Source organism: Marmota flaviventris, chromosome 3, assembly GCF_047511675.1.
Source record: "Marmota flaviventris isolate mMarFla1 chromosome 3, mMarFla1.hap1, whole genome shotgun sequence".
NCBI classification, from domain to species: Eukaryota; Metazoa; Chordata; class Mammalia; order Rodentia; family Sciuridae; genus Marmota; species Marmota flaviventris.
Genome location: NC_092500.1, coordinates 24,555,040 through 24,626,855, shown reverse-complemented (window position 1 = coordinate 24,626,855; position 71,816 = coordinate 24,555,040). Strand labels below are relative to the sequence as shown.

The window sequence follows — 71,816 nt, the reverse complement described above, 5'->3', positions numbered from 1 at the left end:
CCCTTTTTTCATAGTTGCCTTCAACTTGGATGGAAAGGGTTGCCTTGGGATGGGGGTGGGGTAGATATCACATTTATCAAACTTTTTGCGTGCCCCTCAGTTTTAGAATTACTTAACCCAGTTGAAGAGTGGAAGTGACCCAAGTGTCCATCAAAAGATGAATGGGGAAACAAAATATGTAGATACAATGGATTATTTTTCAGGCTTAAAAGGAAATGTACATGCTACATGAATGAACCTAGAAAACATTACACAATGAGAAATAAGCTCACACCAAAGGACAGATATTGTGCCTTTCCACTTTATGAGGTCCCTAGAAGTGTCAATTTATAGAGACAAAGGAGAATGGTATTGCCAGGGTCTGGGGAGGGGAGGAATGGGAAGTCAGTGGTTAATGAGTATAGCGTTTCACTTTTGCAAGATGAAAGAATTCTGGAGATTGGTTGTAAAATAGTGGGGATGTACTAAACACTACTGAACTATACATTTAAAAAAATTTTTTTGTAGGGTAAATGGACAGAATGCCTTTATTTTATTTGTTTATTTTTATATGGTGCTGAGGATCAAACCCAGTGCCTCACACATACTAGGTGAATGCTCTGCTACTGAGCTACAGCCCCAGCCCAAATTATACATTTTAAAATGGTTAAGATGTTAAATTTTATATTGAAATGATGAAAAATTTCTGAAAATAGTGGTGATAGCTACACAATGAGGATATACTTAGTGCCATTTGTGTTCACACTTAAAAAGGTTAAATTGTGGAGTTTATGTTTATTTTACCACTTAAAAAATGGCTAATAAAAAACAGCATTAAGGAACTGGAAGGTGGCCATCACTACAGCTCTTGCTCTAGCCATGATGACCTCATCTCCCCTTAACTCATGACACTGTAACACCCTCCGGAATGTATGTGTGAAGAAGCCATGAACAATTTTCACTTCTGTAACCCTGCCCACCTATAGGTTGGGAAGGATAGTCACCTATTTCTGATGCAGTTTCCCCAAATCTACCTGTCTGAAAAATCGATTCATAGCCATAGACATGACATTAGTCCCACGTGTTAACTTTGACTTTTTTTTTTTTTTTATTTCACTTGAGGTTTTTACAAGGAAACCAATGTGAGATGGAATTTGCTGTGGGTCTCAAAACTAATGGAATCACTCATTCCACAGACACTTATTGAGCATGGACTTTATGGGGACATGGAACTGAGCTAAGGATAATAAGAGGACCCTTGAGGACTTGCAGCCAGTTAGGAGAGATGAACCTGTCAATAAATAAGTGTATATGAGTATGTGTCACAGGTGCTGTGATGATGTGCTGTGATGATGAGCTTTTCTATTCAACACCAGAGAGGCTGAATTCTGTTACAGGCTCAGTGTTGGGCCAATTTTCTATTCCTCTATTAGATACATTTGCTCCTTGAATTGCCACCAAAATGATCACAGGCAGTGAACTACTTTGTTACGTATATGCTCTGACATAAAGAAACGTATCTATAGGGGAAACCTTGATGTCATATTTTGTAATAATTAGAGCAATGTTTTAAGGGAAATTCAATGCCAATTGGAATGATTCCTACCTAGTAAATTGGCTATCATATACTGGCAAGATAATTACAAAATAAAATTACCATAGGATAAGAACGATTACCTGAGCTTCCGAATTAAATTCTCCAAAACTAAAGAGCCTGGACCTCAGTTCCAATTCTGCTGCTTTTTCCTCTTCTCTCACACAGTTAGCCTTAAGCATTTCCTTGTGCTCTACCAGGAAGTCGATGTTGCTATTTCTATTGCAAAAGAAGAAAGAGCCTGGTCTGTAACTTGTGGGCTGGTGAGATAACCAACAGAGGCTTTGACACTTATTCTGAATCATGTGTCAATATCCTGTGCCTAGCAAGCCAAACTGAAGACTTTGCTGAAGTACACACAGCAAGGTTCAATGAGGAAAAGAAATGCTCATTTAAATACTGCTTTCCAGAAAGGCATCTTCTCCCCCTCACCTACATTTGTGGTTTTCCTCTGGTCCTACAAATAGAGGGTGGCAGAGCCCAAGCTGTGGTGTCGCCTGCTGTGCAAGGGTCTTCAAACCTGAGACCTTCAGCACAGCTGGGGAGACATGGGAAGAGCAACTCCTGGCTCACCTGTTCTTAGCTTCTTACTTCTGAACAAATACATTTGTTCTGAAGCTAAATGCAGTGTGACCTGTCATTTAAAAAGATTATCATCTTCAGGCCCAGAAAACTGTTCCAAGAAGGTTCTACATATTTTTATAATAGGTAGATATAAAAGCCTATTCTCTCTGACCTGAAGCTCTTTTTCAAACTGTAATAATATAAAATTTTAGGGTAGGAAAGAATTTTGTGAGTTATTACATCTATCTCCCTCTCCTGACACAAATCCCTCTAGAACAGCCCTGACATGTTGATAATATACTATGAAATGATACAATATTAAATATTAAATTATGTTGAATCACAGCCAGAGAAAATGCATTTATTAGCATCCAAAACATGATTTAATTAAGGAAATGATGGCTGGTCAGATGATAAGATGAAAACTATACTGGGCAAAATAAGGCAGCAGGTACCATTTTAATTGTTTTTGGTGCCCTAAACTATTTTTATTATTAGAAGGAAAAGTACTTTGACAAATGAAAGAAAGTAGGGACAAAATTTTGCAAAAGCCAGTCTGCTCTGTGAAAACACAGCTTCTGCTTTTTATGCCCACTAGTTGAACTACTATGAATAATCCAGCCTAAATCCAAGGAGCCGTGAGGACCAGCCCGCAGGAAGCCTCTGGTCAGGAATTTTAACAGAAATCTAAACCTGCTTGTTTTGAATGACTTACACCTTATCATGTATGACTTTTTCTCTTTTTCTTACATCTTCAAGATTTTCATCTACATCTTGGGAATATTGGACCAAACTAAGATTCTGCTCTTCCAGTTCTGTGAGGACTTGAAGTAACTCTTCCGGTTCCTTGAAATAAAGCTCTGGCTCCTGACCAAGCAACAACAGATAATAGAATTCACTTACAAAAGTGGCCTCCTCTCCCCCTGCCCCACCACACCCCACGGCTCCCCAGGCCGGGGACCAGTCCTCAACACAGGGCCTCTAGGGGACAGTCAGGAGCCAAACCATGGCGACTGTTCTGATTGTGAGGGAGACACGGGTAGAGAATAGTAGGTGCCTCATGTTATCTCCAAGTGAGAGCTGGGTCTCAGGAAGAGGACATTTGGGTGTTGCGGGAGAGATGAGAGCCATTAGGGAAAGGGAGAGAGGAGGAGGGTCAAGGAAAAAAAGAAGGAGGGATGTAGTAGAAGAGGAGGCCAAGGCCAAGCAAGGGAGAAGGAATAGAAGAGAGCAAATGGAGGTTAAGTGAAGGTCACTTTCTTCCCACATTATAATTGTTTTATGTTTTCCAAAATTTTAGGATTAAGTATAGATTACTTTAAGTAAATATTACTTTTTTAAAGAATAAGTATATATATATATATATATATATATATATATATATATATATATATATATATATATAACTTTTTTTACACAGATGACTTGGATATCTGCACATCCATGTTTAACATTATTTACAACAGCTAAGAGGCGGAAATGCCCATGGATGGATGAATGGACAAGGGAAATGTATACACACACACACACACACACACACACAAAGGAATATTATTCATCCTTAAAAAAGAGGGAAAACCTGTCCTATGCTACAACATGGATGAATGTGAGGACATTATGCTAAGTGAAATAGGCCAGTCACAGAACAACAAACACTATGTAATCCCACTTATACGAGATATCTAAAGCAGCCAATCTCTCAGAAAGAATGATGGTTGCCAGGGGTTGGGGGAGAGTGGAAAGGGAGGTGGTTCAATGGGTTCGGAGTTTCAGTTCTGCAAGATGATAAAGTTCTAGAGGTTTGTTGTACAATGTACATGTAGCTAACATGACAGCACTGTGCACTTTAAAGGGGTCCAGATGCTAAATTCCACGTCATGTGTTTTTAAACACAGTTTTTAAAACTGATGGAGGATTGCAGGTTCAAAGTCAGCCTCAGTAACTTAGTGAGGCCCTGAGCAACTTAAGGAGAGCCTGTCTCAAAACAAAAAAAATGAAAAGGGCTGAGGATGTGGTTCAGTGGTTAAGTGCACCCTTGGATTCAATCCCTGGTACCCACCTCCAACATAGAAAGGAGGACAGGTCAGGTGTGTTAGGTATAACAAAGAATGGTGATTTTTTTAAAAATTCCTTTTGAGTTTCTGTGGTTCTATTTTAGGTGAAGTAAGCTCAAAATCAATTTTGCAGAAGTATTTTGTTGAAAGCCTATTTATTTTGTGGTTCAGCTACCCAATATAGCTGAAGCCCGAATAAAATGATAAATGATCAGAAAGAATCTGTTTCACAGAAAGGTTGTAAATTATATATCTCCCCTAAATTATTACCTTCTTCTTTTGAACCCAGGGCCTGGTGCATACCTTCTGATGCACATTTTATTTCTCATAGATGGTCTGATGTCAAGGATAGACCATATATTCAATTGAAGAATGGTTTCAACATTCTATTTCCTTCTGGAAAATGTATGGAATAGAAAATTCTAATTCCAAAAGAAATGGGCGTCTATGTGTTTTACAAGACATGACCCATAAATCAAGAAATGTCATCTGTTACCAGATCCAAGTCAATGTCTTCATCTAGAAAGAACTCCAGACTGTCTTCGGAGCTGATACTGTCAGGCCGGCTGCCAAAGATAAAAAGAAGAAAATGTCTGATTTCTGAGCCATTTTTATTTTTTTTAATCAACTGCTTTGCTTTCATTTCTCAATTGTCTTTGAAACCTAACTGTAACATAGTTCTTTTCAATAGCCTGTTTAGCCTTTTTTTTTTAATTGTACATAACACAATACCTTTATTTTTTTTATTTATGTGGTGCTTCACACATGCAAGGCAAGCGCTTACCACAGAGCCACAACCCAGCCCCCTCTTTAGCCTTCGAGGGAACTGATTATTGCAGGAATCAGTGGATTCTAGGAGTATGCAAAGAACGTTGGACTCAGTCTCAGACAGGCTCACAAATGCAGGGAGGCCACGTACTATAGGGTACCAATTATTTGAGTTGCAGCTATGAAGTAACTTCTAAAAAAGAAACACATGACCACCTACATTGCCAGATCTGTTCTGTTATATCCAATAGGACCAACATAGGATTTTGAAATATAGTTTTGAAACGTGTGCTCTGGTACTCAAAACTTGTATCACATTTTGTTGAGTAGCCCAAAGACAACTATCTTTTTTTAAGAGCAGATTTTTTTTAAAAAATAGAGCTTTATAGTGATATGTAGTAGTTGGGTTCATCCCAATAAACTCCTACATGCATGGAATTCCATTTCATTTCATGATTTCCCCTGACCTCTTCCCCCGTCCTCCCTTCACTCCTCTGTTCTTCTTTCTCCACTAGATTTCTTTTTGCTCATCTATTTATATATATTGACTTCTTTTTATTTATTCATAAAGGTGAAATCCCCTGTGGTATATTTGTAGATGCACATAACATGACTTTTAAAGAATTCATTCTGCATTGTCTTCTCTTACCCATCCCTTCACTCTGCTTGAAGAGCAGATTTTACTTTTTAAAATATTTTCTGATCACCAGGTATGGTGGCACATGCCTGTAATCCCAGGGACTTGGAAGACTGAGCAATAGGATTGCAAGTTGTAGACCAGCCTCAACAACTTAGCAAAGCCCTAAGCAAATTAGTGAGACCCTGTCTCAAAATAAAAAATAAGTGGTACATATTCACAATGGAATATTACTCAGCCATAAAGAAGACTGAAATTATGGCATTTGCCCGTTAATGAATGGAATTGAAGACTATCATGCCAAGTGAAATAAGCCAATCCCGAAAAAACCAAAGGCTGAATGTTCTCTTTGATATGCGAATGCTGACTGAAAATAAGCAGGGTGGGATGTGGGATGGGGAGGTGGATGTTCACCAGATTGGAGGGAGAGGGAACGAAAGAAAGAGAGAGAAGACGGGAATGGAAAAGACAGTGGAATGAATCAGACCTAACTTTCCCATATTCACATATGAATACACGACCAGTGTAACTCCACATCCTGTACAACCAGAAGAATGGGAAGTATATGCCATGCATGTATGATAAGTCAAAATACATTCTACTATCATGTATAACAGAAAAGAATAAATAAAAACTTTTTAAAATGAAAAATAAAAAGGCCTGGGGATGTGGCTCAGTGGTTAAGCACCCCTGGGTTCAATCCCTAATACCCCCCCCCCCGCCCCACCAAAATATATATTTCTTCTGATCAGGGTGAGAAATACTGGTTACGGCGAGGGGCGGTGAGATACACCCTTAGAGAATAATTATGTGATTTGGAAAAGGGGGAAAAAATCCTCCAAGAAAAATGAATTAAAAATGACAGGAATACTAACGCGACAGGATTGGGGAGGGGGTCAGGTGGCTGAGATCTAGGTAGCTCACATTGGTGGAAGCTGTGGTGGTGGGAAAAGAACATAGATGAGTGCAGGGCAGCAGCTTAGGGAACGTGTAAGAATGAAATGAGTGAAGCAAGGGCAGGAAGAGCCGTGGGAGGCAACAGACACGAGACAGAGACCCCTGACATCTGTAGCCTGGGAGCCCAGAATCATGGAGGCAGCCCACAGAAAGAAAATGATTGAAGGATGGGATAGGAAAAAAATTAATAATGTGCTTTGCTCATGCTGAGTCTGAGGGGACAGCAAACCCACCTGGAACTGCCCCTCCCCCCCCCTTTTTGGTAGTTGTAGATGGACAGCACACCTCTATTTTACTTGTTTATTTTCATGTGGCACTAAGGATCGAACCCGGCGCCTCACACATGCTAGGCAAGTGCTCTGCCACTGAGCCGCAGCCCCAGCCCTGGAGCCGTCCTTTGAGCAGCTGCAGGAGACGTGTGAGGAAACAGAGGAAGGTCCCTGGTAGTAAGGTGACTATTTGGGAAATGTCCTTGGCAAAACCATTCCATAGACTGTCCACTTCTCCTTTTTTTTCTTTCTTTCCCTGGGTTCAGAAACACCACTTTCTAATCAATCTCTTCTCACTTCTCAGAAGCCTGTGACCTTTGGGGGTTCCTCTCCTACATGAATAAATACCTGTTGCTCCTCGGCTTTCTTCCCCTCTTAGTGAACCCATGAGGGGTGACCTCATTCTCTGTCATGGATCCAACTATTGCTAATGCTCTAAAGACTCCCTCATCTCAATGTCTTTTTCTTGAGCTCTTGGCTTCAACGTCTGTCCTCCAATTGGACATCAATATCCACCCGACTGTCCCCAAAGGAGCTAAAACCCCCAAATCCCACCCCTCCTCTTCCTCTCCAGGCCTGTGGCTCCTCCTGTGCTCCCAGTATCACTGAACGGCAGGCTGTGTGCCCGGTGACCATGCAGGAAACCTGGGAGTATCCTTAGTCATTCTCTCCCACACACTTCTTCAATCTTTAGGCACCTCTCACGAGTCCTGCCAATGTCTGTCCCAGCCTGTCCTTCATTCCCACTGCCGTGTCTGGCTTAGACAGCTCATCTTCTCTTATCTGAATTGTGACAACAGGCTTCCCACTGGCCCTGCTACCTCTATCTCTGCCCCCACCATTTCATTCTCCATGAGACCACCACATCCATCTCTCTAAAACGCAAAGCTGGTTGAATCTGTGCCACACTCTTGCTTCAAACTCTCAGTGGCTCCCCAGGGCCCGTGGGACAAAGGCCGACTCCTTAGATGGCATCCCCACTGCTCATGGTGCGGTGCCCATCTACCCCTCCACTCTCTCTGCCTTTCACCCTGGGGCTCAGCCATTCCGTCACCTGGGCTGGAAAGGCCTGCCCTCCGGGAGCTTGTCTTCATCAACTCCTCTTCCTCCTCTCAGGGACTCAGCTTAGCTGCCGCCCTTCTGGAGGGCACTCACTGACCCCGCCCCTGCCCCTCACCTGTCCCCTGCTCCAGTGCTCCCTTGGCATGCCTGTGGCACTCTGCCTCCCTGTCCAGTGGCACTGTCACATGCCCCGTGAATGACAATCAAGCTCTGGTCTGTTCTCTTCCCTAGATGGGAACTCCTCGAGGGCAGAGATTGCCTTTTTTATTGTTGGGGCCCCAGGTCGCTCAATAAATATATCAAACATGGTCTCTATGTTGAGGGAAGGCTAAACGGTTATTTTCAAAAACAATGCACCGTTTCCAAGAGAGTTAATCAAGTAGGTACTGTACTTTGTCCAGGGTAATTTCTTAGGTTCTGAGTTGAGGGTGGACTTCTTGCGAGGCTTTCCTGTCCAGAATGGTTAGGTGAAGTCCGTGCCATTGGTGGTAGAGGGAAAAGAAATAACATGGAATTAGAAATGAGTTTTTCACGTGGTGGAAGGTCTCCATTTTCTGCACAGATATGCCCATGACTTCTTTTTTTTTTTTTAAACATGATTTTATTATCAGAATGATCATCATGTAGAAAATGGGGCTCTTTTATTCTACTGAAATGGGGCTCCAAGCCTGAGTATTAAATCAAAGGCACAGGGGCTGGGATGGAGGGGAAGTGGGTTGTCAGAAGTCGGGTACGACTGCAGAAAGCCACAGCTCGGGGCAGAAATTATGAGATGTTCATCATGCTTCTAGTTTTATATAAAAGTGATGTGTGCTTCGTAATATCCTGTGGAGGGACACCCCCTCCCCACAGCCACAGACAAGGCACCTGTGCACACTTGTTCCCCCATATCAAGGTTTGGGCCCAACCCTGGTTTCAAATTAAGAAGTGGCCAAAATGGGTCTTGAGTCTCTTCATTCACTAGCCCCAAATCTCTCTGCCCCTTAGTCACTCTTCCTGCTATTCTCCCTTGAAGTCAGGAAAGGCCTCTCTTGTCCCACCTGGCAAGCTCCTATTCATTCTTCAAAACCCAGTTCAAATGTGACCTTCCCTATAAAGACTCTCCCAAATGTCTTTAAAGTATGTCACACGTTGGACTTTTGCCCCATTTTGTCACATTCATTTTCTTGTCAGGTCTTAAAAAGTTTTTGCCTCCATGGTGAGTAAAGGAAAGAATAAAAAAAGGTGGGTCGGGGGAGTGGCAGAAGGATCCCACCACCATTATAAATTAACGTCTTCGCTTTTAAGGTAATACCTGAACATATATTACTAAAAATATTAAAACTGTTAAGTGGTGTTATTTAAACTTAGTGACATCTATAGTCAAGATTTCAAAGGGTGGAGAACGTTGATACCATCACCTACTTCTCCCCGACCCCAACGCCCTACTCCAGATTCCCCAACAGGCAAAGTAACATGTCTTAAATAATGTAGGTGCAAACTGGCCTCCTGAGCCAAAAGAATTGCCTTTTCCAACCAGCAAACTGAATGCACAAGGCATCCGGCTCAAACCAGGGTCATTTCTGGGCAGGCAAATCGACTTGACCCTGACCACTAAACACACCTGCTGGTTGGGACCAGTATAAAGGAGAAAAGGAGTCAGCAAGAGTCAGTCAGTACTGAGGGATCACACAGCGCAGAGGCAGGTACCAGAGGGAAGAGGGTGTGGTGGGGACTAAGGCCTCCCGAGAGGGAGAGCCCCTGTCATGGGGAATTTCCCAACTTGACTCTGGACTTGTGGTTTTCCAGAGAATCTAGAAATCCAGATGTTTTCATTGTATCTGCTGATTTTCAAATGTTGGCCACCACGTTAAACAATCTTAAAACCTTGGAGCCAAATTTCTGGCCTGCAGCTATGGTGGAGTAAGGAGAGAGGAAAGCCACTTCCCCAGAAGGGGACTGAAAGAGTTCTTGGAGACAACTATGACATGGTAGCCTTGAGTGACTTCCCCCAAGTCACTGGCCAAAGGCAGTCACTTGGTTGCAACCAGCTTGGTTTTCTGTGCCCCGGGAAGAGGCCTATTATTATCAAAAGGCAGACCTGCACCAGAGGAATGAGGGGCCCCTTGTGTGGGGGTCAGGCAGCGGGTGAATGGTTCACTTGGGCACTTTTCTGAGTTTTGTGATAACCTCAGATAGAACAGAACTCCTGGCCCCCAGGATAAGAGGTGATGGAGACAACACCCTCCACTTTCCATTTCGAGGGGGACACATTCTCTGGTTTTTACTTTAGGGAGTGAACTCGCACATCTTGACTTTTACCTAGGCTCCCTCTTCCCATAGAATAGTCATCTGAAGTCATCGTCTCCATATCAAAGCTGTCTCTTTTACTGGAACTGATGGAGGATTCTAGATATGGGAAGTAAAGAGGAAGAAGAAGGGGAGAAACATTTCAGTGAATGAAAGCTTTGTCTCAGTGTGTGTGAAGGTACAGTTATTGTCAAAATTTCCAGGGACAGAAATATTATATGGTGACATTATAACTGGTAAACATATTCTGCAAATGATAAGGGCCGGTCTCTGGAGTAGACAAAGGGGTGAGAACAGACCTTTGGGACACTAGGAGATCGCCATTTCCAATGTCAGTCTATAAACCCTGAAATCCCAAGGTTAGCTAATAGATACCTCTGGACAGAGAGACCCACAGGGCTCTGAGCACCCTCTATTGAGATAAGTCTAAAGGGTTAAATCCCAAGCTGTTGAACGCAAATAATTCTCCATTTTCTTTTCCGTTTGTCGTCTGTCTTGGTCAAAGCTTTAACTCCGCATCATCACCTGGCTCAGCACTACACAAACCATCTCACTTACTCACACTTGGCGCAGTGAGGGACTTGGGAACTGAGCAGAGAGGGCTCCCGTGCTGGGAAGTGTTTAACAATCAGCTCTCAGCACAAGGAATTCTCCCTGGTGTGTAGTGTGCTCCAGCTGACCCCCACCCCCTTCCTTGTGTGGCCACCTGGATGGCCACACAGGGAGCACTCTGCTTTGCTGCTTGATAGCCAGTGTCTGAAAACGCTGATTTCTGATGTTTATCCAGTTTCTGAAGAAACCTTTTTTTTCAGGTGGGAGGGTAAGTCTGGTCCTGGTTACTATAATGTTGCTGGAAGTGCAAGTCTTCCATTTGGATTAGTGGTTCCACTTTGATCACCTATTAAATTCCTCTATATTATGGGGTCTATTTCTGGTCCGTTGAAGCTGACCTCCTAATACTAACAGCATGCTATTCAATTACTGACTCTGTGGCTATGTTTTAAAGGATTGGTAAACTCCTCCCATCATGGTCCCCCCACCCCCACCCCCACCCCCACCCCACTGTGGGGGGGGGGCCCAGGGGCACTTTACCACTGAAATACATCTCTTTTTACTTGAGACAGGGTCTCGCTAAATTGCCCAGGTTAAACTTGAAATTTCCATCCTCCTGCCTCAGGCTCTCGAGTCACTGGAATTACAGGCATGCACCACTTCTCCTGGCTTCGTTATCTTCTTAACTCAAAACTTTTTTTTTTTTTTTTCTAGATGAACCTCAGAATTATTGTGCAAAGCTCTCCCCGCCCCCAAACCCAAGTCTCTGGGTTAAATCTGTGGTAACATTTTAATTATAATTCCATGAAATGTATACATTTGTTTCAGAAAAATCTATAACTCTAGAATATCAGTCTTCCTGTCCAAAAATATGATATAGTTTTCAATTTTAGCAAATCTCCAGGTCACACACATTAAATTTATAGTTGCTTTCTTGGATTTAATTTTCTTGTATAGTTTCTAATCATTCAAGTTAGTCTATTTAGAATAATATGTATAATTGACTTTATATTCACCTACTTTATAGAATTCTTTAGTCATAAACAGTTTTTGAAAAATTTGGGGAGGTTTTCTATGTTATCACATCATCTGCAAATAATATATTTTCTCTTTTCTCCATGTATCTATTTTTATTGCTTTATATCTGAAATTAACCTGTTTCCTCTACAACTAAAAAAAATATTTTTTAAAAAAGGAAAAATAAAAAAGTTTTAGTGTTACTTGATTCTCAAACCATAGTGTCTCCTGGATAATAAATTAACAATATCTTTGCAAAGATAATGGGAATCCTTGTCCAGATTTTGTTTCTAAAACCCAACTATTTAAACAAACACAAACATTGAAGCAGAATATTTTAGAATAAAAAATACTGACTTAATTAAAATAAGAATATGTGACAGGTGCGGTGGCACACACCTGTAATCCCAGTGGCTTGGGAGGCTGAAGCAAGAGGATTTGAAGTTCAGAGCCAGTCTCAACAACTTAGCAAGGCCTTAAGCAACTCAGCAAGACCTTGTCTCGAAATAAAATACAAAAAGGGCTGGGGATATGGCTCAGTGGTTAGGTGCCTCTGGGTTCAATCCCTGGTACCAAAAAAAAAAAAAGTAACTTACTTTTTATTGATTTTGGAATGATGATATTATTTTTTGATGAACTTTTTAGGGCTTGCTGAATTTGCCACTGTTTTGGAGACAATTTCAGTAGAAAGAATCCGTATTTCATGTACTCTCTAAGGAGGAATTCTGTTTTTGCTATTTCACTAACTCAAAAGAAAACAAAGATATGGTTATGTGTATCTGTTTCAAAGCATATACATTAAAAATATTTCATAAAATTCATTATCTTGATTATGTAGCTGACTAGTAATGTACTTGTCAAAAACTGTACATATGGCCATAAAAATATAAGCTTCAATAAGATATGAGAAGAAAGAAACTGGTGGGAATGTCACCTGAATGGAACGTGCCCAGAGATTCTCTCTAAGCTGATGACAATTTTTCTCTGTTGTGGAAAACACTCTACTGTATTAAGTTTTAGACAGAAGCTAACAACAACAACAAAAAATGGCACTTACATAAGGGAAAGAAAGTGTATTAAACTTTAAGAGGCAACTCATGGGATGCACTACAGACAAAACTTCACCCTCCAGTAAGTTCTTAAGGGTAGGTATTATTATCACCAACTTTCTGAAGGAGAAATGGATGACTTGCAAAGTCATCTAGTGCTCAAACCTAGGTCTGTCTGACTCCAATGCCCAACAATACCTAGACACCTGGACTGCAAGCTCCAGCTTCACATTGCTTTACACCAACATGGGACAAGCAGAAAATACTTAAAATAAGGAAGGACAGCCTGCGTGAAAAGAGAGAATCTTTCTGCACCTTCCTTATTCAGACCCCCATGGGCACCCTTATTGATATTGCATCTTATCAATATCCTTAGCTTCCATTCTTTATCTGTCAGAGAGAGACATCCTTCAGCTCTGGTGTGAGAGTGGTATTCAAGGGTGAGTAAATGGCTAGCTTATGTTTCAGCAGTTGGAAGATGATGGGATCCCTTTACTTGACCACTCTTTGGATAGAAATCCTCCCAGATGTGCCAAAAAGAACACAGCGTGGAAACTGGCTGACATGTAAACAATTGTAAACATGTCCCAGCCCAGCTTGGTGGAAGACCTCCCCAGGCCATCTTGCCTACAAAAGAGAAGACGGCCTGCATTCCTGGTTCTGTCCCAAGCTTGTCTCCATGATCTTGTGCACCTTTCTAGAATGAAGAGACACAGAAGCAATAAGGAAGTGCTTTGGCAGAAGGTTTGGAGAGTGTCACTGGGTGGCCACTTGCATAAATGCAAATATAGCTCTGCTTCTACAAACATCCTTGAAATGTGCAGAATTTTCTAATTACCCTGCAGGGTGAAGGAGGGAAGGGAATTCTCCATCTTAGAGCACCTTCAACTTTAGGTTTCTAAAACAGAAGAGGCTGTTGTAACAAGAATGTGTTTGAAACACATATTTTGTTGTGCACTTGGTCTCAAAGAAGCTACCATCTAGTTCATTCGAGGCACTTTAAATAGTTATTGCCTTCCTCCCAAGAACTTCTAGGATGTTACAAGTCTAGGTTGAGGTCTCAGAGGAGATAGGAACATCCAATTATCAAAAAGAAAAAAACAGGGGCCGGGGTTGTAGCTCAGGGTAGAGCACTTGCCTGGCATGCATGAGGCACTGGGTTCGATCCTCAGCACCACATAGAAATAACAAATAAAATAAAGATATTGTGTCCATCTACAACTAAAAAAATATTTTTTAAAAAAGGAAAAAACCAAGTTTTAGTGTTACTTGATTCTCAAACCATAGTGTCTCCTGGATCGTGAAATTAGTGTCCCAGGATGGTGACAGAAATATTTTTGATGTTTAAAATTATTTTTTTAAAAAAAAGTATGTATAATATGTTAAGATACATTCTACTGTCATGTATAACTAAAAATAAAAAAAATAAAAAGTGGACTGTGCAATAATATTAATTAATCCCAACTCCTGCTCCTGTAGTTTTGTTTTTTTCTTTATTACAGATCTTGATTTTTAACAGCAATACTAGATTCTACTAGGAATAAGTACACCCAGTGGCTTGGGAGGCTGAGACAGGAGGATTGCAAGTTCAAAGCCAGCCTCAGCAACAGCAAGGTACTAAGCAATTCAGTGAGACTCTGTCTCTAAATAAAACACAAAATAGGGCTGGGGATGTGGCTCAGTGGCCAAGTGCCCTGAGTTTAATCCTCAGTACTCAAAAAAAAAAAAAAAAAAGTACAAATATAAAAAAAATACTACCAATTATAATTGTAGGGCAATTGTAAAATGAATCCTAATTTTGGAGGTATTAAAATGTCGGGAAAATATGTTCTAAAATGAATAAAAGAAAGGGCACTTAGAAGATGATTTATTGTTTACTTCTAACATTGGTTTGCTTCTTTTCAACTAATTTCTTTATTTCTGTGTCTACAAGTTAGAGAACCTTTTCAGAGAGTGGCCAAGTACTGATGCCCAGGCAGAGACAGGTTACTGATTTTAAACCTGTTCACACTTATAACATCATCAGCAGACAAGGGTTGCTCCCACTCAGGTCCAGCCAGACATGAGCAGGTTCCAGTGGGAGGTGGGAATTGGATAATGAGAAGCTAGAGCCTGCCCTCACCTCTTCACGGCCTGCACCTCCATGCTGGCTTTCTTTAGCTCTGCTGTCATTTGAAGTTTGTTTATAGTTTCTTGTGCTGCACTGAAAAGTAACAGAGAGTGTTGGTTTGTTTGGCGTCGTGCTGTATTCTGAGAAACTAAGACAAACAAAGTGGGGAGAGGCATTTGGCCAGAGTGAAGACACTAACATTTTAAGAGCATCTACAGATCTCTGATCATTTTCTCGAAGGAACTCTTCAAAGGCCATCGCGTCATGTTCGAGCTTAATTTCTGCCGTTCTAAGTTGTCTTTCCCTCGTTGCTATGTGTTTTTCAAACTTATTAATTGTGCTTCTTTTGGCTGACAGAGAATACTAGGAATATGGAAAACACAAAGTTCGTCAAGAACATTAGCACACATTTCAAATACATTTCGACAGTCTCATGATAAAGGGGGGGATAAGTTATATAGTAAGTGAGCATTTGTATTAGAAATAATATTGTGCCCAAATCTTGGGACAAGAACTTTTATCTCATGAAGGGTAATCCCAGCAGGTCAGGAAGCTTAGGCAGGAGGATTACAAATTCAAAGCCATGAACTTTGAGGAACTGTCACAGGGAGAGAAATTCTTTTCACTTTTATGAAGGGACTGTAATGTGCCAAAATAGCTATGCACCACAAATCAAAAATAGCTGCCTATCTCTCCAAAGAGCAGTGCCATCTATTATTCTTAGAATTTTATCCTCCAATTCTTACTGGACATCAGGAAACTGGTCTGTCTGAATCCACAAGGCTACCAGCTTCTCCACCAATAGGAAGGACCTTGGGAGGAAGCACTGTCAACCCCACCGTGCCAGACATGCCTTTCTCCATGCTGTTTAACCAGACCCAAGGGGGCTGCTTGGATCCCCAAGTATGATCTGACGTCTACTTTTTTTTTTTTTGGTACAGAATATGATAATACACTTGGGTTTCTAATCCATACATGAAAAATAGATTATAAAACAAAGCCACATATGTGATAGTATACATGAACTTCAAATACAGAAACGAATTAATTTGTCGGGTATGGTGGTGCACGCTTATAATCCCAGTGGCTCGGAAGGCTGAGGCAGGAGGATCTCAAGTTCAAAGCCAGACTCAGCAATCTAGTGAGGCACTTAGCAACTCAGTGAGACCCTAATAAAATATGAGTCTCTAATAAAATATTTTAAAAAAGGGATGGGAATGTGGCTCAGTGTTAGGCTCAGTGTTAAGCACCTCTGGGTTCAATCCTCAGTACAAAAAAAAGAAAGAAAAGAAAAAAGAAAGAAATGAGTTAATTTTGGGAAGTCACAACCAATAATAAGACCCTCCAAGTTTATAACAAAAAGATTCCATCCATTAATTTACTCTTCAAGGATTTATAAAGTGCCTGCCTATTGTGTGCCAGAACTGTTTAAAGTGGTGCACACTGAGTGGTGAACAAAATAGACACAATGGCTTTAATGGAATGTCTACTCTAAGAGGGAAGAGTTGATACAGGGGTATCTGAGGGAGAAATGGTCCCCCTAGAAGGAAGAGGTCCCAGTGGAGAGGCCTCGAGGCAAGGTGCATCTCAGGAGCAGCAAGTAGACTACTGTGGCTGGAGGGAGCCAGCAAGAGGTCAGTGGTGAGAGCAAGCTCAGAGAGAGGCAGGAACCCATCAGGGCATTCCGGGTCTTGAGCCACGAGGGGCATGATCCTCCTACCAGGGAGAAGAGACTGTAGGAAGCAAAAGTAGGAGTGGGCCAGTGTTCAGAAGCTATAACAACAATCCATGCAGACTTAGCGGCAGCTGGGACTACAGTGGTGGTGGAAGAGTCTAATTGTGGTTTGTGGGGAGCCATTCTCACACGTGATTGGGCAACTCCCGGATTGGGTGTGATGCGCTCTGGCTAAACTGTGTCGGAGCTTTCCCGGCCCTCTCCTGGTGCAAGAGCCTGTCCGTGTGGGGGTGTGACTGACCACTGACCCTGAGGCCAATCACTGACCCTGACCTTGGAGTGCGGCCCCCCTCAACCTTCATTGGATGGAATTCTCCCCTGAATTTCTTGTTCCCCAATAAAAGGCCACTCCCTGGCGTGCTCTCTCTCTCCTGCTAGCCCTGAGTAATCCTTGCTGCCCTACCAGGTGGTTCGAGGTGTGAGCCAGAGAGGTAAGAGCCGTCTCGGACCTGGTCATAGAAAAAGGTAACTGAGTCTGTGTGTTTATTCTGATCTCGCTAGCTAACTTTTATGCCAAGAAACTCTTTAATGAAACCAGAGCGCTGGTTGCATGGTGGAAGTGGTTAGATCTTGAACAAAGACGTGGTTTGTGAGAAGAGTCAAGGAGAACAACAGCGTTTGGGCCTGAGCAACTGGAAAAATGGAATGGATGTCTACTGAGTAGAGAACATGAGATGAGGTTGCCAGGGTGGGAAGATGATCGCAGGAGCAAAGCTTTGAACATGTCGGGTTTGAAAAGCCTGTGGAAGATATCTTCACCTATAAATTCAGCTTCTTTAAAAGACATAAAAGAATTCAGTTTCTTTCTTTCCTGTGGAGTGAGCTTTGGTAGTGTGCATCTTTTAAGGAATCTGTCTATTTCATCCATGTTCTCAAATTTATTGCCATAAAGTTGCCCATCAGATTACACTCATGATACGTTAACATTCACATGTCTTTTAGATGGGTATTTCGGCTCCCAACTCTGCCACAAACAGAAAAAGGAATGAAGAAAAGATGGAAGAAAGAAAGAAAGAAAGAAACCATGAAACCGATCTGGTTTTTGAAAATTATTATAAGTGACCCAGAGGTAGTCGGACTTCCAAATTCAAGGGCATACCCCGAGATTGCCCCCACTGCTGACACCAACTGCAAGTTCAAGGAGTTCCTCAAAACACCCTCCGTCCTGGCAATTTTCCAGAGGAATTCACTAAACTCATGGGTTCCGTTTATAACAAGGAAATAACACAGATTAGAGTCAGCTACAGGCAGAGGCCCATCGGGTAGGGTCTGGGAGGTTCTAACTGCAAAGCTTCGGGGATTGCCTCTCCCTAGAAAGGATGTGTTACCCTCTCGGCAGCTGCACAGAGACACAGTGTTGCTGGTGAGGGAAGCTCGACTGAGCTTCAGTGTCCAGAGTTTTCACTGGGGCTTCTTGAGGTAGGTGTGACTCACTGATAGACCACAGGGTTGATCAGTCTTTGGTCCCTAATCCTGAGTAGGAGCCAGAGTCCCAGCCCTAAGTCACATTGTTGGTTTTCCTGTCATAGTCATCTTAAGACGGTCAGATGTGGCCTGCACGTCATCCTTATAATCACTGGAAGTCAAGAGCAAAGCCAGATTTTCTTCGGGCAAAGCCATTTTTTTTTTTTTTAAAAAACTACATGCAAGTCTTTTTGAAAAGGGGACTCTACAAGTCACTTTGGGACTTTGGGACACTTCACCAAACTGGTTGGGAGGAAGGAAGGAGATGATCAAGAAATGGAACGAGGCACATTTAATACAAATGACCTGTAATTCTAGCAAATCTATCAACCTTAAACTGCTTTGGATGTCAGTAGTGTCACTAGGATTTTGGGATAAAGGTCCAAATCGCACCCAGAAAATAATATTTAACAAACAAAGGCATCAGGTTACATTTATAACTTCAAGGGAGACCTTCCATGTGGACTGCAGCTGGCAGCCAAGTGATTTCTGTTCCAGGATGTGTGATGTGACATTATGAAAAGTTAAACATGTTTTCATTCACTCATTCACATCAAAGACTTTAAAAGAGGCAGATGATCTTCTCTAGATGATTAGACACTTGACAGCTGCAGCGTAAACAACATTCAATGAATTTCTTTTGTAATTATTCTCCCTTTGTCAAGAGCTCAGTATCTCTGCTTTATTGATGGTAAATGAATATTCATAGGAAGATATTAAGCAATCATGTTTTCAGGTATCTACCTGCTAGCTAAGGGTTTTTGATGGTAGGATAAAAGCCTCTGTCATTGTTATAGGAAATTCTTCAATGGGGACCTGGCGCTTTCTTCTGGCCAAAGTGGGTATAGTCAAAGCTGGAAGGGTTCTGGACTTCTCTGACAGCAGGGTTTTTCTTTGTTTTTTTCACTGCTTGGCACACAGTAGGCACTCAACAAACATGTTTCAAATGAATGAATATAGAAATGAACTGATCTGTTCAGCTAATAGATTTGTAACATGTAATGGAAAAATACAAGGTATATAAGGTAAATATTTAGTGATGCTATGCAAGAAGCCTTCTATTTGGCTACTGGGAGAAAGAAATTATCTTTACTACCTCAAGTAAAAACCTGTCTCTCTGGTCGTTAATAAATTCATGAACAGTCTTTTTCGCATCTGCACCTGTAAAGAAAATTGAAATAGACTTGAATTTAGTACTTATCTGTCAGAGATGTTGTATGGAATGAAAGTGTTAAGTTGTGATATATAGTCTGTAGTTACTTTTTTTCCTTAAACTATAACTTCCAAAAAAATTTTTTCCTAACCAAAAAAGAAAATTAATAATAGCAATTACCATTTATTTTATGCCCAATCATGGTCTGGGAACTTTATTAAACACTTTAAATATTTCATTGAATCCTGACAATTATCCAAATGAGGTATTTATTGCTATCTCATCCTGTCTGTGTCCTAAGTCTGAAAGTTGTCAAAAGTCTTGTCCCAGATCACACAGCTAACAAGCAGCAGTGACGGGGATGTGTCTCCCAGGATATGTCTCCCAAGCCTGGGTTGTACTGAATAAGACTAAATTGGTTTAAATCTTAATGCATGGACAATTCAGAGATACAGAGTCCTCAGGCAAAATGTTTTTGGGGACCATAAACCAAATTTATACCAGGAAAGAACAGGATAACAACTAGATTTACCATTCAGCAAACTAAAATATAAAATACCCTTTATATACAAAGATATGAAAAATTGTGCTCTAAAATCAATTAAATAAAAAAATAATAATAAAATAGAAAAAACCAAAAATTTCCCTTCAAGTTTTCTTCATTTTGCAAATTTATTCATGTACTGCATTTCAATAATGTTTGTTTCATAAAAAAAACACATACAACTAAACATGACACAGAATAAAGTCTCCCAGTATAACATAAGTAGAAGTGGAAATAAAATATTTCCTGAATGACCACTGAGCCTGTGCAGCATCAGGAGGCCTAATCTCTTCCTGAAGTCCCATTCACCCATTTCTAACTAGCTGGGGGAACATGTATAAAGTCCTCACCCTATCTATGCCTCGGTTTCCTCATCTGTCCAATGAGGATACTAATTGTGGTAGATTCTATTACCCAAATATAAGCTGCTTCTCTATGAGGGGAGTATCCCCTGCCCTTTTGATGTCAGGTTCGTCCTTGATTTGATTTGGCCATGGACATGTTCTATGTTGCTTCCAAGCAGAAGGTTCAGGAACCACCACTCATTTCTCTTCCCCCTTTCCTGCAATCCCAGTAACATCCTAGACAGGATGTTTGTTCCTACAGCAGAAGGACAACTGATAGATTGTTTCTATAGTGGAAGATCCAGGGGAAAAAAAATACCAAACTTAAAAAGTGAATGAGAACTAAACCACTGAGACTGGAAGTCACTGAAGTTTAGAAGTGGCTTATTACCAAAGCATAACTTAGCTTAAGTACAACTGTGACTATTTCATAATGGTGCTGGGAGAAGGAAATGAAGCAATGGATCATGAAACATACAGTAACATCCCGACAATTGTTAGCTGCTGTTAAAAACAATACAATTGGAATGGGGAATCATTTAACTTTTTAAGGTCAATACTGATGGCAATGATGATTATTTCAGTCATCAATTAGCATAAGTTGGGTGGTAACAAACAACAAACTTTGGAGCCACCCCTAAACTATTTAGTGTCTTCACTCGGCCTTGAGCCAAGGAGATTTTGGTTTGGAATTGCAAGTTATTTTGTGGCTCCTCCCACTTAATGGATTATGCAATGTGTGTGACCTCAGTCTTCGCTTGGCTAGGGAGACTGCTCTCCTAGCTCTGGAATTGGGTGTAACCCATTGGGCCTGGACAGCCCACCTCCTACCTTATTTGGCAGAAGAACATTCTATGGAAAAACCTTTGAAGTTTCCCCCATATATAATAAAGCAAATGTGGGGCTCTTGAGCTCTCTTCCCAGTGTGGAAGCTTGACCCCCAAGGTCAAAGAGCCATCCCATCCCCACTTTCTGAAATTACTTTCTGTGTACTGTGCTTTTTTCCCCCACCACCTTCTTTTCTTAGCTTTATGTTGCAGACAGCTCACTCCACGCAGAGGAAACCCAAATTCCATCGCCCAGTAGGACGTGGGCACCGGGCCTTGATTTGAATTCTGATTCACCAGAAATTCTGGGTGACTCAACCTCACTAAGCCACTTTCATCCTATGCAAAGAGGAGAGGAGGCCAAACTATCTAACAGCATTTTGTTGAGGAATAAATAAAATGCATATCAAAGTCATCAGTGCTTAGCTTAGTGCACAATTATCTTTTTCAATGTATTTTTTTAAACTTTACATAAGGGAAATCACCAACATTCATAAAACTCGAGAGTCATCTAATGAGCCCCCTTGGACCTGTCAGCTACCTTAACCTTATCAATGATTTGCCAATCTCATCTGTTGCCCCCTCCTCAGTTCTTCCCCTCAGTGGAATATTTTAAAGAAAATCAACACTCTTGGATCATTTCATCCCTTGAATACCCAGTATGTACTCCTCCTGACAAGGTAGTTTTAAAACATGACCATCATACCACTTTCACACTTCACAAAGCCATTTCCTTAATGTGATCCCCACTTCAGGTATACACTCATCCCCCTTCCCACCATTTTTTCCATACAATTCATTTGTTCAAGAAACCAGGTGGATTATCCTGTGGAATTTTCCACATAATGAATCTGGCATATTTCATCCTTGTAATGTTATGTAACATGGTGCTCAGACCCTCATATTTATTCAATTAGACTCAGGTTCAATATATTCAGCATGACCCCTAAGGTCAAAGAGCCATCCCATATCCACTTTCTGAAATTACTTTCTGTGTAGTGTGGGGGTTTTTTTATTATTTTTTTAAGAGTCTTATCCACTTTCTTTCTTTCTTTTTTTAGTTGTAGTTGAACACAATACCTTCGTTTTATTTGTTCATTTTTACATAGTGCTGAGGATTGAAACCAGGGCCTCACACATGTTAGGCAAGTGCTCTACCACTGAGCCATAACCCAAGCTCATACTAGGACATTTTTAATGGAAAAAAAAATGAAATTGCTCACTATCGCTTTCATTTAGTCACTTATGATGGGTCAGCCCGATTGAAAATAAATTTGAATATCCTATCAACTTATTAGAAATAAGCTCAGTCTACCTTAATGTGGTGACTGGCTTACTGAGCCGATGGAATTTTATCCTTTTAATCTAGTAAGACTCATAATTGTAGGTTTCCCACTTTGGCTATTCTAGCTATCGGACAGATCTTCCAAGCAAGAGAACTTAGGTGATAAAGCCCTCCTCAAAGTGCGAGTGTCTCTCAACCCCAGAGCACCTCCATCACTCACTGGGGATGTGAAGAGCAGTCTGAAAGCCCCTGAGACAAGCCATTCAGTACTGCTGTTTGATGGCAAAACCACACTCAGGCTGCCAGTCGCACAGAGAGGAAATGGCACTTCTGCCATGTAGGCAGATGAGCTGTCCATGACACCGAGTTGCCTGTGGACTTCCTTTGCTGGTGATTTAGCACTTTGCTATTACTGAGTACATAGAAGTAAAATGAATGGGGTCGCTGGCTAATTTTACTATCATGTAGGTTTGTTTTCAGTCTGAATTCAGGCAGGGAATGTGAGGCTGAAGAATACATAGCAGTTTCATTCAAATCGACTCCTGACTGGAAATAGAGTCAGAGGGAGATTTAAGGGAAAATGTCCCAATGTTTTATCTGTATAACCAGCACAAATGGATAATCCTGCTTCCATGGCTGAGGGAGCCCAGATTGCCCTGGACGACACTAGTTTCACTGTTTCCTTTTTTGAAGTGTCTACCTGTGGCATTTACTTCCAAGAGACCAGCGACATCTTTGTTAAACAATAATGGTGGGCACCCAGGTTGTCTCCTCAGCCGTGCTTCCCTAGTTATCCCCAAACTACCACAGTGGCAACGAGGACTCCTGAAATCCCTCACTCCATGCAGAATTCTTTCTATGCCACCTGTCATTTTAAATGCCCTTGATGACCTGGGCTCACCATTCTACAGAGGCCAATGCTGAAACAGCAGGTGAGATCCAGACATGCCCTAGTGTTAGAGTCTGTAAACAAGTCTGGATGGTGCCTGGCAAAATGCCAGAGGGAGTGGTTTGTGAAGTAATGCCATTGAGCCATTAAGTGTGGAGATTCCTTATTGGTTGACTTCGAGCCATTAAGTGTGGAGATTTCTTATTGGTTGACTGATGTATCGAGTTTATGCTAATTAGATAAGCTGTGTGGAATGTATAAATACTGCTCCTGTCCTGCAATAAATGGCTCCCTCTCCTGCTGTATCAATCTACACTAGTTGCTCATCACCCCCCGGTTATTTTGCTGCAGCTGGACTGCGGCACCCTAGAACTTGTGGTGAAGTCTCTGGCATTATGTGCCACCGTGTCACACAATTACATGTGCACCTATCAAATTTTCTAAACCATTTCGCTTGGTTTTATGGTTTGGATATGAGGTGTCCCCAAAAGCTCCGGTGTTAATGCAGGAATTTTCAGAGGTAAATGATTTGATGGTGAGAGCTGTCACCTAACCAGTCCATCCTGGTTTGAATGGACTGACTGGTGATAACTGTAGGCAGGTGGGTGCGGCTGGAGGAGGTGGGTCACTGGGGTGTGCTCCTGAAGGTTGCATCTTCTCTGTAGGCCCTTCCCCTTGCTCTCTCTGCTCCCTGGCCACAATGACCCTGAGAAGCTTCCCTTTGCCACACCCATCTTCCATGACGTTCTGCCTCACCTTGGGCCCAGAGTCATGGAGTCAGTTCACCATAGCCTGAGTCTCTGACACTATGAGCCCAAATGAACTTTCCCTCCTCAGAAAGCTGTTCTTGTCTGGTATTTCAGTCACAGCCCTAGGAAGCTGACTAATGCACATGACTTCTGTTTTGATTACTGAATTCAGAGTCCTTTTCTAAATATTTTTCTTATTCTCTCAAGATTTTCTTTTCAGGGGCTGGGGTTGTAGCTCAGTGGTGGAGCGCTTGCCTGGCACGTGGGAGGCGCTGGGTTCGATCCTCAGCACCACGTAAAAAAGTAAATGGATAAAATAAAGTTCTAAAAAATCTTTTTAAAAAATGATTTTTCTTTTCATAATTTTGGAAACTGAAAAGACTCTGGGAGCCAGAGGAAAAACATTTTAAGTTACCACAGCAAATCCTGGGCACTTGATATGTGTCTGTCTGTCTGTCCATTCTTCCTTTCTTATTTTTTTTTTAATTTAAAAAATTGGAAAAAAGATTCATTTATGGGAAAAGATTTTATGACTCAATCATGAATCATTAGGCACTTCTTGATCTGATAAGTAGGGAATATTCATGTCATTTTTGATACCCAGATTGCCTTCTTCCATAAAACAAGTATTACCATTTTGGAATCTTTTAATATGTTACCTTCAAAGGTCATTAAACCCAGTTATGTTTTTGAAACAACACGCATACTTATTAAATTCTATTAGCTTCCTGATTCTGAATATATGAATTCTACAGCTACTCCATTCTTAGAAAGTTTCTGTATTTCCACAAACAAAACTCAGTATGAATGGCTGGCACCTTTGCCAACTTTAATACTGTATTATTTTGGCAGTGACTATCTTCCTGGGAGCCATAAAAATGAGAATCAGTCTTCTTGGAAAAATATGCTTTCCTGTTTAAAATAGATTCTCTCCCAATTCTCAACCCCCTTTACAGAGACTTTCCCATAATTATAAGCTAGCCTACTTTCTGTTTTTTCTCACCTTCAGAAAAGCACCCAACTCCGAAATCAACAATATTCAAAACAATATTCAGAATCAAAGAGTAACTTAGACTTACCTTCTGTTAATCTGAGAATAAGAATTGGATCTAACCCAAATTTTTCAAATGAGCCATCACCTCTGTCAGAAAGAAGAGCTATTTGGCTCAGGTGTGAACGACTCTTCATTCGGGATGAAAAAGTAGACTTTTGGTAGACTTTCAGGCTACGGTTCAAAATTTTTTCCTGCCCAAGTGCAAAGTTTAGAAGAATTTTTAATGTATCCAAGTAATCTTGTTTTCAAATAGAGATCATATATAAAAATGCCATTTGTAATAAATGATATTAACAATAAACCAGTAACCCTCAATTCTTATCTTTGAAGGAATGCATAATTTCCTTCCTATAGAAAACTGAGTATAAATATATTTAAAAATTAATTTTTATTAAATTGTGTTTCCCAAATATGAAGGACTGGGAAATGTCCTTCTGCATTTATTTATATATTTTCACAGTTTTATCTTGCCCAAAGTGTTGAGTCCATGAAATTGAAAACCTGAGAGAAAAATAGAAGTCCCAAGTGGACATTTAAAAAAATTTGTTTTAGGCTTCAGATTTCACCCATATTTTCTCAATTTAATTTTGGGAGAAGTTCAACACAACTATATAACACGTGCAGGAAACCATCACACACAAACGAACCATGTGTCAAGCAATTCTAGATATTTTCTTCATTCTAACAAAGGTGAAGAAAGTCCTGTTGTCAACCTTTGCTCCAGGAGGAAGGAAAGTAAATCTGAAGTGTTAGCTGTGACCACACACACAGTGAGAGCGACGCTGCAAGGCACACACTGACATAGCTCTATACCAGATCATTCTGAAATGGTACCCCCTCCTCCACTTTTATCCCTTTTTCCTCCTCCCCACAGATTGTCTCGTCCACGTCAGCTCAGCCAATTTTGACTTCTTCTTGGAGACTCTGCTCCTGTTATTTCAGTGAAGTCTTTGCCTATACATCACCACCACCCTGTTCTCTCTCTCTTCTCACCGGTAAAGGTGGGCAGGCCTTTGTCTGTGTTTCCTTTGACGCCTCTGTTACAGTAGCCCGTCAACTCTAAGATGCCACTTATTTTAAGAAAGCATTAGCTGGGTGCAGTGGCACACACCTGTAAAACCAGAGGCTTGGAAGACTGAGGCAGGAGGATCACAATTCAAAGCCAGCCTCAGCAACTTAGCAAGGCCCTAAGCAACTCATTGAGACCCTGTCTCTAAACAAAATACCAAAAGGGCTAGGGGTGTGGCTCAGTGGTTAAGTGCTCCTGGGTTCAATGCCTGGTGCCAAAAAAGAAGCACTATTATCGTATGCATGGCCAATGACATCCCATCTATGGAAGCTGCATTCCAATTTTAGAAATGCAAAAATGTGGAAAATGTGGGTGTTGTCGGAGTAGGGTACATTGTAGTTGCCATACTGGACTGTAACATCTGTCTTCTGCCATTGGGTGGCGATCTTTGCAGATCCCTGTGATGTGCTGGGTGTCTCCCCAGGACAGTATGGGGCACACACCATGTGAGTCCTCATATCTGACACCATAAAAATTCATAAGAATGATGAATAAGAGGATATTATTATAACATTAATTGGGATTGTGATTTTTTAAAAAAGCTTACCTTTTTCTTTGCTGCCATTTCATTTTCTTTGAAAAGAAAGAGATCTTTGAAAAAGACCTTATATGGTCTGTCCTTTTTGACTGATTCATCTTTTGCTTTTTCTGAATGAAAGAAAGAAATAGAAATAAGATTTATTATTCTTCCTCTGTTTACCAGAACTATAAGGCTCCTACCAAATGGGGTAGAGTGAGTGGGATGCAGGAGTCTCTAAGAGAGTGGAATGCAGACAGAAATTGCCTCCCTGAGCTGGAATTGGACATGAAGGGCCCAGATCTCTTGGGCAAGATCCCCAGATCCTCTGTTTCCCATGGCACCAAGCACACGGGCTTGGGGAATGAGTTGATGAAACAGAGAGACCTTGCTGGGTAAGGTAGTTGTGCAACTATGATCCCAAAGACTCTAGAGGCTGAGGCAGGAGGATTGCAAGTTCAAGGACAGCTTCAGCAACTTAGAGAGGTCCTAGTAAGACCCTTTCTCAAAAGAGACATTAAAAAGGGTTAAAGACCTGGCTCAATGGTTGAGCACCCGTGGGTTCAATCCCCAGTTCCAAAAAATAAAAACAGGCATTTAGCAGAATCATGAGATCATATTTTGAGATGAATATACTATTTCTTCCTATCATACAGGCACAACTACTGTTACCCTTGCCCCACCACTCCCGTTGGGAAGAGCCTCAGTCCAAATTAGATTGTCTTAGAAAAAAAGTCAGATGTTAACAAGTGCTGGTGAGGATATGGAGAAACTGGACCCTCAAATGTAACATGGTGCAGTCATTTCTGTTTTTTTTTTTTTTTTTGTGTGTGTGTGTGTAGAGGGTATTAGGGATTGAATTCAGGGGCACTTGACCACTGAGCCACATCTCCAGCCCTATTTTGTATTTTATTTAGAGACAGGGTCTCACTGAGTTGCGCCTCACTGTTGCTGAGGCTGACTTTGAAATCGTGATCCTCCTGTCTCAGCCTCCAGAGGAGTTGGGATTTACAGGCATATGCCACTGTGCCCAGCCAGTGCAGTCATTCTGGAACATACTCTAGTAGTTTCTAAGAATGTCAAACAGTTGCCATACACCTCACCAATTCTAACATTAGGTATACACCCGAGAGAAAGGAAAACATGTTGACACAGAAACTTGTATATGAAGCTGGGCACAGTGCTGCATGTCTCTGATTCAATCCCAGAGACTCCAGAGGCTGAGGCAGGAGTATTGCAAGTTCAAGGCCAACCTCAGCAACTCTCAAGGCCCTAAGCAACTTAGCAAGATTCTGTCTCAAAATCAGAAATTTTAAAAAGGGCTGGAGACGTAGCTGAATGGTAAAATACCTCTGGGTTTAGTCCTTGGTACCAAAAACAAAACAAACAACAAAAAACTTGTACATAAATATTTCAAGCAGTATTATTCATAAGAGCCAAAAGATGTAAACAACCCAAGCATCCAACATTGAAAAATGATAAACAAAATGTGGTATATCCATATAATGGGAATATTATTTAGGCTTGAAAAGGGACGAAGTACAACATACACTACAACGGGGATAAACCTTGGAAACATATGTTAAACAAAAGAAGCAGGTACCAAAGAACCACATAGGGTATCTTTCCACTTATGTGAAATGAACAGAAGAGGCACATCCATGGAGAAGAGATCAGTGTTGCTAGGGATGGCGCAGGGACAGGGGGTAGAATCTGGAGGTCAAAGGATGCAGGGTTTATTTAAGGTGATGAAACATTCTAAAATTGGCCATGGTGATGGCTGCACATACCTATGAAAACACTAAAAACCATGAACTTATATACTTAATGAAAAAGAAGGCTGATCATTAAAAATAGAAAAATCAACTATATCTCTGAATGGAATTTTAGATTTTATTTATTGAATCTGAAAGGGCAAAAGCCCTTCCTTCTCTCTCCTTATTTCTATTGCTTGGAGGTGTGATGCTGGGGACAGAAATCTTGGGATTTTTAAAATATCTATTTATGTATTAATTTATTTATTGTGGTGCTGGGGATGGAACCCAGGGGTGTTCTACATCCCCAGCCCTTTTAAAAATTTTATTTCGAGACCAAGTCTTGCTAGTTGCCCAGGCTGTCCTCCAACTTGTAATCCCCCTGCCTCGGTCTCCCTAGTAGCTGGAATGACAGGCTTGCATGATCATACCTGGCTGAAATTCTGATCTTTAAAAACCAAAAACCAAGACCAGGAATGCTGGCAGCTTGGAGTTGATATCTTAAATCAGAGAGAAAAAGAAAGGGTGACCCACCCCTTACTCCATACCCTTTACCCTTCTATCTCTACCTCACCAAGAAAAAAAAAAAAAACCTCCAAAACTTCCCAGCAGGCCAAGGATCTATGAAGAACCTCTGGTTTTGGCTCTGAATCAGTCTGGTTCCCCAGGAATTCTGGCTTAATTGGTCCAGAACATCAGCTTTGGGATACACTGAGAGGCCCCTAGGTGGCGGTAATGTGCTGTGAACTGGAGCATCAAAGCTACCTGAGAAATGGCCATTGTCCAAGGGATGCGGTGGAGGCGATGGGAGTGCCTGGGATTGCAGAAGCCCCAACACGCTGGTTTGGTTTTGTTCTGTTTATCAGGGAGAGGGAAAATCACAGAGTGGAGGTCCTGGGTTCAACACAGAGTGTGGCCGGTTCTGGTCACCTGCTGTCCACCCCTCCAGGGAAGGAGGGATCTCGGAGCCTAGAAAACAGGACGCCCTGCACTTGACAGGCAAAGACTGAAGGCAGCTGATAAGTCATCAGCACGGCCCTGATCTACAATCCAAGGTCACGAAGGGAGCATTCAGGAGTAAGTGAAATAGCAGGGCTTTGTAGTCACAAGAGTGGGGAGTGTCCCCCAGTTCCAAGCTGGATGTGGCCAACTTGTTGAGTCATTCTGAGGGTTGGCAGAGAAGTGAAATTAGGTTGAAGACTCAGAGGAGTGTGGCTGGTCCAGCTGGTAGAGGAACTAGCTGGGTGGAGAGTCCTTCCCTCTGGGTGGGGTTCATACCTGGCAAGAGCAGAGGGGCTTGTGGTTTGGCCTTTGGAGGCTCAGGGAGGCTCAGAGAATGTCACAGAAGCACATGACATTCTAGGCCTTTGTAATCTGTGGAGTAGAGACAACTGCCCTCAGTCCAGCTGGGATTGAGGACAGCAGGAGGAGGAAGGAGAATGGCTAACAGGCTAGAGCCTAGCAGAGGGTGACGAGATTGAGGACCCAAGGGAACCTGGAGCTGGGTGGTTTTGATACCTAATTTCATGCGTTGTCAGGACTCAGGAGTGCCTAGATCAAACTGTATTTCTGAGTGTGTCTGTGAGAGTGTTTCCAGATGAGATCAGCATTTGAACCAGCAGGGTATCATCCCATCCATTGAGGGCCTGAGCAGAACGAGAGGCCAAGGAAGGCCCTTTCTTGTCCTTCTCAGGGTTTGAGTTGGCATCTCCTCTTGAACCCAGAATGGGACTGACACCATCAGTTCCCCTGGTTCTCAGAGCTTCAGACTTGAATTACACCACCAACTCTCCTGGGTTTCCACCTTGCAGATGGTAGATCGTGGGTCTTAGCATCATCAGTACTTGAGCCAATTTCACCCTAAGTCCATCCAAGATGATTTCATCTCAGGATCCCTGCCTCAATTACTTCTGCAAAGACTCATTTTCTAAATAAGTTCATATTGTCATAGACATATCTTTTGGGGACCACATTCAACCTTCTACATCACCCTATACTCCCAGTGGGCATCAGACTCCAACCTAAGCCACAGCCTCTTACCTTATGGAAAACTGAAAACAACTCAAATGCCCTCAGGGGAGTCAATAAAGGAACTATGGAATATTCACACAATGTGATTCACAGCAGTTAAAATGCATGAACTACAATGTACAATGTAATTTCCAAAAGACGATAGTCTGTAGGCTATCCTTTTAAACAGTTGAAGCCAAAGCAAAAAAAAATATGTTCTTTAAGATTACAAACAGACAAGATAATAAGAAAACCCCAGTAATAATCTACACAGGAGTCAACACGGTGGTTACCTCAAATGACAGACAACAAGAGATCGGGTGTGTAGGTTTTGTCATGGTGTAATTTACCATTAAGATTCTAGTTTTCAAGGGTTCAGAGGTCCATATTATATTATTAATATATAACTTACTTGATTTAAAAAGAGGGCCATAGGTAACAGGGAACTGGTACCAAATGTGTTAATGCTCATGCTTCCTATTGTGTTATGAGTAATAAAGACCTTTGTGTCTGATCCAAGAGTTTTGTAACTCTTCTTGGCATCCATGAAACTAGATAGCTTAACAACTTGGAAATAGGAGAAACTCTTACACCCTTCACAGTTCTTGACACAGTAATCTAAATTCTTTTTAATAAAAAGGCATCATCCAGAGGCTAAGTGGTAGAGCACTTGCCTAGCACATGCAAGGTGCTGGGTTTGATCCTCAGCACCACATAAAAATAAATAAAGATTGTGTCCAACTACAACTAAAAAATTTTTTTTTAAAAAGGCATCATCCAATATATATACTACTCTAGTATTCTGCATCTTATTTTTTCAGTTACCAATACTTAGAAATTCTTTTTATATTAGCACAAATATTATCATCTTATCCAAAAGACAGCTGACTAGCATCTCATTCCCTCATAATATGAACTAATCCCACACCAATGGACATGATAAAACAAAGTCAAAATGTTACAGAGTGGTGAGATAAAACTTTGGGACTTTGCTAACATTCTGCACTGATGCTGTTAAGAACTGAAGATGAACCAACTTTCCAATCCTCTGTGGGTCTGGAAAGATCCCAGAGTGAACAGTAAGTCCTTGTGTTATGGTTTAGATACGCGGTGTCTCCCAAAAGCTTGCATGTAAGAAAATGCAAGAATTATTCAGAGGGTGGAATGGTTGGATTGTGGGAGTTGTAGGTAATCAATGAATTAATCCATTAATATGGATTAAGTGCGTGGTAACTGTGATAAGGTGGGGAGTGGCTGGAGGAAGTAGGTCACTGGGGGCACGCCTTTGGGGTTTATTTGTCCCTGGTAAGTGGAGCTCTCTCTGCTTCCTGATGACCACGTCCTGAGCTGCTTTCCTCCACCACACCCTTCCGCCATGATGTTCAGCCTCACTTGGAGCCCTAAGAAATGGAACCTGCTGTCTGGACTGAGACCTCTGAAATTGTGAGGCCCCAGATAAACTTTCCCTCTTCTATATTGTTCTTGTGAGGTCTTTTGGGCACAGCAATGGAAAAAAAGCTGGCTAAAAGAGCATGGATATGTGAATGCAAACTTCATTGACTCCCTTCAGTTTCTGACACTTGAGTTGCCCACACCTTGCCTTGTCTCCAGCAGTGCTGAGCTACGGGCCCCACCCCATGACTTGAAACCTCATTCTGTCTAGTCTCGTTGGATAACACTTGCTTGGTTTCTAACCTGAACTTGTGTCTGCTGATTTGCACATCTATTCTGCACCTGAATAAAACTGCCTCTTCCTTCATTTTAACCTTATCTGTGATTTTTATTTCATAGACATAATGACTGATCCTAGTCATTTGCTCTTACAAAAAAAAAAAAATACTGCATTGACTATTCTTGTACATACACCTTTAATTATGTGTGCAAATCTATCTGTAGAATTAATTCCAAAAATGGCCCTTCCTAAATTTTTTTAAATTTGATAATGGAGCAGGGGCTACTAGTAGTGTCTCCATATCCACACTCTCTCCTTCTATACAAATATGGTCCTCAATTCTATCATCCCATATGGGCACCCAGAGTAGAGAGTACTTTTCTCAACCTCCTTTGGACCTAGGAATACCCATATGGCTAAGTTCTAGCCAAGGGGATGTCAGTGAAAGTGGTGGATGTATCTTCTAGGCATGCTCTTTCCTTTCTTATAGGTAGGAATATGGATGTAATGATTGGTGCAGAAGCAGCCAAATTGGGCCAAGAATAAAGCCCAGTCATGAGCTAGAAGGTGAGCTCCTGATGTGAACTTCCCCATGGACCCAGACTCTGTTTACCTGAGAGAGTGTGAAAACCCCCTACCATACATTTAAACCATAGGTTTATATCCATGTTTTGTCATTCACAGTCACACCTATTAATTCTAAATACAGAGTGACAAATGGTCCTCTGTATGGGATGTGTATAGAGTGACAGTTCTCTATAGACATTCTTGGTGTTATCCCATCATTAAACTTGGCCAGAATTATAAGTAAAACAAAATCATTCCTTTTATACTGCTAAATTCTACTCTCTTGTATATTTATAAAGAAGTAGGAGGATCAAGAGAGAAGGGTGGTAAAGGAGAGAAGAGAAGATTTGGTAAAGTTATTGGTGTCCTTTCGTATGACACACAATTGAGTTAATGGTGACAATTTGAGGAACCCCTGATTTGAAGAAATTTTAAAAATCGAAAAGTCAAACAGAGTGTCCTCAGCAGACAGTTTATAAACTCTTTCCACCTTAGGCTCTCGTGCAGCACCCTCCTTTACTCTCCTGGTACCTTATGGAGCCTAACGGGACCAGGCACAAAGGAAGAATTCACTGACTGATTTCCTTTTACCTCCAGAATTCGGTGATGTTGGCAAAACATGTGATGACATTTCGTCCCCTGGACCTGTTCAAAGGAAAGGAGATACATTTTTAAAAATTCTGTGAACATTGTATAAAGGGACTTGATCCAACTGCCAATGACTCGCCAATGACCTTTCTGGCTTTTTAAAAGCAGTGCACACACAGACTCTTTCACCCAGTGATTCCAACCACAGGCACTTAACCCAAGGAAATAATATAAAATGACCAGGCAAAAAATTATATGCAGTGTCATTCAATAAATAAGGAGTTAAGCTATGTCATGCCCCTTACGTGTATATTATATTCACACACAGAAACCCCTGAGAGTTGTTTGAAAAGCTGTGTGCCAGACATGAACAGGAGCCACCTCTGGTTTGGTACAATCTCTGCTTTCATCCTGACTATGTTGAAGTTAGAATTTGGTGATTGAAGAACTCACCTTAGCTGTAGAATTTAAGGTCTGTCAAATTTAGTCATCAAGATAAATGTCAACACAGTATTCTTAAAATCCCAACTTACTGCAGGAAAAATCTATGATGGTTGCAATAGTCTTGGCCTCCATAGTAGCATGGTTGGGAGCTTTAATATAGGTGGGTGGGCTTTAGGGCGTTGAGAGCATGCCCCAGAAAGGAACTGTGGGACCCTGGTCTCCTCCTCTTACTCTTGACTTCCTGTCCCTGAGGTGAATTGTTGGGCTCTGCCATACACTGCGACCACAATGTGCTGCCTTGCTACAGGCTCAAAGCAATGGGGCCAATACATCAAAGAATGGAACCTCCAAAACTTGAGCCAAAGTAAGACTTTAACTTTATAAGTTGATTACCTCAGGTATTTTGTTGTAGTGATGGTAAGGTAACATATTGAATGAAATATCAAAATTGTAAAGCAGACATGATCTGACTGTGCACTTGTATGCATTGATCTCAACCTATAAGTCTTATCTTTATTTAAATTTTTGTGATATTTTGTTCATCATATATTTTTGTGCTACTTTTTGTGTTGTTTTTGAAATAGTAAATTTAAACATTGCTTATTTTGACTGCTGAGTTTTTGTTTCTCTCTTAAAATTTGTGGCTAAGGCAGAGTGTTCCTTGCTTCACCTTAATTCTTATTCTAATTTCTATACTTTTGAGGTATTATTCAAATTTCTCCCTGAGCTTGTGTATCTTTCGACCATGAGAAAAGTTATAAAGATATGTTTATTTGGGGGGGAAAGGATACTCGGGATACTGGGGTTGGGGGTGCGGCTGAGGCAGAAGGTTCACAAGTCCAAGACCAGTATAGGTAAGATCCTGACTCAAAACAAAACTTAAAAAGTCCTGGCTATGTAGCTCAGTAACACAGCACCTGCCTAGCTCTGTGAGACCCTAGGTTCAATTCCCAGGACCGAAAAAAAATAAGTGTTCCCATGACAGGACCCATTGACAATACCATTTAAATTTATGCTTCAGTAATCACAGAGAGCCATATTTAAAAGCCAGCAGTTCCAGAAACACAGCAGCAAGTGATTAAAAACTCAGTCTTTCATGTGGAAAAGCCTGATTTCAAATCTCAGTTTGCATTTACAGATATGTGAGCAAGTACATTTAACATTCAGAATATATATATATATATATATATATATATATATATATATATATATATATATATATATTTGAGTAACTACTCTGGTGTCAAGCATTGTTCTGGCTGTGGGAGACGGGGCAGTGTTTAAAAAGATAAGACAGAAGGACAAAACTGACTGTCCTTAGGCATGTCTTTACTGTTGATTTTAATATCTCAGCATCTCTGAGTTCCTATACCAGAAAATGGGAAGGAGAGTTCCAACAATATCAATGAAGCAATGAATTTTAAACAACCAAGCAGGAAGTCCAGCATATGGAATAACACAATAAGTGGCATTATGTGCTAATGTTTGCTATTAGCATGTGATTTCACTTCTAGGACTTACAAAGCAAAGAGAAAAAAAAAAAAGAGAAAAGAATTATGTGAAAGCTTCAAAAAGGTAAAAAATTAAAAACCTACATCTTTGACAACTTTTTCAAATCACTAAAGATTCCCCTCCCCCTCAGGTGTTGTGTTCATTTTAACAAGTACAAAAGAAGGGTTGGTGAAAAATTGATGACAATTTGTTGGTTTAATAAGAATTTGGGCGGCTAATGCTAAAAAGATTTGTAGGTTTTTAAAATTCTATGCTGTGCACTCATCCCAAGATTCTGCTCGCCTCTTTATTGTCATGCTTTTCTTCCTTCTAGTCTTCTATCTATCCACCCTCTCTCCACTCTCATTCTTCTCATCAAAAAAGTCTATCTACAATGAGCATCTTTATCTATGGCTTCTAGTACCTTTCTGCTCACAAACAAAACAAAACAAAATAAAATAACAAACAAAAATACCAAAGTTCCTATTCCTCTAAGTAAAATGCAAATAGCCCAGATCTGCTCTGATTCCATCTCCTCTGTAATTCATAGGACACATAAATGCAGCCATTTGTGTACTTCTGTACTTCCAGATGAATTAATCTCTCTATTGATTCATGAAGGGTTGGTGGAGAACCAAAGGTAGGGTGAAGAAGATAACCAGCTATTCTTAGGAAGAAACAATAAAGTTCCTTTTCCAACCACCAAAAAGTTGAAGACAGGCTTGCTGTGTGAAATAACAAAGCATGATGACTACATAAAGGCTCGGTACCCAAAGAGAACTGGATTACTCACAAAATGCCTGAAAACTCACATCTTAAATACATGTTCAAATCCAAAGAGCTCAGAAATATCAGCTGAAGTGAGCTGGTTGTGGTGATGCACACCTGTAATTCCAGTCACTCAGGAGGCTGGAGAGAGGAGGATTGAGTTCAAGGCCAGCCTCAGCAAATTAGTGAAGTGCTGTCTGAAAATTTAAAAATTTAGGGCTGGGGTTGTGGCTCTGTGGTAGAGCACTTGCTTTGCATGTGTGATGCACTGGGTTCGATTCTCAGCACCGCATATAAATAAATGAATAAAATAAAGACCCATCAACAACTAAAAACATTCAAATTTAAAAGGGCTGTGGAAGTAGCTCTGTGATAAAGCACCCATGGATTCAATCTCCAGTGCCAATACGTACATATGTACATACATACATAGTGGTGGAGTGTTATTGTAAGCCATCTTTTAATTTTAATATTAATTTTTTTTCAGTGCTTGGGATTGAACCCAGGGGTGATCAACCACAAAGCTACATCCATAGCCCTTTCTAAGACAGGCTGTTACTAATTTTCTGGCCTCAAATTTGCAATCTTCATGCCTCAGCCTCCCCAGTAGCTAGGATTATAGGTGCGTGCCTCTGCACCCAGCTAAAACATTATTTTTAGACATGGCACAGATGTGTGGTAAGTACTCTGTAATTAATAAGAGAGTTTAAAGGGTGGACTATGCCTGGCATGATTGCGGAGCCCAAAGGAGGCCAGTGCTTAAACGTAGTGACCAGATACAGTGATATTGATAGAGCCAGAGAGAGAAGTTCCTAGAGGGTGTGGCAGGTCACTTCTTGATGGAATGGAGAATCTCTCTGACCATTGAGCTGAGAAGAGACGATATAAGGCGATGAGGGTAACACAAGGAGACCTATTAAGGGGCTCCTGCCATTGGAAATCAAGAAATAATAGGGTCCCTTGGACAATAGCAGAGGTGGGGAGAAGTGGTCTGATAGATGTATTCTGAAAGGGCAGCCTACAGGATTGGCTAATGGTTTGGATGTGGGGTATGAAATAAAGGGATGAGGTAAGAAGCCCGGAGTTGCCATCAATGGTGACAGAGAACACGGTGGGGGAGGGGATGGTTGGGAAGATCAGAGGTTCAGTTTGGAGCACAGAAACTTTGAGCTATTTATTAGATAGACAAAGGGACATAGGAGTACAAAATAGTGTTTTTCCAAATGAACACCCTCCTGGTTAATTTAACCAACCCTTACATTCCCCTGATAGTTATGAATCATATCTGTTCAGTGAGTTGAGTTTTTTGAAGAATGGTCTCACAGGGACAACAGAATGACAAGTGGAAAGCCCTTAGCCTTAGAGGGCAGGCAGGGTGACTCCTGCCCCCCGGCTCTCACAGCACTTTCTCTCAGGCCTAATGCATCTCTTCTGCCAAACGTAGATCACAATAAGTTTCTTATAGGATTGTTGCAATTTTCAAATACCGTGGGCTAATGGGGAAATGATCACTTACACTTTTTTAAAACTGGACACTGTCTAAATCTGTCCTCTTTCTAGTCCACTCTGACTTGTGAATAACCACCAGCATTTGACAAAAGTAAGGGGGTCTAACTGACAACTAGCTTTCATGAAACACCCCGAATCCAAATTCTTAAAATTTGGAGGACTCTACTGCAACATCAGTGCAAATTTGGGGGAGCTGGTCCACATGGGTGCAGATTCTTAACATTCCAAACTAGGGAAGTCAGGGAGAAGGACTGGGGTTTTATAAGGTCCAGTCCTAAAGTGGTAGGCCAGTCCTAAATATCGTTAACAATAACACTGTCTCCCAGATACTATTGAAGGCAGTTTGTGTTTGGTTTTCGCAACCCTGCCTACAACCCAGTGTAAACGGATTTCCAGACTCGACTTGAGATGGAAGGCTGGGGTGTATTTCCCACATCCCTATAAGGGATGACCGGTTCTCTCAGACCCAATACCTTTCACACTTTTTTCCCCACCTCCTCCCCGCCCACCTTGGACAAATACTGTGAACTGTGTCCTTGGATGGTGTGGGGACATCACAGCTAGCAGTTTTTTGTTTACCCCAAAGCCAGGAGCCACTAGGTCCTTGGCCTGCAGCCTGACCTGCCTCTTCTGATTAGGTCAGGGCAGAACATAAGGATGAGGAAACGACTTTCAGCCTGACCTCTAAGTCTTGGCTGGCGTCAAGTTTATTGTTTTGTGCAGACTTTTCTGTTGACATTTTTGGACTGCCCCTTTTGCAAACTGAAAAAAAAAATAACTAGAGGTCAATGAGGGAGGAGGAATAGGGGAAGGGAGTCCACCAATATGAGCCAGGAGATGTGAAAATTACATATAAACTAAGAAGTGCTATAGGGATGCTGGTTATTACTAAGGAAACTTCTGATCTCCTTATCCTTTTATAACACTGAACAGTATGCAAGGAGACAAATTGCGCTGATCCCTCCTGCTTGTGCAAACCTCTTGTTTGCAGGTGCTTCCCAGGTAATGTTTTCTATCTGAGCTGTCAATCAGAGGCAGTCAGTTCACCCACAAGCACCAATGCTCATGAAAAAGAAGTATAAATTCTTTAGACTTGCCTGGAATTTGTAAGCTTTCAGTATAGTACGTGGTGTGTTCTGTGCATCAGGAGAGGAACTAGTACTACTGGCTGAAATCTAGTCCTTAACTGACAAACAGCAGGACTGAGATAAACTACTACTAATAATAACACCTGTTACTTGTTCAGAGTGAGGCACTAGGCTAAGTGATTTACATTTTATTTTACTTAAAGCTCAAACAAATCCATAAACTGGAAATAATTATTCCTATGGTAAGGATGAAAAAAAAAGCCAGAAATTTAGGAAAATATTAAGGAACGTCCCTCAGATCAAGCCGATCATAAGTAACAGTAATGGGAATATGACAAGTTTATTGAACCCCAAATCCTTCTATTTTTTCTGTATTTTTACCCTTTATAATTGCATGAATCTGCAAATATGCCTGAAATTGCAAAATCAAATTAACAAATTAAGATATTAAATGAAAATTAAAGTCCTATGCAAAAATTAAATAATATAAAATTTTATAATACAAAAAATTCTTTTAAATTTTTATAGTATTTTAATAAAATTTTTCTATGACTTAGTGACTTTATTTCTATTCCCCACTGTTGTCTTTTTTTAATATTTATTTTTTATTTTTAGGTGGACACAATATCTTTATTTTATTTTTATGTGGTGTTGAGGATGGAACAAAGCACTCCACGCATGCCAGGCGAGCACACTACTGCTTGAGCCACATCCCCAGCCCCCCACTGTTAGTCTTTTTAAGACTGTGTATACACACCCCACACACATCTCTGTTTGTGTATCTGAGCTAATTTGTGGGTAATCTTAGGATGCTTCCCCCTTTTAGAATCTCTTTCACTCACATTGTCTATGTAACTCCTTTCCAATTTCTTTCTTTCTCTTTCTTACCTGATCTCTGTCACTTATAGGCCCTAGCATAATGCTAAAGTATATTTTTATTGTGTTCATGAAAAGGAGTTTTTGCTGTTTTTAATTTTAGGATGGCTTTAAAATGACACGAAATTAACTTCCTTTTATATTTTGCGTTTTACAGGTGTGGTCTGCTTTTTGGTGTGTTATTTGTGTTCACATTTGTCTTCTTTTTGATTGTAAATCTTTGCTGCACAGGGGAAGTGTCTTTCTTGTCTTCTTACATTCCACAAGATCTAACAAAGACTTTCTAATAAAAATGTACTGCATGAACCAAATAAAGTAATTAAGAATCAAAACCTAGTGCCTGTCAGTGTTTTCCTAGCAATTGATGGGCCGGAAGAGACGGGGGCGAGAATAACACACCATCTTACTGAAACTGACTCGATTCTGTCTCCAACCTTGACCGGGCAGACACCACTAGATACCGTTGACGTGGGGCAGAGCGGACACCGAGCTCAAACCTGTCTTACCTCAGCGACTCCGAACCCAGGAACCGCTTCAATTTATCCTTCAGGAAGGCCTTGGGGACAAGGTGGCCAGAGGTGCCAGTCGATTGTCTAAATCTCGGCTCTATCCTGCCCCGCCCCGGTGCCCCTTCATCTTGGGAACCTAGAGCAGAACTGGCCAACCGAAAAGCGCGCTGCACCCGCCACCCTGCTTCGTGACCGCGCGGACCCCGGAGCAGCTCCGCCACCGCATCCCCCTCCTCCCCACTCCCAGGCTCCCCTTTCCTTTGCCCGTGGCCCTCCGCGGCCCCAGCCCCCTGTGCAGAGTTTCCCGCCGATTTTGTCCCCTCCTGGGGCTCCAGCCCCAGGTTCCCATCTTAGCCCCTTGGGCACAGCGTCCCACCATGCTGTCCCCTCTGGGGATCTAGCCCCGAGTTCCCGCACCTGCTCCTGGACAGAAGTTTCCCACGCACCCTAAACCCTTCCAGGGGCTCTATCCCCAGGTTCTTGCTCCTGTCCCTGGGCCAGGTTTCCCCCGCTTGCGTACCCTCCGGGGGCCCGCACCCTTGAGCGGACACCCTTAGTACCAGCGATCGATGCGTCCCGCCCCATCTGCTGGTGACAGAGCTTCAGTGTCCTTACGTGAAAAGTAGGGACATAAGATCTACCTTATTTACCCAAAACGTGAAAAGGCGACCTAAAAAGACTGAAGTCCGTGATAAAGTTTACTACTAATCGTCAAGCTTGTTGGTATTATTATTGTCGTTGTTACTGAGCTACCGTCCTCAGCGACCCAAGGGCAGCGTCTACTGGCGCCCGCCCCGCCCCGCCCCATCCTCCGGGCCTGGCGGCTCAGCTTGCGGACCCGCTGGGGACTCCGCCATCCCGCTCGCGGCTGGAGCCCGGTGGCCTTCTCGAGGGAGACTTGAGACGCCCGGCGACATGGAAGGCGGCCACCGCCTCCTGCTGGAGAACGCGCGGCAAGTGGTGCTGGTGTGCACCCGCGGCGAGCGCTTCCTGGTGGGCGATGCTCTGCGCAGCCTAGCGGTGCTGGAGGGCGCCAGCCTGGTGGTGGGCACGTAAGTGGCCGGCGCCCAGCGGGAAGGCTGCTAGCGCCCAGCGCCCGGGCGCGGATCAGCATGGGCTCCCGCAGCTTGCTGTGTACTTTCAGGGGAACCGGTTAAAAGCTTTCCTGCAACCTAAAGAGACAGTGGCAACCCTGTCCTTTAGGCACCTGGTGTGAACATGTTGGACTGCTTTGGGTTGTCTTCCGTGAAAAAATGTGCTCAAACTGAGGGCTCCATTAGAATACATCAGGTCCCCGCCTGTGTTCTAAAATACCACTGTCCCAACAATCAGAGGGGTTTCCTGGCCTCTTCTTGGAGGTGCAGCCAGGGACCACCTTTGTCAGATGGACTGGGGTCCTTCCTTTCCTTCCTTCCTTCCTTCCTTCCTTCCTTCCTTCCTTCCTTCCTTCCTTCCTTCCTTCCTTCCTTCCTTCCTTCCTCCCTCCCTCCCTCCCTCCTTTCTTTTCTTTTCTTTTTTTCTTAAATAGGTTTTTGACTCCACCCTCTATTTCCCGACTTTTTTTCCCCCTTGTACCGGGGATTGAATCCGGGGCCATATCCCCAGCTCTTTTTTTATATTTTGAGACAGGATCTCGCTGAGTTGCTTAGGACCCGCTAACTTGCTGAGGCTGGCTTTGAATTCACAATCTTTCTGTCTCTGCCTCCCAAGTCTCTGGGGTTACAGGGGTATGCCACCGCACTCAGCATATTCCCAGACCTTTAAATCAACACCTCTGGGGATGGAGTTCTGAGATCTGAACATTTAAAAAAGCACCTCTCCGATGCCGGTGAGCACGCTGAAGTCCAATAACAGGAAGAAAAATGACAGTGACTCTGGGTGACAGGGATCAGGATTTGGTCTGATTAAGGTATTTTCGGTTATTCTCTCTTAACCTTCTGAATTCTGGGTCAAATGTGAATAAAAGAAAAAAGTTTGGGAGGGTGACCTGGAGTAGGATTGGAATGGGTTTTGCAACCTATCCCCAAGATGCCGCCTAAGATCCAACCAGATGTGGCAAACAGACCTCTGCTTATCTGAGGCTGCTCACTATTGCATAAGAGCCCTGATTATAGGAACTTTGGTTTTGTTTTCAATTAATATGGGAATAAAAACAGTGTCACTCTCGAAAATTTGTTAAAATCAGAATTGCACCCTTGCTTGCAAAGTTAAGAAAATATCTACCCCAGGTAGAGAAAAAGAGGATCCAATATGATATCTTGGATTCCAAGACATTCTATATCATGTTCACATCAAAACCATATAAAACAAAAATGAAACAGGAGGCAGTTGGCTTTGGTTTGGGAAGTGGTTTTCTTGCCTTGAATCTGCTCTATGGTTAGAATTTGTTGGATTTATTATATTAAAATGCAGTTACAGGAATATTCAGAACTTTACTGCTCAAATATGGCTGGAACTGGATTGAGTGAATCATTTAGGTAATTGTCTCAAATTTTTACATCATTTCCTTATGCAGAACCTGAGTGTTCAAAGACAACCTGATCCTGCTTCTTTTTTGGTAGACAAGAAAGCTGGGAGTGAGAGTGAGGGGAAGAGGGGTACAGAGAGGACTGGAAGAAGTTCCATTTCAAACTCTGGAAATGAATGGGTTTTGATGGTGTGTTCTGATTAGAATGAATCCCACCCAGTGAGATCACCAGCAGTCAATTCCTTCTAGGCTCTAGACAGAGAAAACAAGTCCTGAAAAAAAGAAAACAGTTGGAGGAATTCCAGAAACTCCCCCTTCCTAAAATTATCTCAGTGATTATCTGCCATGCAGCCTAAATTCCACCGGTGGACTGTGTGTGTGTGTGTGTGTGTGTTTTGTGGCTAATCTTGAAGAAGTACCAGAAGATGTCAGAAGAGAAGCACCAACTGTCACTTCCTTTACAAGTGTCTCCTCCAAAGGCTAAAACCAAGATGGAAATGTCATAATGAACAAAAGAAGTAGGAATGAGAATATAGATTCATCCACAAGGGCCATTTGTTATAGTTCTTCAGAGAGGCAAAATAAATTTTAAAAAAATGGAAATGTTGAAGCAAAAACCGATGAGTGCTTTGTCTTCCCTCTTGGAAGCCAGTAAGAGTCAGGTAGATGATGAATCTAAAAAAAAACAGGACCTTTTCATTCATTCATCAAACATGTACTGAGCTGTCAGATAGTGCTGAGCCTTAGGGGTGCAAAATGGCTGAGACTGGTCCTGCCCTCAAAGAGCCACTTCTATTGAGGGACAAGGTGCACGAAAAGATCATTGTGATACTGAATGGTAAGCGCAAAGGTAGAGAGGTATGTGCAGGGTAGGGCTTTTAAGAACTGTGCAGAGAGCCACCTAACTGATGGGAAGGGTGTCATATTTATCATATTTATCTGTAAATTAAGAACAGTTTTTAGGTTTTGAGACAGCCTATATGTCAATTCTAAAGTTTCACAAAACTCTTGGAGAGCCACTTGAAGCACTGAGCTGCCCTTGTCATCCTCATTATTATTTTCATGTGAGGACGGTACTGCACGTAGCAGTAGGCTTACTGGTTTGCTTTGCTGCTTTCAGAAGATTCTGTAGAATTTTCCTTTCTAAACTTTGCAAAATAAGAAGTAAATAAAACAATAGCAACATACCTATTCTCTTTTTCCCTTAAAAAATGATCTGTAGGTATATTTATTGTGGAAAAGTGAGAAGTAACAAAGAATCCCAGCACTATGTACATTATAATGCACCAATGAAAAATATGGAAAAAAAAAAAAAAAGAAAAAGTGAAAAAAATACAGATGCATGAGAAGAAAAAAAAATGAATCACTCAAATTCAACATTTAGTGAACCAATGTTGACATTTAGGTGCTTCTCCTTTCAGATGTTTTTCCATTTAGATAGAATTGCATAAACATACATTTTATAATGAAAAGAAATGTACGTATACTGTTTTTATACCCTGGATTTTTTTTGTATGTCACTTAGTGAATAAATAAACAGTGAAAATCTCACCAATAGTTAACACTAATAGATACCTTTGTCATAGTTAATGTCTACTTAAAACATTTTTAGGAGAATACTTTTTTTTGTTTTCTTTGATAACTGTCCTTGGACACAGCCTTTGTTCAAACATATATTTTGGAATCTACTGATGAATGAGTAGCCATAGATGGTAGATAATCATGTGATTAGTGTGGTCAGGAAGAGGACCCAGTGACCTCAAAAGTCTCCTCCCACACAAACTGAGCTGTTAGAGATTTACTTCTTAGGTTTGGCCCTGTTGAAACACAATCCCTCCTAAAGCAGTGTCAGTCATTAACTCTTTTCTGCCGGTAGTTTATCAGGTCTTTTGTCCCATGGCTCCTGGTTAGTACAATTTCCTGCCAAATGGGACATGGTTCTTGATAGAGAAGGAGAAAAATAGTCCTGAGAGCATTTTCTTTGACCTTTCCCATTCAAGGGTCAAATTCTAACCCTGCTGGTCTTTTCCACCACCAGGTTCACCGCACACTAGGACAACTATTGAATTGGGCTAGATGAAAGCTGTTAGTGACAAAGAGTTGTATAACTCAGGATATAAAACCAAATTTCAAATTTTAATTTCTTATTCTATCCTTAAATTTGTCCTCCTCATAACACCCACCATCTCCCCTCTCCCCTGCCTGTTTCATAATAGCTATCTTTTTATCCAGTTTCTGCTCTCCTCTCTTATATTGTTAGGTTACCCAAACCTTTTCAGTCCCATTTCTGAATCTCTTATCTTCACCTGCTTTTCTCGGCACTTTCCACTTCTCAGGATGAGAGCCCTGAACGTCTATTTTGGAAACACTAATTTGTAGTGAGTAACAAAAACCCAAATTAACAATGACTGAAACAAAGTAGAGGTCTATTCTCTGCTACTCCAGAAGTAAGACTCAGGGCTAGTTGATGGCAACACTGTGGAGTTGTCAGGATCATAGCCAGCTTTTTACAGAGACTACACGATCCAAAATGGCTGATCCATCTCTAGTTATGGATTTAATTCCAGCCAGTGAGAACAGGGGGTGAAAACAATCCTACTGGCTAGAATATGGTCACATGGCCACACATGGCTAAAGGGAGCCTGGGAAATGTAGTTTTTATTCTGCATGGTCCTGGCTTAAGGTTCTAGTACTGTGAGGAAAGGGGACATTGGTTTGGGAACAAGCAGCAATCTCTGCTACACATGGTTTGACTTTCTGTCTTCAGTATAGCTTGAATCACTTTCCCAAAGACTCAGGCTCAAGAGGGAAGCAAAATAAATGTTAACTGACATCAAGGCATCCCAAAACATAGTTTAAATAACTAGTCAAATTTATCACAAGATTTCCCCTAAATTTAGTAATATTTCTTGATTTTTCTTCAGTGATGGGTTTATAAAAGCTATTGGTCCTGCTGATGCTATCCAAAGACAGTTTTCCGAAGACACTTTTGAAGAAAGAATTGACTGCTCTGGGAAATGTATCCTACCAGGTACTTGCCTGTTTTTCACAAAGCTCTGAAAGCATTTTTATCAGTTAGTCTAAGAACATAAAGAGGAAGAATAGCAGATTGTTTTAAACAGGGTCTTACAATAGTATGAAAAAATAATAATGAGTCCATGGATTGAATTTTTCTTATTGAATGCCTAGCTGCTTTATAAACATGAGTTCATGAGTTCATGTTGAATCCTTGTAACTACCGTGTGAGGTAGATGTTATTATCTATGTGTTACAGATTAGAAAACTGGAGGTTAGGGGTGAAATATCTTACCCAAGATTGCAGAACAGGTAAAGGAAGAGCTGGGTATCAAATCCACTCGTTTATTCCACTTCTTCCCACTCACATGCTAAAGAGAAATCAGCCGTGTTGTGTTCAAGTTCCAGAATAGTTGGAATAACTTTTTAATCCATTGCATAGGGGAGGCAAGCAAGGCTGTCTCTAATGTTATAAATACTCTAAATTTGTATGAAGACCTAGAGACACTGTAGATATTTCACCCCAGTTCACTTTTAACACAAAAAATCAGTTTATTAACTACCATCTATGTTATCTCTCTAGTATGATTTCACCTGAGAGAAATCTCAAAAACTTTGAGTTTGATGCAAACATAGGGGCTTTATTTTAATTTTATTTATATAAAACTATATATACATTTTAATAAAATTAATTTATATAAAAGTTTTATAGTTTAAAAATGTGTATTGTCACATCTGACAGAATCTTTATGTTCTGATTTTTGGGGGCCAGGATACAAAGTCAGGGTGAAATGTCATAAGAAAAAGAAGACCATGATAAGAAACAATCTGGATAGGGACTTTGGATTTAGTCCAATCAGAACCATTTATGAGCTGCTTTAAATATTTGATAACAACACACTTTACTAAAATGTACAGGATAAAGAAAAGTTCCAAGTGACTGCTAAATGTTTTTTCTTAAAGATAGATTCATCTTTCATATTTTTCTTTCTCAAAGTTGCAGTGGGAGTTGAGGGTTGTATTATTGTTCCTTGGTGATACAGTCCTTGGTTTTGCTCAACTAATGGTTTGGACAACCTGGTTTAAAATCTTGTTTGCTGAGCATGGACTTACTGAGTAAAGAAGCTGTACCTCTAGATGGTAGAGTTACTTTCTTCCATTAGAATATTCTAGATGAGCCATACAGAGGAAACCTCCCTTACCCCAAGCTGGATGGCCACTACCATGCTTCCCTAAGAGCAGCATGGTGCACACTGCCTGCTGTCGAAATGCCCTCTGCTTTTAACTCTAAGGTGACCTGATTTATTGATTGCAGGTTTGGTGGATGCCCACACACATCCCGTATGGGCTGGTGAAAGAGTCCATGAGTTCGCAATGAAGGTATGCAATGAATAACGGCAAATCCAAATAAAGCACAAAGTCTTTTTTTCTAAAAAGTTCATAGGCTGTCCACCTTTGCTACATGTTATGTCTTTTTAATAGATATTTTTGCTTGGAAAATGGGAAACAAAAGACAACACAATGTATTTACAGCTGCCCCAAGTTTTTCTATCATGTGTCGAACTGGCAAACACTTGAAGTAGAATAGCATTTGAAAATTTTTAGCCCTGCCATCCTTTTAGAACAAAGGTGAGCAACTCGCCCACTGATTTTTCCTTTCTTTCCCTTCCCATCCCCCATTCCAAGTCACTACCTACAGGAGCATTTGAAAGAGCTCCAAGAAACGGTTTGAAAATTACCATTCATTGGAGTCAAATGTGGAAAAGTGCTTGACAAAATAATCACAAAAATAAAATGTGCTAAGTTATTCTCTTTTTTAATAAAAAGGAGACTTATTAAGAATTATAAAAGTCTCTGTTAGTTGAATATTATCCTTAGTCAATTCTAAAATCCTTGGTTGGAGCCATTTTCACATTGTTTGGCAGGGGTGGGCCGGGTGCAGCTAAATGGAATTATTTCAGAAAAAAAGGAAAAACTTCTTCAGGTATATTCCTTCTTCAACAAACTAAAGCTGTTTTTAAGACCATTTTATTAAATCAAGAATTTCAGAGCCAAAGCAGCCTTGGAGATGCACAGTCCAGGGCTATCATTATATACATGGAGAAAGCTGGGTCCAGAGTAGAGAAGGTATTTACTGAGGATGGCCCAGCCAGATGAAAACTCTGGCCAGGAGATCTGGGCCCACATAGTCTGTGTCTCACACTCTGTAGTACAGAGTAACTGGAGCCCATGGGACCCCAGGAAGAGCCTCTTTATTTGCTTGAGTGACAAAGGTCAGGCTTCCAAATCTGGTGCCCAAATATTGAGACACGAAAATGGCCCTGGGTCTCTTTAGTGGAGATTTGAAAAATTATAGTGGGGCTCCCTGTGCTTTGTTGTCTCAAACATGCTCAGGGATGTAGGGAGGATTGAGACTTAGCTGGTACACAGTGGGGGCTGACTGGATTGATAAAATATTGAAATAGTCCTGCAAAGCATTAATTAATTGCTGCTTCCCTGAGATCCCAACTGCCTACACACTACGTCTGCCATCTCTGCCTCTCCAGCACCTTCTTGGGAACCTCTCCCCAGCTCCTTTCAATCTGGCTACTGGCAGACGACTGGGCTTTAGGACAATGTGTGTCCTTTTTTAATTATTTATTTATTTATTTAAATTTTGGTGCTGGGGATCGTACCCAGGACCTTGTGCATGCAAGGCAAGCACGATACCAACTGAGCTATATTCCCACCCCAATATGTGTCCTTTCTGATCTGGTCAGTTAGTGCTTGTGCCTTATTACTGCTGTTGTTTCTTCTTCTTCTTAACTTTTATTTGCAAAAGTGTGACTAACAATAAATATTTTTAAAATTGTATTTATGCACACACAAACATATAGACAACATAAATTGGCTTTTCTATTGAAATTTTCAAGTTATAAAATTTTGTAAGATGAAGAATTATGGTAAAAAGACTAGCAACATCCATAGGGTGGTTTTTTTCTTTTTAAAATTTATTTGTGGGCTGGGGATGTGGCTCAAGTGGTAGCGTGCTCTCCTAGCATGTGTGAGGCACTGGGTTTGATTCTCAGCACCACATAAAAATAAAATAAAGATATTGTGTCCACCTAAAACTAAAAAGTAAATATTTTTTAAAAAATTTATTTATTTGTTCTAATTAGGCATGCATGACAGCAGAATGCATTTCAATTCATTGTACACAAATGGAGCACAACTTTTGGTTTCTCTGGTTGTACACAGTGTAGCATCCCAACATATGTGTAGTCATACATGTACCTAGGGTAATGATGACCATCTCATTCCACCATCTTTTTTACCACCCCCCCTGCATCCTCCCCACCCTCCCTTCCCTTTGCCCAGTCAAAGTTCCTCCATTTTCCCATGACTCCCCACTCCCTGTTTTGGATCAGCATCCACTTGTCAGAGAGAACATTTGGAGATTTTGTTTTTTGGGGATTGATCGGCTTACTTCTCTTAGCATGATATTCTCCAACCCCATCCATTTACCTGCAAATGCCATAATTTTACTCTCTTTTAATGCTGATTAATATTCCATTGTGTATATATACCACAGTTTCTTTATCTATTCACCTATTGAAGGGCATCTAGGTTGGTTCCACAGTTTAGCTATTGTGAATTGAGCTGCTACAAACATTGATGTGGCTGCATCACTAATAACATGCTGATTTTAGGTCCTTTGTGTAAAGACTGGAGGAGTGGGATAGTTGGGTCAAATGGTGGTTCCATTCCAAGTTTTCTAAGGAATCTCCATACTGCATTCCAGAGTGTTTGCACCAATTTGCAGTGCCACCAGCAACGTATGAGTGCACCTTTCCCCCCACATCCTCATCAACACTTATCATTGCTTGTATTCTTGATAATTGCCATTCTGTCTGGAGTGAGATGAAATCTTAGGATTAGTTTTGATTTGCATTTCTCTAATTACTAGAGAAGTTGAACATTTTTCATATATTTGTTCTTCAATGGTATATCTTCTTCTGAGAAAGTGACTGTTGGGTTCCTTAGCCCAGTTATTGATTGGGTTATAATATCCCCCATGGAGGTAGGTTCTATGCCTTGTCTGCAACCTCCCCTGACCGAGCGGTGTGTTCAGTTGGCAGGAGCCACATACATGGATATTCACCAGGCTGGAGGCGGGATCAACTTCACGGTGGAGCGCACTCGCGAAGCCTCCGAGGAGGAGCTGTTCGGCTCTTTCCGGCAGCGGCTTCAGTGCATGATGAGGGCTGGCACCACGCTGGTGGAGTGCAAGAGCGGATACGGCCTCAACCTGGAGACCGAGCTCAAGATGCTGCGCGTGATCGAGCGTGCCCGGCGAGAGGGGCGCATCGGCATCTCGGCCACTTACTGCGGGGCTCACTCAGTGCCCAAGTAATCTCAGCGGGTGGGATCAGGGTGTAACTCAGATAGTGGGAATGAAGCGGAGACTGCGTTCCCTGAGGATGGAGATGCATCAGTACTTTAGCTCTTGCAAGGAGATAAGGCTTTGGAAAGATGTTCTGCTTCTATGACCAGACATTTAGGACAGGTGGTTTGAGGATGGAGCTACATTCAGTTCTATCAGTTTCATCAGTGTTGGAATAACACGAGTCGTTTCAAGCTCTTTTGGTTTGCAAAAAGAAATGACCCTTTGTAGTCCTTTGAGACTATAGATGCTAATGTGAATAATTTTATCTGATAAACGAATTCACATAAAGCAGTAAAGTAGCATAAAAGTAAAGGTTAATAGTAAGATCTTATAGAGATCAAACCTTGTAGTCTAGATGATTCAGAGAACTGCCCCCCCACTGTTAGAAGAACTAAAAAAAAAAAATTTAACATTAAATTATAAATATTCCAGGGATCTTTGCTGTAAGTTTTAGCATTTATATTTCTGAAATTATTAAAACTTAAAACTTCACTGAGATATTTTTACACAGCCTGTCTATGGAAAACAGTAGATTTTTTCCCCCAAATGAAATAGAAAGTGTATGAGAGTCTGTCCTCCCTGCACAAACACAGAATAAGCAATGTGGTATGGCAAAGTCTCAGACTTTGGAGTGATAAAACTTGAGTTTGAATCCAGCTTAGTTCCCTCTAGCTGAGTGACTTTGAAGATGTGACAGCTTTTTGGAACATGAATTACACATCTGTACACAGAGCTACATACACCCTATTCCTTAGGATTGTCTTGAGAAGTAGAAATAATTTATGTAAGTGCCCATCTCCTCATCATTGACCTCTATCCACCCTCCAAATGGTGTCACTGAGTGAGAGCTTTCTGTGTACCCAATACAGGGCTGAGGTGTTGCAGAAATTCTCTCCATCTGCCAATGACCCTCCAAGTTCTGTGTTCTTGATTCCCTAAGGTGCAAATCACAGCTAAATAGTATGTCCAAAGTTATATCATCAGCAAGAGGTAGAGCTCTGTGTCTGACTGTAAGAGCCCAGTCCTTTCCAAGATAGGAAGCATTTCAAGGTCTCTTATTGTCCTCTTTGGCCATGTCTGCTGAGAGTGAGACAGGAAGCCTTAGCAGGTGCTTCAGGAAACATCGTGGAGAAAGCGGAAGAAAAAGGCAGGGTGATAACTAGGGCCTAGGTCATGGAACCACAGTTGGGTTTTCAGGGAATTGTCCAGGATGTCTTAAAAGGGTCCTTGATGGAAATTCACCTTTGCAGTCAGGTGGCCTTACTGGCATCCCCAAAGGCAGCATGGGTGTTTTAGCATGGCTGAGTAATTTGCATCTCTGTCTATGAGGTTGGTACATACAGAAACCTCAATACCTCTGCTGTGTTGGCATGGCTCAGCTATAAAGAGTCCTGAGTTTTAGTTTTTTTGAGGTTAGAGGTTATTTACCTATACTTCAAATGCCAGATAACTGTATATATATATATATATATATATATATATATATATATATATATATATATATACACACACATGTATACATGTATACATATATATGTATTTTGTATACAAATATATACACACATGTACATATATTTGCCCATGATAATTTCATTTTCTTCCATCAGAGGAAAAACTGCCAAGGAAGCTGCTGATGACATCATCAAGAACCATCTCCCAAAGCTGAAGGCACTTGGCAGAGATGGGGAAATACGTGTTGACAATATAGACGTGTTCTGTGAGAAGGGCGTCTTTGATCTGGATTCTACCAGAAGGATTCTTCAAAGTGGAAAAGAGATGGGGTTACAGATTAACTTCCATGGGGATGAGCTGCACCCAGTGAAGGCTGCTGAGGTATGGCTGAACTTTGGCACATCCTTGTCAATGTGCGTTCTTGCACATTCCTGCCATGGGAAACCTAATCCATCTGTTCAAAGTCGCCTTCTGAAAAGATAGAGAGTGGGGAAACTTGTTTGAACAATGTGCAGATTGGTCTGGTTGGGCCTGGAAAACCCTGACCTCTACTGAAAAACTTACTTTTTTTTTTTTCTTCTGCAGATCATTTACTTCTTTTCTTTTGGATGCTGGGGGTTGAACCCAGGACCACACTCATGCTAAGCACATGCCTTACCACTGAGCTACATCCCCAGCCTGATCATTTACTTTTATTATTATTGGCTGGTGGTACTCGTAGAGAAAGAAGTATCTCTGTGATCTCAGTTCTTAAACTCACAACATATTTTGGTTGGCACACAAAGCCACACTGGCACAGTACAGTAATTTCACATGTAGCTTCTAGAATCTTCTTGTGGGCAGCATCTGGATCAATGCTGGTGGAGCACACCATGAACAGTCACAAGATGGTTTCAAATCTACCTGTCTTGCCCAGGTTGAGTTATTCATTCTTTCAACCTGTGTGCTGGGCACTGTTCAAGGTGTGACGAATTCAGTAGTGATTAGGACAGTCCCTACAACTGTGAATCTAGACATCTCTCTTCTGAACCCTAGAGCTTAAAAACAATTGCCCTGGGTACATAAATACAGCTGCAGACATTCCACCTGCATCTCAAGCACAGCATGGCCAACCAGATGTCTTAATATCACTTCCATCCTTGTCTCGTGCTTTCTGCCCTAGTGGACAACGCCATCATCCATCTGCTGCCTAAGCATCATTTTGACTCCTCCATCTACCAACGAATCACCAAAGCCTCCCAATTCTTCTCCTATGTCCATTTCTCTCTCCTTACTGCCTGGTTCAAACCACCTTCAGCTCCCACCTGGATTCCTCAATAACTGTCCTCTTGGCCTCCAATCTAGCATCCACCTTAATCCCTTCCCTTAACCCATTCCCTCAATGCAGTTTAACCTTCCCCTCCATCCTTCCCCTCCATTGCTTAGACCACATAAAGGATGAACATAGTTCGAATTAGAACAAATTCCAAACACAGTGTGTGACTTACCAGGATCTGACCCTTCCTTACCTCTCCACCTCCTTCCTCCTTTCACTCCATCCAGCCTCTCTGTCATGAACCAGCCACAAAAATCTACTCTCAATACCCCATGCCTTTGTACATACTGTTCCTTTCATCTGAAGTCCCGTTTCTCTGACTAGTCCTAACTCCCGTGTTTTATCTTAGCTACTTTTCTGGGACTTCTTCCTAGCCCTCTCTAAGACTAGGTTATGGCCTCTCCCAGTCCTTATCCCACTGGGTTAAAATCGCCTCTGGACTATAGCACCCTGAGCGTTGCACCCAATCCTCGCCCAATCCTGGAGGTCAGCACAGCGCCCAGAGTACAGATGGCCTTTCATAAATCAATACTTGTTGAAATTTTGTTGAATGAACGCAAACTGGATGGTCACCAAGATACTGCTAGATTAAATCAATAGAAGTCAATACCCATAACCAGCAAATCAAGTTTAGAAGAGTGAGGGTGAGTCCAAGGTGTAGAAGAAACTTCTCCTGGGAAACATAATCAGTCCTGTGGACCACCACACTCCCCAGAGCCCCAATTCAAAACTTCTTAGGCCAGAGCAAGCTGCTGAAGAAGGGGTCAGCTCTTCCCTGTCCTGGATGTGGCAATACAGCCTCCCTAGGCCACATCAATGTCAGCCTACTCTCCTGTCCATGTCACCTGTTAGCGGGGGCTCTTGTGTGTGCAAACTCACTGGTTGGGAATATAGGACATGAAGATATTCAGCTGAGGGGACCTTTAAAGCAATGCTTCCACCGTCATCAGAGCCTCCCTTTTTCTTTGTGTGCTTCTAATAATCTAGCTCCAGCTTCTCACCTGGAGGGAAATCAAGTTCAAGTTGATAATCTCAAATTATCGATATAATTCCACATATTTGAAGTGTATTCTCCCAACTGGTATGTTTCGCAGAGTGCAATGACATTCCCAAAACACACATCTCTGTTGTCTTTTTATGATGCTATGATAATTATAATTTATTTCCCTCTGATCTGTAAGCTTCGTAAAAATTTCTGTTTCAGAACTGTCTGAAAGCATTTTTGTTTAAAACTAGTTTTAAAAGTAGCACCTAGCAACAGGGCATGGTGGCACACACCTGTGATTTCAGCAACTGGGGAGGCTGAGGCAGGAGGATTAAAAATTTGGACCGGCCTCAGCAACTTAGTGACACCCTGTCTCAAAAGCAAAAAATAGAAAGGGTTGGGGTGTGATTCAGTGATGAAGTGCCCTTGGGTTCAATCCCTGGTACCAAGAAGAAAAAAAAAAAAAGTAGCACCCAGCTAATTTTCAAATATATGTCAATTATAAACCATGTGTCCATTGTGGGGTTTGTGCTTATTATAAGAAGGAGTTGACAAGAAATCTTACTAATAGAGTGTTGTTTTCTTTTTGTAGGAAAATCGGTTTCAGGGTGCTATATGCTTTGTCGTTGTGCTGTTTGTTAAACCTTTTCCTCTCTGCCCATCCTGCTTAGCTTGGAGCTGAACTGGGAGCCCAGGCAATCAGCCACCTGGAAGAAGTGAGTGATGCAGGCATCACTGCCATGGCAACGGCCAGGTGTGCCGCGGTCCTTCTGCCCACCACGGCGTACATGCTGAGGTGAGAAGACCGGTGCTCACCCCGACACGCAGGTCAGCTGTGGGGACATAGACTTCTAAGGAGCCTAAATTTTATGGCACGGCCCCTACAAGTCCTGAGAAATGCAAATGATGGAAACTAGCTTAGGAAGATGCCAATTCTGGATAAATGTTCTTAAATTAATTACCCTCGGGAAGGAGCTTAGCCCAATTGCCTTTGGGTGGTGAGATTATTGAGGAAGGTGATGCCTTCTTTTTCCTTTCTTCCCCCTGGATTTCAGAAATTTCCAATGTAAAAAATCAGTATGCATTACTTTTATCATCAGAAAATAATGAAACAGCAGGGCTGGAGCTCAATGGTAGAGCACTTGCCTAGCATGTGTAAGGCCCTGGGTTGCCAGGAGTGGTAAACACACGCCTGTAATTCCAGCAGCTTAGGAGGCAGATGCAGGAGAACCACAAAAGCCAGCCTCAGCAACTTAGAGGCCCTAAGCAATTTAGCAAGACCCTGCCTCAAAATTTAAAAAAAAAAAAGTTTTGGGGATGCGGCTTAGTGTTTAAGCACCCCCTGGGTTCAATCCCTGGTACCAAAAAAGAAAATAATGGAACAGGTTCTATAATTTTAAGAACAGGCATAAGATCTTAGGGATATTCATTCAACAAGACCCAGAATCTGAATGAGATGTTTTCTAAATGGGTGCTGATAGTCCCATGATTGAGTACCAGAATCCTCAAGACCCCTGGGAGTGGGAGGATGAGGACACATGTGAATTAAACTTTGTAAAAACTTCCCAGAGATTTTGCTGTGGGCCCTCTATGAACTGAATACTCCTTGCCCACTGCTCTAGTTCTGCTGAACATGAGATCTGAGGTCCTTTGACCCTTTCCGTGGTACCACTTCCGTGACAGCTGCCAAGTCAGTGGTTTGGGAAGCCAGCATTCAAGAATCAGTTTATTAGCTGGATATGGTGGCACACACCTGTAATCCCAGAGGCTTGGGAGGCTGAGGCAGGAGGATCGAGAGTTCGATCTAATCCACCCATGCTCCTAATCATCCTTCGATACACAGAGCAGCCCGCCACAACAGAGAAACATCCAGAACGAGTGAGACATGAACTGTGCCAAGGTTGAGAAAGGCCAGGCTTCAAAGTATTCTTAAGAGGGAAAAGAAAGGAATATCTCAGTGTTTTTTTTTTCCCCCAATGTATAGGATTACATACACACATCTTTATTATTAATATTTACTTAGTTTAAGAGTGGATGCGATGTAGGCTACAATCAGAAAATGCCAGTAACAGTTCTTGGTTTGACCAACTGCTTCTCTTACAGATCTGGATAGCATCAGTCGAAGTCATCAGTCAATATTTAATTTGGCTAATCCTCCACCATTCAAGGAATAAGTTCTTATGCACACCAAAGAAAGTCTTTCTTTCCTTTATCTTTACTCTCTTAACATGGAACAAAAGTCTGAGACCTTGGCACTGGTAGGCTGATAGGCTTGTGTCCTGTTTGGACCACAAGGGCAGTTAAAGAGGCCTCACTCCTCTCTGACTTCTCTGTTCCTGTATTTTTTTCTGGGAAATATAATCAGGAGAGACCATCAGGGACCCCTGCTGTACCCTGAGCTCCCTGTTTTTGTTGTTGTTGTTTTTTTTTTTTTTTTTTTTTTGTACTGAGGATTAAACCCAGGGGTACTTAAACACAGGCCACATCGCAAGACCTTTTTATTTTTTACTTTGAGACAGGGTCTCACTAAGTTGCTTAGGGCCTTGCTAAGTTGCTGAGGTTGGCTTTGTCCTTGTGATCCCCCTGCCTCAGTCTCCCGAGCTGCTGGGATTACAGGCGTGAGCCACTGCGCCTAGCCTGAGCTCCTTCTTGATTCTCTCTCTCTCTCTTTTTAATGTATATATTTTTAGTTGTAGGAGGGAACAATACCTTTATTTTATTTTTATGTGGTGCTGAAGATCGAACCCAGTGCCCCACACATGCCAGGTGAATGCTCTACCACTGAACCACAGCCCAGCCCTTGATTCTCATTTTGACAACAACCATTACCTAGTGCCACTGAACAGCTTCCTTTCACTGTGTATTTTGTGAATATTTGCATATAATATTTATTCAAGAAATACTTGCCTTCATTTTTAATGGAGCTCCTTTAATACTTTAAGAGGCTCACTCCCCTCCCCCTAGTAGTTCTAGGAGGGAAGAGACCACTGGAATGACCTCCAGGGAAGTTCAAAGCTACAGTCATCCCTCTGATCTGCAATTTTGCCTTCTGAGATTTGCTTATTCCTGGTCAACTGTGTTCCGAAAATATTCAATGAAAAAAATCCCAGAGAGAAACAAGTTTTAGTTTTAAATAATTTTTATCACAGAATTTCGTTATGATTGTTCTAGTTAGTTATTGTTGTTCATCTCTTACTGCACCTAATTTATGAATTCAACTTTGTCATAGGTAGGTATATATAGGAAATGCACAGTATATATTGGGATTTGGTACTATCTGAGATCCTAGGCATCCTCTCGGGTTCTCAGACTGTATCACCTGTGGATCAGGGAGAGGCTGACTACATTTCCTTGTACCCACCTCTGCTTCACTTACATGTCATAGTTGGGGAACATTTTCAGTGGTCCTACAAGTTATCATCCCAGACTGGAAATACTTCAAAGACAGGAGTCGTCTCTGCACTTCTCATAATTTATTAATTTACACACCAACCTGTGTGCTGAGGCCTGCTGGCTGCCAGGTACTATTCTAAGTGCTGGGGATGCAACAATAAATGCCAAAGTTCTGGTCCTGAAGGAGCCTGTCTTCTAATGGGAGGCAACAGACAAGGTACTGAGACAAATGAATATATAAACCTTGGGTGATGCAAAGTGCTATGAAAAAGTCAAAGTCAGGTAGATGAATAGGGAGTGCTGGTGGGGAGGGGGCTTTGATGTGAGGTTGGGCTGTGATGTTCTTAGGTTGGTCAGGAAAAGGCTTTTTTTTTTTTTTTTTTTTGTACTAGGGATTGAACTCAGGGGCACTCAACCACAGAGTCACATCTCCAGCCCTATTTTTTATATTTTATTTAGAGACAGAGTCTCACTGAATTGTTCAGCACCTCGACATGGCTGAGGCCTCCCTAGCTGCTGGGATTATAGGCATGCGTCACTGTGCCTAGCAGGAAAAGACTTCTGGATGAGGAATGTTCCAGCACAGATCTAGAAGTGAAGGAGTGAGCTATCCTCTCCCTCTCTCTCTCTCTCTCTTTTTTTAGAAGGGCGGGATTGTTTAGGAGAGTGTTAGGAGAGTGTTCTGGACCCCAACAGATGGCCAGTGAAATGGTGGAAGAACACTGGGTGTTCTGGGAGCAAGAGTGAGGCCTGAGAGGCCCGAGTAAGGAGAAGGCAGTAGCTGAGGGCAGAAGGAAGGGCAGACTTGATCAGCTTTGAGTCCTGGAGAGCCTGTAAGATCATGGGAGGCCACTGGAACATTTTTCAAAAGCTCAGTGACATGACCTGACTTATTTTTCCAAAAGCTTCCTCTTTCCGCTCTAAGGAGATTAGATATTAGGGTTTTCCTGAAAGCAGGAAAACCTGTTAGGATGGTCTTACAAATATCCTGGCAAGAGGGGAAGGTGACTTGGATCCATGCTGGTAGCAGGGGGTCTGCATATTATTTGGAATCTGGATATATTTTTAAGGCAGAGCCAGCAAGATTTTTCTGATGACTTGCCCCGTGAGAAAAAAGATTAAAAATAGGAGTCAAGGATGACGAAGGTGCCACCCAGCACTCGCTAACTGGATGCTTTCTGAATGGCTGGCTGCATCTATGACCCACCATGTTTCACTGGGCAGCGTACATGAGATGGTACTCTTTCCATTGAAACTACCAAGAAGTGCCTGTATTTGGGGGAAGGAAACAAAAGATTAATGCAACAAAAACACAATAATGAAAAATTAATGAATGCCTCCAGCAAGTCTATTGAGCAGCTGTTTGTGCCAGACACGGTACCGGTGCTGGGGGTGCATTGATGAATGAACGGATAGATGGTCTGGGCCTTTAGGAACTTGAGTCTAATGCACAAATTCTGGTAAATGCAAACAGACCTGGGAGAGTTCTGAAGAGAGCTATTGTTCTTGGCTGGAGTAAGGGGTGTCGGGGAGAATGGGCAGCGAAGGGCGAGACGTGTTCTGGGTTTAGATGACTGCATCTTAGGCATTTTAGACGAGGAGAATGGCAAACTCAGAAATGTCCAAATAGGGAACTCTGGTGGTTGGGGTGCAGCATCAGGTAGGGTAGTGATGAGAAATGAGTCCCTGAGAGAAGGTTGGGCTCAGCTTTCGGAAGGTCTCAAATGCCAAACTTAGGTGGACTTTATAACTATTCGGGGGCATGGCTATAAACTTACTCTTTGCCACATTCAGAACACTCCTTGAACATCACAGCTTCCTTCATCCAAGCAAACATATTAAGTAAAAACAAGGCTAGGTCCTGCAACAAACAAATCATCATTAAAAGAAAAGAAATAAAATAAACTAGTCCTTTCTGCCCATGGTTCTTGGCCTCTGCTAGACTTGCCAGCTGTAGGGGTAGATGCAATAGTCTAAATAGTCTAAATAGCTGTATGTAACAATCAGTAAGCAGTACTGTTCCATCCGAGGCTGAGGATCAGTCCAGGCATTATCATGAAGCAACAGCAAGCAGTCTAGTCCTGTAAGGGCTAACTGAGGAGTGTGGGGTGCCATGGGAGGCCAGAGAAGGTGGTAGCCAAAAGGGATGGTTGGGAAGCCTTCCCAGAGGGGGCAGCCTAGGCCTCCACCACAGGCTACAAAGACTGCTGACTCAGCACAAATGATCTAATCCACCCATGCCCCTCCAACAGACTGCAACAAACCCCAGCAGAGTTTCTAAAAAGCTGCATCCCTAGGAGGACCCTGTCCCTCCCTTCCTTGCAGTGCCTGCCTGTGAAAGCTCAAGGCTGCAAGGAGAAAGTACTCTTTTTTCCAGCCCCAAATCTGTTGATAGGCAGATAGCCCACCCCCTCCAGACCTTCTGATAGCAGTTACTTTTAAAAGCTTGTGATTTTAAGTTCTTTCTCTGCCTCTTTGAGATGTAAATCTTCTGCAACCCAGAACTGTCTTCTCTAAGGACCTGAGAGCCCTCTCTTTGACAGGCAATCCTTCCAGCAGAAAACTTTCACTGTGTTCCCAGGGCTGGGGCCTCTTGCTCTAACTAGGCCCCTGCCTCCCGCCTAAAGGTACAGGTTTGAATCCCCTCCAGATAAGCACCAATTAAGGAACCCAGAGCTCACAGACCAACCCCAAGCCCCCAGGGTTTTGCAAATTGCCACTTCCCTGACTGTTAGAGTAACTGCTGCTTTTTCATTTCTGCTCCTCAATCTCTCTGTAAAACACCCAGTTACCTCTTCACAAGTGGAAGTTGGTTCCATGACTATTGTACTCTTCCATATTGCAATAGTTATTATTGAATCCAGTCTCTCTCATCACTTTAACTAGTATCTGGTCTGTTTATTTTTGACATAAGTTTTGAGTTAGATCCTGAAGAAGGTAGACTCTTGCCAAGGAGATCTAGGAGATGCCTAATCCAGAAAGAAACACAAACATTTCACACATTAAATTCTTTAAATAGATCCTACCCAAAAAACTTTTAAATAGGACTTACCAATATATATATATATATATATATATATATATATATATATATATATATATGGAGAGAGAGAGAGAGAGAGAGAGAGAGAGAGAGAGAGAGAAAGGAGGGGCAAATGGAAATTAATTAATAAAAAGTAGCATTATGCTAACCTCATTAGTTGTTTAATTTAAAAGTAACAAAAAGTTTATCAGATTTTATTAGAAAATTTTTATTAGTTTATTGAAAATCATTTGTTTTGTAAATGATATTTTTCTCCCTTAGCAACAATCTCTGAAGATGCATACAAAGATTGACAAAATAAATGACCACAAATTAAATAATAGCCGAGTAATTCCAAAAGCAAAACGAGAAAACCAAGAGTCGTAGAGTGCTGCTTCACTCCACCACCGATCATGTAACTTGGAACTTCTGTTTCTTCTTCCAGACCACAGTGGGGTTGACGGTCTCAAGTTCTCTTCCATTCTAAACATCTGTTTTGTGAAAGTTCCAACTCTGGAGACTGACCTCCTTTTCTTGTTCCCCTTAGACTGAAGCAGCCTCGAGCCAGGAAGATGTTAGATGAAGGGGTGATAGTTGCCCTGGGCAGTGATTTCAACCCGAATGCATATTGTTTTTCAATGGTAATTATTTTTTCATGTGTTTTTCTGAGCATAGTCTCTACCAAGCATATAAATAATTCAAAAATATTTCACCATCTGTTAAAATGTATAAAAGTTATGAAAATATTTCCCTGTAAAACAAGAAAGTGTAGACAGTAGAATAATTGGATTTCCCTGCACCACATGAGTGCCTCCAGGCTTGAAGAAAAGAGAGAAACTTCTATTTGCATTATTTTCTGATTCAGCCTTGAGCATTATGGTTTTACATTAACCAATTTTCCTTCTCTGGAGCAAAGCAGAAACTAAAAAAGATTTTAATTATTAAGTGTGAATGGAAAATTCATCTTCTACAGAGGGTCTTGAAGAGTTGTAAATGAATATTAAAAACACAATTCTTTTTTTTTTTTTTGTATTGAGGATTGAATTCAGGGGCACTTGACCACTGAGCCATATCCCCAGACCTATTTTGTATTTTATTTAGAGACAGGGTCTCGCTGAGTTGCTTAGCACCTCACTTTTGCTGAGGCTGACTTTGAACCTGCTATCCTCCTGCTTCAGCCTCCAGAGCTGCTGGGATTACAGGGGTGTGCCACTGTACCCAGCTAAAAAACCACGATTCTTAATAATAGAGAATATTTTCCCAAAGCATAACAACCTTTATGTATTTAGATTTTCCCATAGTAATCCAGCAAGTTCCACCTATATATTTCTTGTAAGGTGCTGGGGTGTGGGTGCGGGATCAAGCCCAGGGCCTTTTTTTGCTGAGCACAGACCCTGCCACTGAGCCGCATCCTCAGCCTGGATAGTAATCTACATTTACTTGTTGTGCTGTGTGTCCTGAGAAGAAGTTGCTATTTTGTCCCTTCCTTCAATGCTTTTCTTGTCCTGCCTTAGCCAATGGTCATGCATCTGGCCTGTGTGAACATGAGAATGTCCATGTCGGAGGCCTTGGCTGCTGCCACCATCAACGCGGCTTATGCACTGGGAAAATCTCACACGCATGGATCTTTGGAAGTTGGCAAACAGGGAGACCTCATTGTCATCAATTCGTCCAGGTGAGTGTTGTCAATATGGCTATTTTATTTTATGCCCACTGCAGATATAGATGAGGTTTTAATTCTGTTTGCAGTAATCTTAGTATCAGGCTTTGTCTAGACTCAGACACAACCCACTCCTCTCTCTCTTCACCCGTTTCCAACATCTGCCTCCCTGGGCCAAACCTCAGTGGAGACCGAGTTTTCCGGTCTCGTCATCTGTCTCCTATGTTTCATGGATTTCCAGGTCTTGCTCTGTTTACTTGGACTGTGGACCTGGAGTGTCCTCTGGCCTGTGTTTTTGTTTTTCTGCTTGGTTCCTGACCTTCTGCTTGCTCCCAGCTCCAACATGTCTGACTTTTGAGATCTACTTCATTCCCAAATCTCCCACGCATCTGCTGCTGCTTGGGCCTCCGCTGTGACAATTTGGGTCTTATTGTTCTAAATCCACAATATTGTACATGTGCTTGACCTTCATGTGCTGATCACAGCCCTTGGACCCCGTATTCAACAGAGGAGAATGGCTGTACAGTTCTACCCTTTATGGTAGGAATTCACTCCTTCCATTAAAAATAATGAGTGGTAATTCATGTTACCATTTGTGCATCATGTAAGGAAGAAAATATTATAAGTTCAAGTTCTTAAATAACATTATTAAACAACACTTTATTTATTATAGACCAGTTAGATATTTACCACTTTTTTAAAAAGCTCAAATACCAATGGACTTGGTATAAATCAAGTTTTTAAATGCATTTGCAGATCATGCACAGTGATGATTTTGACTTGTATCCATTGGAAAAAAAATGTTTGATTTCTTTCTAGATGGGAGCATTTGATTTACCAGTTTGGAGGCCATCATGAATTAATTGAATATGTTATAACTAAAGGAAAAATCATCTACAAAAAATGATAATCTGGAAGGAAAGAGAAGACACTTCCACTGTGTCAAATCAGTCAATACATCTGTAAGAGATGGTACCTTAGTGGTTGACCAGAATCATGTCATTTAAATCTAAATATACTTCATTGTATTATTAATTCACTTGAAAAGCCCAAGGAATTGATTCGAATCAAGGGACATGTAAAAAGGTAAACCCATGGTGCTGATAATCTGAAATCATTAAATGGTCTCACAAACATTGGTTTTAAAATTATGAAGATCGGGGCAGGGGTTATGGCTGAGTGTTAGTGCACTTGTCTGTCATGTGTGAGGCACTGGGTTCGATCCTCAGCACTACATATAAATAAATAAATAAATAAATAAATAAAAGGTATTGTGTCCATCTACAACTAAAAAGTATTTTTAAAAATATTCTGAAGATTAATATAGTGGGGGAATCACAAAAATACCTTTGAGGGAAAAGCAGACTTGGCTTGAAATGTCCATTTTATTTCTGAATCTCAAATTTCAGTTTTGTTTTTTTTAAATTTTTATTTGTTTTAATTAGTTATATGTGACAGTAGAGTGCATTTATGCACTTTGATATATCATACATAGATGGGATATAATTTCTCATTTGAGTGTACATGTTGTAGAATCATATTGGTCATGTAGTCACATATATATATATATATATATTAATAATGTCTGTTTTATTCTACTATCTTTCCTATCCCCACATCCCCTCCCCTCCCCTCCCTTTACTTCCCTCTACCTAATCTAAGGTAATGCTATTCTTATCTAGTGCCCCCAACCTTATTGTGAATTAGCATTCCCATATTAGAGAAAATGTTCAGCCTTTGGTTTTTTGGGATTGGCTTATTTCACTTAGCATGATATTCTCCAACTCCATCCATTTACTGGCAAATGCCATAATTTCATTCTTCTTTAAAACTGAGTAATATTCCATTGAATATATGTGCCACATTTTCTTTATCCATTTATCTATTGAAGGACACCTAGATTGGTTCCATAGTTTAGCTATCATGAATTGAGCTGCTATAAACATTGACATGACCACATTCATATTATATTTGGTGAACATTGTGGGATGGAAGCAAATCCAAGTGATATGCCCCAAATTGAGCTAAAAATATAGCCTTTTCTACAAGCAAATAGTATTTTCTCTCCTTACACAGTTTGTCTTTCTAGATGCTCTTCAGATGAACTAGTGTCCCCAGGGGACAGATGTCCTTCCATTAATACTGTGTTTTCAACCCTAGCCATGAAGTGTCGTGGCGGAGTTCAGGATTCCTCCCTTTACACAGGGATACAGGAGCCTTTTACATTTTGATCAACCCTTATAATGTAGTTTTTTAAAATTGTTAAGTCTTTGATTCTCACTAGTCCCTAAAAAGATTTTACAACTCTCAATAAATATTTGCTGTTGCTATTACTATTGTTCCATACAGCCCTGGGAGTAGATCACTGTATTGTCCATCTGAGTTTTGTTTTGTTTTAACAAAGTTGAACAAACCAATTGCAAAATCATTTGCAGAGTGAATGATTATTTATATAAATGGGTATTTTTAAGCCATGTGAGTTTACTGAAATCTTTTTAAAATGTTTACATTAGCTTTATAACCACAGCTTCATTGTCAAATTTTGTCCTATTTATAAAAAGTAATTTGTCAAGTAAACATTAAATACCAAATTATCACCAAATTTAGGTTAACAGAGCCTGAATTAGAGAGACTTTACCGTATTCGGTATAAACCAAATCAAAATGCCCATATTAGTTAGTTTTTGTTACTAAAATGAAATACCTGAGGTATGCTACTTATGAAGAAAATAGGCTTAGTTAGATCAGAATTTTGATTGCTGAAAAGTTCTGAGTATGGCATGGGTTCTGGCAGGGGTCCCCTTTGGCTGTGTCAACTCATGGCAGGTTGCAGTGGTGGGAGTTTGTGTGAGAGGAAGCAATCACATCTGGATACATGGAGCCAGAGAGGGATTGTGTAAGGCCAAGCTTAGGCTTTTGTAATAATGGCATTGCAAGAACTTGCCAGAGTCCCAGTAGAAAGGCCTTAATTCTTTCAAGGACACACCACTAGATGACCTAAAGACCTCCCATTATGCTCCACCTTCCAGAGGTCCCACATCCCAACATTGCCACAGTGAGAACCTGGTGAGACAAGCAAGGTGTAGGTTCTTTGTCTCGGGAACAATGGAGGGTGAGAGCAAAGTAACAATTTGTTTTTGAAACAGAAAGGAGCAGAGCTCCCACAAGGGAGGGGTCCCGGGTGGGTTGCCACTGAATTGCTGCTGTCTAGGGATTTATATGGCATTGCTGGATGGGACCTTTAAAGCTATTCGCTAATGACTTTTAGAGAGAGGAGTTTCTGCATCCAATTAGAGTGAGACTCTCAGTAGTCATGTGCCCCCTGTCCAATCAGGACGTTGGTCAGGAGCAGTTCATGTGCTTGGTCACCCGCTCTCTGGTTCATCAGATACTTTGTACAGGAAGCTGGGCATGATGGGATAAGAAGCCTGGAATTATTGCAATGCTGGTCCACCCTGTTCAGCATATCTTCTTTCTGGCTCCTGCTCTCACAAGCTTCCAGCACACAGACCCTTCTAGGACAAACCATATTTAAACCATAGCAATATCCCTGGTGGGAAAGTTAAGGGTAACATTGCATGTCATTGTCCCTGCCTCAGGGGCCTTTGGCCATCTTGTGATTGGTGAAAGAATCTTGAAGATAGATACAAAAGCCAAAACCAAATGTTAGATCTGCCCTGGGACCCAAGTCACACAGGATTATACCCTTTCAGCTAAGGAATGAGAACACCTGCTAGGAGGTGATCACTCTAAACAAAAAGAGAATTCGTATCTTTTTCAAGTGAAAGCAGAAGAGGGTGCCCACCTGAACCACCTCGGTCCTCCCAGGCTGTGTGCTGGGAGCTTACTAGAAGTGCAGGACCTTGACCTCACTCCAGACCTGCTGAATGAGAATCTGCACCTTCACAAGCCTCCAGGTGATTCACGTGCCCATTAAAGTACCAGATGCACTGGGCTCACGGGTCTTCGCACTTCCTCAAACACATCTTTTGAGTCAGCTGTTCTGGGTTTTGCAGGGCTGTTCCCTCTGCCTGGGATGCAGTGTCTCCCTGGATCTACAGAGGAGATATGTTCCAAGACCCCCAGTGGAGGCCTGAAACCACTGATGGTACCCAAACCCTATCCATAAGGCACTGTTTTTTTCCCCTCATACATTCATAACTGTGATAAAGTTTAATTTATAATTTAGGCAAGTGAAGAGAAAAACAATAAGAAAAGAAAAATTTTAACAATAAGCTAATAAAAGTTACATGAGTGTGGTCTCTCTTTCTCTAAAATATCTCATTGTTCTGCTGAGCATGGTGGCACACGCTTGTAATCCCAGCAGCTCAAGAGGCTGAGGCAGGAGGATCACGAGTTCAAAGCCAGCCTCAGTAAAAGTGGGGCACTAAGCAACTCAGTGAGCCCATGTCTCTAAATAAAATACAAAATAGGGATGGGGATGTGGCTCAGTGGTCAAGTGGCCCTGAGTTCAATCCTTGGTACCTTCCCCACTACAAAAAAAATTTTTGTTGTTCTTTACCTTTCCACTTGAAGCACTTTACAGCTTCTCTTTGGCACATCTGAACTGCCAGCAACACAACTCTTACACTTTGGGGCCAGGATTAAATAAAATAAGGGCCACTTGACTGAACACAAGTGTTGTAATACTAGGTCAGCTGGACTGATTGCTGAGAAGCCTGCTAAGAGGCATCATGGACATGCTGGGCAGTGGGATGCCCTGGATGCTCCAGGTGGGATAAAGTGAGATGGCTTGAAATGTCATCATGCTACTGAGAATGCAGGACAACTTAAAACCTGTGAATTATTTATTTCTGGAATTTTCTATTTAATAATTTCAGGCCACAGTGGACTGCAGGTAACTGATACCACAGAAAGCAAAACCGTGTAAGGGGAAATGACTATACTTTGCTTCTCTAGGGGGGGATGCTGGAGCTGGCTGCCCCTCCCCCATGCTCCCACACCTCTCTAGCCTTTATAGCCTTGTGGCTTAACTCTTTCCCATTTGATGGTGAAGTAACAAAGCTGCAACCTTGTCATGCCCCCAGAATCCAGTGTAGTGACAGATGATCAGTGAATGATTAATGAATGACTGCAGAAACTTAGATAAGTGGCAGTGAAAATTATTGATCAAGATACACTGTTAAGCCAGGCACAGAGGCACCCAGTGACTTGGGAGGCTGAATCAGGAGGATTGCAAGTTTGAATCCAGCCTCAGCAACTTAGTGAGGACCCAAGAAACTTAATGAGACCCTGTCCCAAATAAAAATAAAAAGGGCTGGGGATGTGGCTCACTGTAGTATAACCCTGGATTCAATCTTCAGTACCAAAACAAAAAGTCAAAACGCTGCTAAGCTTGCCCACCCAGGATGCAGTGCAAACGCTTACTTGTGAGTGGGACAGAGCATATGAATTTCTTAATAAAATGTCAAAGGATGATGCTCATGAGAAAGTAAAGTATAAAAGTAAAAATAAAGAGAGAAACAATTGAATGGGGTGGGGAAGGGCAGCTTTGCTTGGCTTGGAAGTTTGGGGAGCCTTTTGATGAGACAGAAGGGCTCTACAATGGTGTGGAAAGTCGTGAAGTGTTCTGAGGATTCAAGAGACCAGTTGAAACTTCATTCTAAAGGTCAGGGGAAGTCACTGAAAGATTTTGCACAGGGGAGAACAAGGACGAGAGTCTTGTAAAAAATATACGTGACTATATGACCAATGTGATTCTGCAACCTGTACACTCAGAAAAATGAGAAATTATACCCCATTTGATTCAAATGTATAATATGTCAAGATCATTGTACTGTCATGTGTAACTAATAAAAAAAAGATTAATATGGCTTTGGTGCACATAGTAGGCCCTTAAATATTTGTTGTATGAATGGATTCAGCTACAAAGCTGATCAGATTCTTTGGTGGAGAGAGTAGAAGGTATCAGATACCAGAAGTTCAGGTGGAAGGATGGCTCAGCAAGATGTGATAATCCCTAACGTGTGCTTCATTGAGCTAAAAACAGCAGCTCTTTCAAACCTTTTAAAATTATCAGAAAATTTAAATTTCCCTTTAAGAAAGAATATTGTGTTAGGTAGGGTAAAACTTGAAAGATCACAATTCACTATAATATGAATTTTTTTTTTTTTTGCCAAGAACCAATTGTCACTCGTTTGGGGTCCATATCAGTTCTAGTGAGATAAGGATGCACACGTTAGATGCTGTGAGGAACACGCAAACTAAATGAGACGCTAAAGGAGACAAAAATCTGGGCTTTGATTTCATCTTGAACTCTTTGTCTATCTGTCAAATGAAGAGGTTGGATTCCTTCCATCTCTGAACTTCTGGTCCTAAGTTGGGCACTGCCTTCAGGAAATATATAACCCAATTAGAGCAGCAAGATAGATGGATATTAAAAAGTAGAATCAATGCCAGGCAGGATTAAGAGTTGGTTCTCTTAAAAGAATAACACTCTAATGGAACATACTAATGGCATTATTTAAGTCTGGATTCCCCACCAAGCCCAAGCGTCTTGGCCTTTCCAATAGTAAGAGGTTGAAGGATAAAGCCAAAATGCCCGCCTCTTGTTTCCCCCAATTTTTCCTGCAGAAGCTACGATAGACATTGGGCACCTGGTACCCAGGTGATGGAAACTACCACTGAGTCCAGCCTTCTGTCCCTGTTCCATGCTGTCATTTGGCTTCCCCTACTGTACCATGAGCATTAATTATGCTCTCCATGACGAGGCTCCTGAGCACGCCCTTGCTTTTCCTGGTGTGTCGACACACTGCCATTGTTTGTTTTCTCATCTGCTCCTGGGCTTAGCCTATAAATCATGACCAAAGCCACTGGTTTGGACATTGGCCAAGCACGGAAGTGGTTTCCTGACATGAATGCCTCTCTTGACTTTCCTCCTGCAAATCCCAGCTCAGTCACCTCTTCCCTGCTGATTCCGTGGAGCTGAGGTTGTTCTTCCTTCCTCTGGGATATGGCAGTTGCCGTGGTAGGTCCTCAACTAGATGGAAGAGTCTTTGAAGACAGGACCACGTGTGCTAGGTGACCCACCACAGCCTGGCTCAGCCCCTCATGCACAGAGGCTGGGTTGGCTAGGATGCTGATGGCGACGAGTATCAAATCCTCGGCTAAATCATCTTAAAAATAAGGAAGCTTCTTCATTCACCACTGGAAATTCAGAGGCTGAGCAGATTTCAGGACTGGTTTCCCCAGCAGCTCAATGATGTGAAAGACCCACATTCCTCCCTTCCCTCTGTTCTGCTCTGACTTCCTACAATGCCCTGGGTCTGTCTGGCTGTTGATAGCCATCGCTCTGTGTCTCCTCATTTAGGTCAAGCAGGAGGGGGGAAAGATGACTTCCTGTGGCTCTCAGAGAGAAACACTTTCTCAGAAGCCTCTGATAAATCTCTTCCACCTCACTGACCCAAATGGCCATCCCAGTCTTTTTTACCCTGTCTTCTTTTTGTGGTGTTGGGGATTGAGCTCAGTAGTACCCTATCACCATCCTCCAATCCCAACTCTTTTTATTTTGAGACAGGATCTTGCTAAATTGTCTGAGCTGGCCTTAAACTTTTGATCCTCCTGCCTCAGCCTCTTGAGTCATTGGGATGACAGTTGTGTGCCAATGTGCTTATCTGTTCCAGCCCTTTCTTGACCTATTACACTAAGCAAAGGGAACAGGATCACCTTTAGACTAATCAGGCCTACCCCATTAGACAGAAAGACTGTCCTCTAACTTTTTTTCTTTTTTTCTGGAGGGAAAGGGGTATATTTTCAATGCTTACATTTAATGAATTAGTACTTTCAACAAAGGTAACCAAAATAGCAAAATGATCATACTATTAATGAGAGAGTCATAATGTTTAATAAAAAGATATACATCTGCTGGCCAGTCCCAGAAGACATGAGTTTTAACCAGTATGAAAAGTATCTCTTTTAAAATATTTATTGGATTTTATGTAAGTGGTAGATAATTACCATGAATCATGCCAAATCACACACCCATGCCCTTGAGTATCACTCTCTCAAACTGACGCTGGGCTCGGCACGTACGTGGCTTGTTTTGGCCACCAGGACATGTGCAAACATCTCCCCATCCCCCCAAATACAGACGTAAGAATAAAGCCACAACAAGACCATTGAAACCATTTATTCCATATTTACCTTGAAAGTCTCTTGAAGATAGATGACGTCAGCTACTAACAGAGTTGCATCAAATGCCCTTGTGCCCCAAAGGACCTCAGGGGTAGACAGAGTCCAGCACTCCCCAAACTGGAGTGAAGGGCAGCCATTTGCTGTGGTTTACTGGCTCAACTGCAGCTTGTGTATAAGAATGAGTAAACTTCATTTGTGTAAAGTGTAAACTTCCATTTTTAGCAAAGAACAGCACCAAGAACAACTGCTAGGTAGACAAGTACCTCAGCACACGTTTTGCTTCAGCAGTTTTCACTAGGATCTCCACCTTTCCTCTGGACAGGTACAATCAAGACTGAGGAGCCCACTGTGAACCACACCTTTGGGTGCACTCACTATAGGCTGTCCTCAAGCTGGGAAAACTGGCAAGTGTGTCTGTCCTTTTCTTTCCCAGCTACAGTCCTCAGAGCCAGCACTTGGAGTGCTTTGCACACATTTGTACAGATGGGTGCAAAGTCACAGATCTTAGCCTTGGGATGCCAAGAAATCATCTGACCCACTCTTTCCCTGGACAATGACACTCAAGCCTCCCCAGAAGGTCCCTTATTTTCTTGAGGGGAAAACACATTGAGTAATACATCCTAGGGCCCCACCTGACCTTTGTCAACAGGGCTTAACTTTAATGATTACCATTAGAGGGAGGGGGTTGGTCAACCTCCACAGATCTCTTATCTGTGAAATGAGGAGTCATTTTAGCAGGGTCACTATCAACTGTGAACAGATACTAATTTCAAACTCTAGCTTAAGCAAATGAGTAAACAATTAAAAGATATATGTAATGATATTTGATAAACATGAAAGACGCAGTACAATAAGGGCCACCCAAATAGCAATCTTTATATTCATTTCCATATAAAACTCCTTGTGGGTGGTTTTTACCACCTCTGTACTTAACTGCTAAAAAAACTATGGATAATTAAACTAATAAAAGGAATAGCACCTTAAGAACAAATTATGACTTAAAATGGCAGTTTAGAGGGTATAATAAGAAACATTAGTCATATAGCATAATACAATCAACTAAAGAAAGTCAACTAGCTTGTGGAAGTGAATTAAAAAAATAATAAGATTCGCCAACAAATTTTTTTTTTTTTGAAAAAAAAAATGCTGTCAATCTGTTTCCAATTGAGTTCCTCTAACACTAAGAGTTAAAAACAGACCCATTGCAACTGTGGCTATTCTTAAGAATAAGTAGCCTAATGATATTATTAAGAAAGAAAAGTCCTTCCACCTGAGGACTTACAGTGCTGGACTTAGCATCTGTAATAATGCCACTGGCTTAGCCAGAGCAGGACCCAGGATATCTGCAGTGTATAATAGACTGATCCACCTAGGAAAGTTCTCAGGTTTTCCCTCAGCACGGTACTTGTTTTGTGTTCAGCTAAGGGCCATCTGATCTGCTAAGCTGATCTGACAAAGCCATTAAAGATCTTCAGACTCTGGGATTTTGGTGGTCTTGTGTAGAGATTCCAGTGAAAAGGCTGTTGGAGAAATAGGTCTTGATTCTGGAATATGCTCCATTCTGTATTTCTCGATGTAGGGTACAGCTACATCCCAAACCTGAGCAACAAAGACAGAGGAAGTTGAAAGATCAACAACACTGTTTCCACAAGCTGTTAAACATCAACTTCTCCCCAAGTCAAAATATCCTGTATGCCTGGCTAGACCTAGGCTGAGTGGCTGTCCCTCTGCTTTTATTTTGAGCCATTTGATACATGATCTATGTCAATTAGTTGCTAACTATATAAAAAGCCTTTAAAAATACAAAGTCCAAAACATTTCTAAGGTTTCGAAGGTGTTAAGCTGCTTTCTCTTTCAAAGCAAAACAAGCAAGCAAAGCAGACAACAAACAGAACCTAGAAAATTCAATGCGGGCATAGTCAAGGATGGCTGCTCAAGGGTACACCATGACCTTGTGATTTTTAAAGAAGCCTTAAATGATAAAAGGCAGTTCGTTGGATTTTCCCATGGCTCTACCTCCATGCCACAGTGCTCTGTGCCTTTGACTCTTGCTACTCCAGTATGGCCTGTGCCCGTCCCCATCAGTGTTACCTGAGACAGGTCATAATCTTATTGCTCAGC

General features: G+C 41.6%; 3 protein-coding genes across 3 annotated transcripts in view; 1 reads left to right on the top strand and 2 right to left on the bottom strand.

Moving 5' to 3' along the window:
* The window catches only part of Ccdc38 (coiled-coil domain containing 38), a 39,055-nt gene extending 5,890 nt beyond the window's left edge, over positions 1-33,165 (bottom strand). Inside the window, exons 1-11 of the mRNA XM_027932473.2 lie at positions 33,126-33,165; positions 26,562-26,662; positions 24,971-25,136; positions 19,197-19,261; positions 15,101-15,264; positions 14,914-14,994; positions 12,339-12,484; positions 10,152-10,272; positions 4,688-4,757; positions 2,853-3,004; positions 1,657-1,792 (exon numbers count right to left, since the gene is read on the bottom strand). Of these exons, the coding sequence (XP_027788274.2) occupies positions 1,657-1,792; positions 2,853-3,004; positions 4,688-4,757; positions 10,152-10,272; positions 12,339-12,484; positions 14,914-14,994; positions 15,101-15,264; positions 19,197-19,261; positions 24,971-25,136; positions 26,562-26,662; positions 33,126-33,165 (1,242 nt within the window). The remainder of the gene's footprint in view (positions 1-1,656; positions 1,793-2,852; positions 3,005-4,687; positions 4,758-10,151; positions 10,273-12,338; positions 12,485-14,913; positions 14,995-15,100; positions 15,265-19,196; positions 19,262-24,970; positions 25,137-26,561; positions 26,663-33,125) is intronic.
* Positions 33,166-40,686: 7,521 nt separating this feature from the next.
* Positions 40,687-62,918, top strand: Amdhd1 (amidohydrolase domain containing 1). The gene is made up of 9 exons (XM_027930006.2): positions 40,687-40,859; positions 45,199-45,305; positions 46,605-46,669; positions 49,401-49,678; positions 51,323-51,548; positions 54,139-54,263; positions 60,430-60,523; positions 61,397-61,557; positions 62,362-62,918. The coding sequence occupies exons 1-9, from the start codon at positions 40,723-40,725 to the stop codon at positions 62,447-62,449; spliced, it is 1,281 nt and encodes a 426-aa protein (XP_027785807.2). The 5' UTR covers positions 40,687-40,722; the 3' UTR covers positions 62,450-62,918.
* Positions 62,919-71,156: 8,238 nt separating this feature from the next.
* The window catches only part of Hal (histidine ammonia-lyase), an 18,813-nt gene continuing 18,153 nt past the window's right edge, over positions 71,157-71,816 (bottom strand). The window contains exon 20 of the mRNA XM_027928783.2: positions 71,157-71,294. Within this exon, the coding sequence (XP_027784584.1) occupies positions 71,157-71,294 (138 nt within the window). The remainder of the gene's footprint in view (positions 71,295-71,816) is intronic.

Bases quoted from the DNA above. Each gene is read 5' to 3' on its own strand.
- Amdhd1 (XM_027930006.2), top strand. From the start codon at position 40,723: ATGGAAGGCGGCCACCGCCTCCTGCTGGAGAACGCGCGGCAAGTGGTG. The intron at 60,524-61,396 runs GTAATTATTTTT...GTCCTGCCTTAG, and splicing joins ATGCATATTGTTTTTCAATG to CCAATGGTCATGCATCTGGC. The intron at 61,558-62,361 runs GTGAGTGTTGTC...ATTTCTTTCTAG, and splicing joins ATTGTCATCAATTCGTCCAG to ATGGGAGCATTTGATTTACC.